This window comes from Nuphar pumila, chromosome 6 (assembly GCF_984573655.1).
Source record: "Nuphar pumila chromosome 6, dmNupPumi1.hap1.1, whole genome shotgun sequence".
In the NCBI taxonomy this organism is placed as follows: Eukaryota; Viridiplantae; Streptophyta; class Magnoliopsida; order Nymphaeales; family Nymphaeaceae; genus Nuphar; species Nuphar pumila.
The window spans coordinates 14023213-14095301 of NC_143254.1; the positions used below are offsets into that span (position 1 = coordinate 14023213).

Consider the following 72089-nt stretch of genomic DNA (forward strand, 5'->3'; position numbering starts at 1 on the left):
ATTCTTTAAGAGTTGTTGAGAGGACTTGATACATTTTGTTATTTGATTATTTTATTAAGTCTTGTAAACTCTGATAATGTTTGAGACTAGTATTTGATTCATTTTAATACAAATTGTAGTTTGATTTAGTTATTCTAGTCCTACATATGTGTGTTGTATATGTAACCCACCCAAGGCTTGAATCATATTTAAAAAGAGTTTATGTTGTATTCTTGAAAAATCATGTAAAGGATTTAAAAAAAAATCCTAACATTTTTAGATTAAAAAATTGGTAAGTTATAGTCTTGGTATTAGAGCTAACTTAAATAAATTGTGACTCTTGGCCCGTCAAGCATTCAGTCATCACTGTAAATATAGTTTAGCTTAAATTTTTTATTGTTGATTTCTGTTGCTCAAAAATATGTAGTGTAATGCGAGAACTTAGACACATGCTAGGGACACTACTTGAGAATTTGGTTAGAACTTCACCTGGTTATTCTTGTTTTATTTAAATAGTTATAGTGCTACAATGTTGTTCAATACAGGAGCAACACATTCTTTTGTTGTCACACATTTTGCTTCTTTGTTGAATCTACCATATGTTACTCTAGGTTACACCTTAGAGATAGTTCACTACAAGAAAAACCTTGATTAGCGACGAAAATTTGTGATAGATTTTTTTTGTCGCCAATTTGCGACGGATTAGCAAGAGAAAACTATCCGTTGCTAGCCTTCGAAATATTTGCAAAATTAGCGACAAAAAAAATTCGTCGCTACTTAGAGATGAATTGGTGACAAAAAAAATCTGTCTCAAGATCCGTCGCAGCTTAGCGACGAATAAGCGGTAGAAATATTTCATCTCGAATTTGTCGCTAATTAGCGATGGATTTTGTGATGTAAAGTTTCCCTCGCTATAATGCCGTCACTAATTTTCGATTAAAAGTGTCAAATTAGGGCGCTAAATTCTTCCTCCCTCTCTCTCTCGTTAGAGAGTGGCTTAGGGCACTTCGCCTCCCTCCTCCCCTAGGTCGACTCCGTCGTCGTCCGCATTATCTCTGGCGACGGCGACGACCCCTCCGCCGGCGGCGGCACCAAGCCAGGCGATGTCCTCGCCCTCCTCACCAAGCTGCTCCTCGGCAGCATCCTCGAGTCGGTGGTGAGCTCGGAGAGCGACGAGGAGGATGCTGGCGGCGACATTTCAGGGAGCGACTTCTATACCATCGATGATGGCGGGGTTTACCCGTTGGGACAGTGCGAGGGCGACCTCTCGGTCGCCGACTGCGCGGCTTGCCTGAAAACCGCCTTTTGAGAGGTGGAGGACCGCTGCGACACCTTTAATTTTAGCCAGGTTTACCTCGAGAGGTGCTACGCGACGTACGCGTACTACCCAGATGGTGGTTCCGACCGATACCGGAACTACGACGTGGGAGGGGGTGAGTTGGGGAGGGGGAAACCGTTTTTTTTTAAAGATGGTGTTCATTTTTTTGGGGTTTTCTCAGGTGGGTGTGCTGAAAAATAGCTTACCGGGTTTTGGGGTGGTGGTGGTTCTGTTGGGTTTTGTTTCAGGTTCGTCTGGGCACGGGCAACAAACGGGGAAGACGGTGGCGATTGTGGTGGGAGGGGCAGCGGCATTGTTCTTCGTGTGCATTTGGTTCATCAAATCCTTGACGAAGAAGCACAATGGTGAGTGGGATCTGTGAGCTTGGTCTGCCTAACCTTAGCTTAATTACCCAAAAGAAAAAAAAGATTTGGTGTTTGGCCTTCTTTTTCTTTTGCTTTTGCTTGTAGTAACAAGAACAAATTTCTGGGTATTTTTCTTATTTTTCTGCAGATTATTGAGATGAAGAAGAGGGGAGATGGAATTGATTAGTTTTCTTAGGTTTAGGTTGGGGTTGATCCAGACTAAAAACTGGATCAGACCCAGCAAGTAGACGTGGATTTCATGTTGGAACAGGGTCCTAAACCGTTTGAAACGATAATGGATTTCCTAAACCGGATTAAATCCACCTATTTGGGGTGAACCAGTTCAGGGAAGAACTGATTCCTTCAGTTGAGCCATTATCATGCTCTAAAGTATCAGGTGGACAGGTGGGACGAAACCCCACCTGCGCCGGCTCTTGTACCACCGATGGCCGGTCACGCACAGGGGACGGACCACCCTTCAGGGTCCGGCACCGCCAGACGGTGCTCTCATGCAGGCAGGCGAGCATCCTCACCCACCGAAGCTCCGACCATCAACAACAGTTGGGGAGGACGCCTTGTCGTTGATGGCTAGAGCTCTGACGTCGAGATGCCACTCGCAGGAGGAGGGAAGCCCCCTACAGTCAGCCTCAGCCGGCCAGAACTCATCGCTGGTTCTGTTCTCGCCCCCAGCCTTGGGCCCCGTGTAGAAACCAACCAGCCTCGGGTGAGGAGGATGCCCCCCTGTGTCGGCCTGAATGCACACCGCTCGAGGCCAGTCGCAGGGAGCTGTATTGCCCACCAGTTGTTTGTTAATCGTTCTTCGCTCCAGGGGAGGTGGCGGGTATCATACCTGCCCTCGGGTGAGTGAGACTACCTTCATCATTGGCCGTTGTTTGTTGATGCTGGACCACTTGCTACCCCGTCGTTGGGGCACTTCCCTGAATGGGAATGACCTCACTTTGTGTTAAATCTTTCACCCCTTTTGGTAGATCTTCACAAGCATCCGATCAGATTTATGGGTGTGTGAGATTCTTTTCTTTCAAGATTTCCCCAAACAAATCGATAGTAATTGATATCTTTGATTTGTAGGAGTATCCCTTCAATAGTTTGCTCTAAACTTTGAATCGCACCAGGTATTCTTTCATCACTGATGTGGAACTGATCATCGAGGCGCTCAACTGTGTATTCCAAACGATCAATGTGTGTCGTCATTTCTTCTTCAGAATTCCCCTTTGAATCTCATGACATGGCAATCAATTGAGGTGAGAAACAAAAGCTTTGATATCAATCTAATGCAGTGAACAGGAGGATCGCTCTTGAACCCCACAGGATTAGATACCAAACTATACTAATAACGATGAAAATAATAACTGAGAATAATGAATTGAATTAAACGCAAAAGGGAAAAGAAAGAAAATTAAGTAACAAGGGTTTTTTTCTCAATAGTTTTCTGTCTATTCTCTTAATCATTTTTAGAGGGAATGTACCCTCCTGATGGATCACTGATCAGGGTTCAAGAACAGGCCTAATAGAAGGACCTGATCCGTTTGAACCATATCATGGTTCAGATCAGTGCTGGATTGGCGAAGGGCCGTTGCCCTTTGGTCATATGAGTAGACCTACGAAACATTGTCTCATTGGCTACGCCCTTCACCCGTACGAGAGGATACCAGCCCATTAGATCAATCTGGGTCAAATTTGGATCTTGACTCGAGTCCCAGTTATCACAGATCCGGACTTCATCACTTTCCTTGGTTAAAAGTTGTGTGATTCAGATAATTTCACCTCTTAATTTGTATGGCACCTGAATCGAAATGAAAAACGATTCTGGGTCCATGGTGATACTGACAATGTTGGTTGTGACCAATGTTGTCAATATCGGAGTCGGACCGGTATCCTTTGGCTAACAATTCAGGTGAATCAACCGATACCAATACTTTAGTGAATCGTTCTGAATCGGCCAAAAAATGATTTAAAAAATATTACTTGTCAATCAGAACGTGACGTGTTAAAGTCATTAAAAAAATATTAATAAATAATTTTAAGTATGCTTTATATTTATTAAAAATTAGCCGATTTAGGTCAATATCGTATCAATTTTCTGCTGATACGTCAACCGATACGCGTAACATTTGTTGCAACGACTTTACACACGTTAGCAAGCACTATTGGAAAACTTGGTTTTTCTCAGCAAAATATAATCATAGGTTGGGGATGTCATCAGTCGGGTTTGGTTTGGACTCAGACCTGGCCCCAATTTTCGGGTATGGTATAGCATTCCAACTTGGGTTTGGTTCGGACTCAGACCATAGTCCACGTATTATTTTGCTCTAATGCTCAAATTTCGTTAGCCATGGCATCTTGTCTGCAAGACTCTTTCATGGGTTGACTAAATTATGTGGGTTTGGAGATAGAAGAAATGGACACCCAAAAACAAAAATACAAAGGAAAGACTATAAGAAAATGAGGCTTTACTAGGTGAAGGAAATGATCTTTACATGGAAATGAAAGAATCTAAAGAACATCTTGCAGAATCCAAAGTAGCTCTAGTACATGGTCAGATGAATAGCTTCATGGCTTATAAGCATCACATTAGACTTCAAATCATAGACTTTATAAAACTTATTGAGCAAAGGGATATCCAAGAAAGACACGCTACTTAGCACGAATGTTACCCAAGTTAGTGGCATAACACCAACACCCAAAAATTCTTAGATGATTGTAAGATGGTTTCTTATTGAAAAGACCTTCAAAAGGAGACTTTCCATCTAAATGTAGGGTAGGAGTTCTGTTATATGCGACAGTTAAGACACTCTCTCCAAAATTTGATTGAAAGGTTAGCTTAAAAACTCAAAGCCCGAGCAACTTCCAAAAAATATCAGTGCTTCCTTACACACAATTGTGTTGATGAACAACACCATTATCAGTTACAAAGGATTGCATCTCATGAAAAAAAAAATAGTCTCATTGCCAGCCAGAATGCAAACTTTTAATTTAGGACCGATGTTGAGTCTGAACCATATGAAAAAGGATTGTAATGACTTAACCTCATACTGTGTCTCATGAGATACACCCAAGTACATTTAGTGTAATCATTAATGATGTTCAAAAAATAATGTTCTCAAGAAATTGAAGATTGAGAATAACCACCCCAAATGTCACAATATATCAAATCAAAAGGACTCAATGATGCAATTTTACTAGATGAAAAAGGAAGTTAGCTTGTTTGACTAGCGGACAAACATCACAATGACATTCGATATACTAAACTCATGTGAGAAAGAGGGATGCCCAAGTTGTGAGTGCTAGAAGTCAAATGATGAGACACAAGTGCTGATGGTGGAGTAACAGCCTGAATGTAATACAATCTATTTCTTTCTTCACCCGCTCTAATAGTCATCTTTGATGCCACAAGAGTTGGAATAAAAAGTAACTGAACAATTCAATGATTTAGTTAATTAGCTATCAGATAACAAGTTGAAATTAAATAAATTTACAAGACTTTATACAATGTGAAATGAGGAGATATTTTAATAGTCCCTTGGTGAGAAACAAAAACATAACTACCATTAGAGAGTTTGACAGGTGGCATGTAAGATTTGGTAGAAACAATAGTTAGACATTCAAAAGAAGTCATATATTCACTTGCTCTTGTCCATGACCAAGGGCAAAGTGAAGGAATAAGTGGACAACAAAGACAGACCTGAAAGATTAGCCATAGGGGACTTGTTTTTAACAAGAGACATAAGTTGTCGATATTCTTCCATGGTAAGAGTTGGTGCAACAACACTGTACTCACTTGTTGAGCTTTGATTCGTTAGAAAGAGTTGATGGAGGTGGCATTTGCAACTGCTGAACCTTGTCTTGAGTTCTGTAGATGATGACATGGGGATACCATATACCCATGCAATTTGTAGCACTTCTCTTTTGTGTGTCCACTTGATAGTGTGAGCATGAGGTGAAAATGCAGGAAACGCTTAGAATAAGAACACAAACACACATGCACACACGTTTAACGTGGTTCAACATAGACTGACCTATGTCCATGATCACTACAACAAAAACATTAATTAGCGACAGCAGTTTGCGATGGATTATTTCTGTCACAAATTTGCAATGGATTAGTTAGAAAAAACTATCTATCGTTAAAATTTGGATTATTTGCAGAATTAGTGACGAAAAAACTTCCGTCGCTAATCAGCGATGAATTAGTGATGGAAAATTTTTGTCTCAAGATCCTTCGCCACTTAGCGACGGATCAACGACAGAAATTTTTCATCGCTACTCCATCGTCAAGTAGCGATGGAGTAGCGATGAAATTGTTTCATCGCTAATTTTTCTCGTAAAACCCTAATGTGAGCCCCTTTCTTTCCCTTTTTGTTTTATCCCTCGCTCGTCGCCTGCTGCTCGTCGACCTCCACCTTTGACTCAGTATCCCTCTCACCTCCGCTCCCCTCTCTCTCGCTCTTATCGTTTTTTCGGCTGGCGAGCCCCGTCCGACAACCCCCTTCCGACCTCACTCCTTCGGGGTTTTCTAAAACGGCTCCCCCCCCCCCCCTGAGCTTTCAAGTGGTCACAGAAGGGGACCGAGGCTGCGACCTCTTCTCTCACTCCCTCTCCCATTCTCTCTCTCGTTGCTCCCCCTCTGCAATTTCCGGTGAGCTGACGACTCCAGCTTGCTCTCCCCGCGTTGACCCTGCCCGCGATGATCGTTGGCTTCTCCCGCAGGTAACCCTCTCTCTTTCCCCCTTGTTGTTTTCCCTTAAAATCAGCATTGCCGGAGGTCCGGCATAGGGCCGCCAACCTCTGCTGAAGCCTCCTTCTTCCCTCTATGGTTGTCGGAGGGCTAGCAGATGCCCGACAACCTCTGTCGGGCCCTCCCCACCCCTCTGTAGTTGATGGGGGCTGGCAGAGGCCTCGATCGCCTCTGTCAGGCCCTCCCCTTGCCCTTGATCTCTTTGGCAGGACAGGGGGCTTCACCCTTGTCTTTTTGAATGCTGATAGGGGGCTTCGCCCCCTGTCCTCTTGACTTCTTCGGTAGTGGGGCTCCGCCCCCATGTCCTCGTTATGATCGGCAGGGGGAGAAGCCCCCTGCCCTTTTGTTTTCCCTGGCAAGGGGTGGCTCCGCCCCCTTGTCCTTGATAATTTTGACAAGGGGCAAAACCCCCTTCCCCTTGTCTATTTTCTCGACAGGGGGCGGAACCCCCTGCTCTGCTATTTTGCCTCGGCAGGGGGCAAGACCCCTCTGCCTCGGGATTGATTCTTGGCAGGGGGATCGGCCCCTGCCTCCCGATGCTTCCCTTCGGTGGGGTCCCACCCCCTGCCTCCTGTGAATGTTTTGGCAGGGGGTTTCGCTCCCTGCCTTGACCTTACTGCCGGTAGGGGCAACGCCTCTGCCTGTCTTGCTTTCAGCAGAGTGTTGTGTCTCCCTATCCGGGCTCATTTTCGACAGAAGGCGTCACCCCCCTTGTCATCGGGCAATAAACTTCATTTTAACACAGTGTATCTTACAAATTCAGCAACGGATCCTGCTTATGCTCTGTGACTCGAGCCCTGCATCGCCTACACATGTATGAAATTTATGGACTCAATTAGGTTCGATATCGTGTACAAAGTATGAAATTCATCTGAATATGTTACTTACAACTAAATGTACCCAAATCTGTTACTCAAGAAAAAAATGCAAATGCAAAAGCAATGCAAATCGGGCAAATACCCGTGGTGAGTAAGTGATGCAAGCGCATCACAGGTTATTTAATTTCTTGAATGCAACACTTTTTTGTTCACACACTCACTTAGTTGTGGATATCTAGGATTGCTTTGATGGATTTCGGAGATCATGTTGAGCATGATTTTAATATATGGAAATATAAGTGTTTTTATTTTTGGAGTTCGGATTTCATGCTAGTCATGGTAGTAGTTAGTGAGATATTAGAGTGTGTTTGTTGCAGGTACATGTTTGATATTATTTTGATATGAATAATTTGAATATATTGCAATGTTTGATGTGACTGTATCCATGCTTGCATGAAGTTATTTTCAATTTGATTATGCCTTCCATGTAAAATTGTATCATGAAAACATGCTTCAAATGAATGTATCGTGTTATGAATGAGTTTGCACATAAAAATGAATGATAAGTTATCAATGCTTCAAATGAATGGTTTTGCATATGAAAATATTAAGTTATCAATGCATGCATCATTGTTCTTGTGATTGAATGATAGCACACACACACATATATATATATGTGTGTGTGTGTGTGTGTGTGATATATATATCAAATCATTACATATACCACAAATGCATGATAAATTTGATATTTTTTTCATCATAGCATTCTTATGATTCTCTTTTAACTGGTTAGGATAATATTCGTAACATCATAGGACAAAATGGCTGCAAACCATGAATGAATGTATCGTAAGATAGTTGACAATGAGGTATCGCTTGAATATATGGATGGTGTTGACAGTTTTATTGAATTTGCAATGACAAGTGTCGGTATAGTGGATCCCACAGGTCGGATCATGTGCCTTTGCATGATGTGTAAGAACAATCGATTTGTAGAAGCTCATGGCGTTAGACATCACCTATACAGGAAGGGTTTTGTGAGTGATTATCAAAATTGGATGCTTCATTGTGAAGAATTTTGGAACAATTTTGACGCACGGGTGGATGTGGTGCACGATAATCCATATGTGGATTTGATATTTGATGCCGCAGAACCAGAACTGGGTTCTGTTATGAGTCCTTGTAATATAACCACTGGGGTAGAAGAAGAAGCACCAAACGATGCAGCTAGTAGATTTTATGATTTACTTAGAGATGTTGATGAGCCACTTTGGAATGGTTGTGAGAGTCACACTATCTTTTTTACAGTTCTTCAACTAATGAATTTGAAGTCCGGGTATAATTTGAGTCAATCATGTTTTGACCGTCTGTGCTCTATTGTAAATAGTATGTTGCCTAAAGATGAGAAATTGATACAAAATTTCTATCGTGCGAAGGTTATGGTCAACGTTTTAGGTATGGGGTATCAAAAGATAGATGCTTGTCCAAATCACTGCATGTTGTATTTCAAATATCAAGAAAATAGCAAATCATGTCTGTCATGTGGGCATCCTCGATTCAAGCCAAAGACAAGAAGCAATGGTAGCACGAGATCAAAAGAAGTGCCATACAAGTTGCTCTGCTACTTCCCTCTCACTTTTAGATTGCAACGATTGTATATGTCTTCGAGGACAGCTACACACATGAGATGACATGCAGATAAAGTTTAACATGATGAAGACAAGATCACACATTCTGTTGATGCGGAAGCTTTGAAGCACTTTGATCATACTCATCAGACCTTCGCAATGGAAGCGAGAAATGTTAGGCTCAGTTTATGTAAAAATGAATTTAATCCATTTGGGGGTAGATCAACCCCATACTCGTGTTGGCCAGTGTTTTTCACCTCATACAACCTTCCTTCAAGCTTGTGTATGAAGCGTCAAAATATGTTCTTGTCTCTATTGATCCCTGACCCGACATCTCCGGGCTAAAATCTTGATGTATATTTAAGGTCTTTGATTGTTGAACTAAAAATATTGTGGGATGACGGTGTTCTCATATACGATGCCCACAAAAAATAAAACTTCAATATGAAGACTGTTGTTATATGGACAATCAATGACTTTTCTGCATATGGTATATTATCTGGTTGGAGCACACATGGAAGGTTGACATGTCCGTACTGTATGGAGGATACAAAATCTTTTAGATTGACGCATGGAAGGAAGTTGTGCTTGTTTGATTGTCACCGTTGATTTCTACCCAGCGACCATCCGTTCTGACGATAAAGGAATGCATTCAAAGCAGGCACAACTGAAATAGAAGATCCACCTACACGGTTGTCTGGTATAGAGATTTTAAGATGATTGCGATACTTTTCATATGGACTGACAGATGCCCATAGTCTGACGCCCTTCCTTGGATTTGAGAAGGATTACATTTGGACAGAGAAATCTATATTTTGGAAATTGCCATATTGGCCAACCTTATTGATACGACATAATTTGGATGTGATGCATGTGGAGAAAAATATATTTGATAATGTGTTTAATATGATAATGAATGTCAAAGAAAAAATGAAGGATAATCCGAAGGCCCGCATGGATTTAAAAGTAATATATAAAAGACGAGAATTGAAACTCAAAGAGTATAATGGTAAACTACTGAAACCAAAGGCAAGATACGTGCTTAGACCAGATCAAGTAAAGCAGGTATGCCAATATTTGAGACAATTGAGATTTTCAGATAGACACGTCTCTAACATTGCTCAGGCTGTGAAGATAGATAAGGGACAATTATATGGGTTGAAGAGCCATTATTGTCATGTTATCATGAAACAGTTGATTCCCCTAACATTCCATGATATGTTAGACAAACCTATATGAGGGGTATTATCCGAGTTGAGTCAATTTTTTAGAACATTGTATGCATCAAAAGTTGTAGTAATTAAGGTAAAGAATTTAGAGGATTCTGTCATCATTACTATTTGTCAGCTAGAGCAAATATTTCCTCCAGATTTTTTCGACGTTATGTAACATGTGATCCTACACTTGCCATATGAACTTAGGGTTGGTGGTCCTGTGCAATATCAGTGGATATACCCATTTGAAAGGTATATTTTTTTTTATATTTTTCTCTTCAATGCTATTGAGAAATTATTGTATTACGAGATATATATTGTTGACAGATGCATGTTTGACCTCAAAAAAAAAAAAGGTTTGAAATAAAGCAAGAGTGGAGGGTTCTATTTATGAGGCATACACTTTAGAAGAGATTTCAAATTTCTCATCTATATAATTTGAGTCTCACATTCCAATACGTTACACTTGCCCACCTCGTAATGATGATGAAGAACAATTTACTGTAGCTGACAAACTGCCGATATTTCAACCACTTGGGCATGCCTTTGATAGTTTTCGCTCAAGACTCTTGGAAGATCAAGAGCAAGATGAAGCACAAATCTATATCCTTTTTAATTGCTCAGCGATCGACCCCTACATCGAGTAAGTATACATAATATGTTACATTAAGTTTTCTACGTACATGGTTCAGTAATATAATTATTTGTTAAGTGCAGACGATTTAATCTAGAGTTACAAAGAGAACTTCCCTATCTCACTGATTCAAAATTACAAAAAGAACGTGAAAATAAGTTTGTGGCATGGTTGAAAGAGTTGGTAAGGATGATGGCATGCATTCTTTCAGTGTAAACAATAATATGTTACTTAATTGGTCGTGTTTACTATCATTGTTTATGCTTGTAGGTCCTCCATGGTGATGTTAATGATCAAGGAATATGTAATTTACAAAATGGTTCCTACCAAAGTTGTGCAATGTTACAACGAATACATCGTAAATGGTTATCGATTCCATATAGAAGACTACGGTGTAAACAAGTCAATGATGAATAGTGGCATGTGTGTCAAGGGTAGCAGTTACGGTAAAAATGAACTTGACTACTATGATGTTATTGAAGAAATAATGGAGTTGACTTATTTAAGCTTAAATAACAGGGTAACTTTATTCAAGTGACATTGGTTTGATCTCACAGCAACAAGAGTCAACAAAGCCTCAGGCATTATAGAGGTGAATCATAAATCAAGGTTTGGAATATATGAACCATTCATATTAGCATCATAAGCTTAACAAGTTTACTATACTTTATATCTGAATACAAAGAAGTCAGATAGAAATGAATGGTGGGTGGTTTGCAAGGTGAAGTTTAAACTATACCTTGAGTATGATCAGTTACAGGAAGACAAGGTTGTTGAAGAGGGTGATTACTATCAGTTAGATGATATGTATGACTTCTCTTATGGTCATGATGTCACACATGGTTTGCATGTCACATCTTCATTGTCTGATGGCACACGTATAGAAGAATGTGATCCAAATGATATACCAAGTGGATGGGCGCCCAATGAAAAAGAAGACGAAGATGAGGAGGAAGAAGAAGAAGGATATGAAAGTTAAACAAGTGATGAAGAAGCATACTCGAGCTAGTGAAATACATCTTATAATACATACCACATCACTCTCTCATATGCTCTTATTTTTATAGTTCGGAGACCATGCTAGTCATGGTAGTAGTTAGCAGGATATTTAAGTGTGTTTGTTGCAGGTATATATTTGACATTGATGTGATATAAATAATTTGAATGTATTGTCGTGTTTAATGTGACTGTATCCATGCTTGCATGAAGTTATTTTCTATTTGATTATGTATCCATAGAATTGCATATCATGTAACCGATCCAAATAACATTTTTATTTGTTAGAATATGGTTCATGGAGATAACAGTGGTCGAGGACCAAGTGGAGGTCATGGGACATCATTAGGTAGATGTCTTTTTGTTATATTTAAATATAGGCATTCATTATGTTTTTGCTTATATGTTGATATAAAAATTGTTACTTATTAATCGTCTTTATAGGATCCCAGCTCAGTGATAGTTTGTCTCAGCGTTCATCTTCACATAATGCTTCGATAGGTATATTATTTAAATAATTGTATACTTGATTAGTTTAAATATGCATTGTGTGAATTTCTAACTCATTGTTTTGTAGGTGATGTTTCGCCTACACATGACCCACCTACACCAGCTACTCATATACATCACGAGACAACGCCGGATGCAGGGTCTTCTCAGTCTGACACACGATGATTTATTCAAATAATGTATATCGATAGTCGACTGTAAGTATTTCATTGTCACTTGTCCAATATTTATCTTATAAATAGTGTATATCGACAATCGATTGTTAATGTATATCAATTCATGTGCAGCGCGATGTTTGAGCCACAATAAATAATACGAGAAATTAGGAAGTCACTACTTCAGCATCTTCCATGACCGGTCGCTCAATGGAAAGAGTACCCGAAGGAGGTGTTGGACAAATTATTATTCTCATTTATGATATGCAATCGTTTATCATAACTAATGTGTTTCATATTTAATTTTTTTTATAGTCAAGTGTGTTAACTTTTTGCATCGCTTTGCGATTGCAAATGAGGAGAAGGACGCGAGGGTATGGCAGAAGGTAGTTGCTAATCGATTTGCTAACATGTTGCACACTATGAAGACAGCAACAATAAAAGTAGCTGGTGAGATAGATGATCCATTGCAGTGGAAGGGTCATGGCTCTTTTACTATCAGGAGAGATTATTGGGAGGGAATGTGCGACAAGTGGGTGAGCAATGAATTTTAAAACCGCTCAGCAAAGGCTGCACAAAACTAAACAAAGATGCCCGATGCCCAGTTACACACAGGTGGATCTAGGACTTTTGGGAGCTTCTAGAAGAAAATGGTAATTCATTAATACATATTGTCAAATTTATAAGTATTTCTGCATACTTTTTAATTGATTTTTTTATCCTTTAACCTTGCAGAAAGCAGAAAAATGAGGCATTGTACCTTACAAGGATGTGTTTATTGAAACACATAAACGTAAGAGCACGAGAGAGTTTGTATCAGAGAAGGCGAGAGTGACATCAATATATATTTATTATATTAATAAACATTGTAATATACAAGTTACTAAGAATTATATTATCATGACCATTGTAATTCTTAATTATTAATTCATATTGTAATCATTACTTTATAGGAGTCATACGAGCAACAGATGGTAGAGCGATATGGCGATGACTCCACTCAGCATCCGCCTTTTGATCTTGCAGCATGGGTGGCTGCAACCGGTGAACCCAAAAATAGTCGTGCGTTCGGCTTTGGGAGTAACATGAACACCACACCAGTCATTACCTCCTATAGCCAAGGCTCTCAGAGTTCTTCTGCCAACATCAACTCCCACCGTCTGATTGACCCTGCTATGTCTTGGGATGGTGTCTGTCAGCATCTTGAGGACAAAATGCATGACTTTTTACATGAAGTCATTCCCAACCTTGTCCATAATGAGTTGTGCAACTTTTTTTGGGATAGGGGAACTTCGTCTGCGTTCAACATGAGCTCTGGTGCCTGTCAGGTATAAAGATTCATGTAATTTGCTTCATGTTGTTAGATTTCAAGCTAGTATATGCATGATTGAATCACTATAATTTTTTTTGACACCTTTAGAACACATATGCATGATTGAATCACTATGAAAGTTTTTTGACAACCTTAGAACACATATAAGCATGATTTCATCATTATGAAAGTTTTTTGACTGCCTTATAACACATATATGCATGATTGAATCACTATGAAAGTTTTTTGACAACCTTAGAACACATATAAGCACCATTTCATCACTATGAAATTGTGTTTCTGCCTTAGAAAACATATATGCATGATTGAATCATTATGAAATTTTTTTACTGCCTTAGAACACATATATGCATGATTGAATCACTATAAAAGTTTTTGACAACCTTAAAACACATATATGCATGATTGAATAACTATGAAAAGTTTTTTGACTGCCTTAGAACATATATGAGCATGATTGAATCACTATGAAAGTTTTTTGACAACCTTAGCACACATATAAGCATGATATTAGCATATATGAAAGTTTTTTTACTGCTTTATAACACATATATGTATGATTGAATCAATATGAAAGTTTTTTGACAACCTTAGAACACATATATGCATGATTGAATAATTGTGAAAGTTTTTTTACTATCTTAGAACACATATGAGCATGATTGAATCACTATGAAAGTTTTTTTACAACCTTAGAACACATATGAGCATTATATTAGCATATACAAAAGTTTTTTGACTGCCTTATAACACATATATGCATGATTGAATCAATATAAAAGTTTTTTGACAACCTTAGAACACATATATGCATGATTGAATCACTATGAAAGTTTTTTTACAACCTTAGAACACATAAGCATGATTTCATCACTATGAAATTGTTTTACTGCCTCAAAACACATATATGCATGATTGAATCACTATGAAATTTTTTTACTGCTTTAGAACACATATATGCATGATTGAATCACTATGAAAGTTTTTTGACAACCTTAGAACACATGTAAGCATGATTTCATCACTATGAAAGTTTTTTGACTGCCTTATAACACATATATGCATGATTGTGATACATAACACATTTATTTGACAGCCTTATAAACTTTATATGCATGCGTGAATCACTGTGACATTTTTTTCACAACCTTAGAACACATATCTGCATGATTGAATCACTGTAAAAAAAAATTGTCAGTCTTAGAACACATATCTGAATTTTGTTATTGTCCTTCACTTTATTGCTTGTCTATGTGTCATTCAACTATTTACTTTGATTGCATTAGATTAGATGCATTGCATATAATTTATTTCATTATATTGTGTTTATCAATACTAACATTTTTGTTCTCTTGTAGGATGCTGGAGATGATCAGCGTAGAGGAGCTGATGGAGGCATGGATGAAGGGGCGGATCGAGACAATGAAGAGGATGATGCCCCGAATCTTGACGAGGATTAGATTCATGTGTTTTATTTGTTTCACATACTTGTAACTAATTAAAACTTGGCAAGGACTGTACTAGGTTGTTAAATTTATTTAACTTATAACTTGTGTTAAAGTTGTTTCACCTGCTTTGTATATATATTTTTTATGTGTACTTTGTTTTTTATACGCAGGTTATATAAATTGTATAATGAGAATTTTTTCTCGATATTCATATTTAAAAAAAAAATAAATTTTTTAAAATTTGTAATGGATTAGTGACGGATATTATCCGTTGCTAATATCAATCACCAATTTAAATCAATCGATGTTTTTGCGAAGGAATGTATTTTATCGCTAATCCCTCGCTAAATTGGCGATGAACATTAGCGACAGATACATATTTGTCATTAAATTTTAGCAACGGATTAGCGACGGAATACATTTCTTCGCAAAACCAAAGCAATCCTTATATAGCGACGGATTAGCAACGGACATGATCCATCGCTAATTAGCGATGGATTAGCGACAGATAAATTCTTTCGTATTTTAGTGACCAGGATTATGCGATGGATGTTCATCCATCGTTAAACACGTTAGCAGCGGATGAGCGACGAAAAACATTCATCGCTAATATGCATTTTTCTTGTAGTGGATTGTTATCATCGCAAAAATTTTCTCCTCTCTTGCGAGAGAGAGAGAAACGATTCTGCGAGTCAAACTCGACCAAAGTTTTGAAAATTACTCGCCTCTGTTTTTTTAAATTTGCGAGAAAAATTTGTGGAATGGGATCCGCCTGTCGGTACGAGGTTCAACCGTTCCTGGCGCCTTTACCAGGGGTAATCGAACCAAGGATCAATTGTGTGCATTGACTAAGTTAAATTATCTAAATTATGCTCTATTTTCCTAGAATGCACAAAAAATCAAGCTTATGCTATGAAATTTTGAAAAATAATGCAAGTTTGAGAAAATATGATGTTTGCTTAGAAAATTGAGATGTACTTGGAAAATGCTTGAGAAAGTGCTTTGAAAATGAAATTCTTGGGAAAATCATTGAATTTCATTGAAAATCAGGAGTTTGCATTGGAAAATGAATTCTCAGGAAAACTTGAACTTTGGGAAAATCAATTTTGGAATTTGAAAACGAAATTCAGAATATGGAAATCTTGGAAAATCTTGATTTGAACTTGGAAAATACTTGGAACCTCATTTGAAAAACTCAGAATTCTGAGAAAATCAGATCCTGAGAAAGACTTGGAAATTTTTGGGAAAATAGATTTTTTTCTTAAATGGAATTGGGAAATGAGTTTGAAAATAATGCAAATTGAATAAATGAATGTGAATTTGAAAGATATTTTAATGAGGAATTGGAAAATCCTTTTGGGTTTTGAGAAATACAGTGCATTTTTTTTGAAGTTAGCTTAAGTATAGGTTGAATGTGACTAACACGAAGATCACAATTCTTGGTTTTCTTCGTATTCTGACTATGGCCATAAATATGAATCCCATCAAGTTTAAAAACTCTATAAGAGCTTGTGCATGTGTCATTTGTGTCAACCATAGTGAATTTTGGAAAAATGTGCATGAATGATGCATCAGATATCAGAATTTGCATAAATTAAACTATATGCAATGCAGTCCTATTCTAAGCAGAAATGTAAATTCTTATTCCAAATTATTACATATTTACATTGAATAAAAATAAAAGAAAATAAAAATCTTCTTCCTGGATATTCCTACAAAACTAGAAAACAATGTTAGCACAGAAATGTAGGTTTTTCGGAATTTATCCGAAAATATTAAAAATTATCAGATATTATTCAGATATAAACCCAACTTCATACCCCCACTGATATAAACATGATAAAAAAGTAATAAAATTTGAAAATAAACTTGGAAATTCGAAATTGGGGTCAAAATAACCAAAATGCCTCTGATAACTTTGAAATCAGGGTTTTCTGAGAGAATTTTTGTAAAATTTGGAATTTTGAAAATCAAATAAAATAAATCAAACATAATATGATAAAATATGATGTTATGCATGAAAATTTGGAAAATTGAAGTTTGAAATTTTGAAATTTAGGTCAAAATGACCAAAATGCCCCTGATAACAAGACTATGGCCTTGAAACCAAGGTTTTCTAAAATAAATTTTGCAAAAATGAGAAATTGAAATGAAAATAAGATTTAAATTAACCCTAATATGCCATTACATGCTTATTTATATGATAAAAACTCTAAAATGGCAAAAATATCATAAAATATCAAATTTAACTTGATTTTCGCTTCTTAATTTAAAAATAAACTAACATACAAAGCAAATGAACTTTGAAATGATCCAAATTTAGCATGGACACATAGACTAACCCTAAAAACAGAATAGAATCCTAAAATATATTTTTTTGCTATTTTTAAATATAAAAATTCAAATGAAAACCCTAAATTTTGTGATTTTTGCCTAAAATACTGATTCTAAATTAGATTTTGGATATCAAACTTCCATAAAAAATTTCCAAATTTTATGGGGTGACAGAGGACAGTTAGGCAAAAAAAAAATTCTTTTACACATTCTAGTTTAGACCTATGGTCGGAGCTGGACAACTCTGACAAGTCGAATCGGAATCCGGAGACTAGGATTTTGGGTAGACAGATAGGTTCCGGAAAACATTATGGAAAAAATAGCATACAAATAGAAAAATGACTGAAATTGTGGGAAAATGTCCCTGACAAACAGAGTAAAATTTCTTACTTTTACATTATTGAAATTCGGGTTACGGTTTGGATCTCTGGAATTTCTGGATATTGGAATCTATCAGACAGAAAAGGTAATTTTAGAAAAAATACTTGGACAATCTCAAAAATTCCCAAATTTTGGGAGATGATAGGAGAATCGGTTAGAAACAACTTTTATGTTGAAAGTTTTTGCATTCAGGCTACGGATTAAGCGGACACAACACGTTAGGGTTTGTCTATACCCTGACAAGAAAAAATCGAGGTTTTCCTAGGGGTCTGGGAAAATCAATTTTTAAAAGAGGTCAAATCTATTTATAAAAATACCAAATTTTTTAGAGAATTAGTAGATTCCACCGTGAATCTACTGTAATTTTTAGGGGGAGATTCAAATCTCCCATTTAGGGGATCTTAGGCCGACAAGTCTGCTAAAACCAAACTTGGTATTTCTGAAGGGTTCAAAACCCAGTTTGGGTTTTTATTTTTTTAATGGAGGTGTAAAGCTCAAACGTCTGAGCTGGGTTAGAGCTAGAACAAAGATCAGTAATATTGACATGAACTTAAATCAAAGCTCGAACACTAGCTCAACTGACTGAACTCAGCTTAATTTCAGCTGAAAGAGCTGAAATGGGCTAAAATGGGCTCCTGGACACTTGGAAATGGTTTTGAACTAAAACTGGAGCACTTGAACTTCTGGTGAGCTCAGACTAGACTCAGGGGAATATGACTGACTGAGAATGACTGACTCGAAGACAATTGGCTTGGATTTGAGTGAGAAATGAGCTCATTTCTAAAGAAATGATCCCATTTTTGGCAGGAATGGTTAGAAATGAAAATGATCTGTTCATTGTGAGCTCAGGTGAGCTTGAATTGACTTATATTCTAACTGTTCTGAACTAACCAATGGGCTTGGTTGACTCTGACTGATTGGGGTCCGGGATGACCTAAGGGTAAAATGGTAATTTTCCTAGTAAAAATGGGTAAAGTGGTGATTTTCTGACACTGACTCGGGGTTTGACTCCTACACTGACTTAACAGGGTTGGCATTGCACACGAGGGATGTGTTTGAAAATAGATGAAGAAAATTTGGGGTGTTTACATGGATGAAATCTCTCTCTCTAATTTATAGTGAGAAGATGAGTTGCTCTCTATTTGTTTATAGAATCGTATACACATTGATTAAGGACTCTAGAAGTCTTCATCTTCTTAGAGTCCATACAACTTTAGGAGTCCTGTTTATGAAGGATGCTCTCATTAAAATTTACAATATATATCTTACTTATATGGGGCTTTTCACTAACATGAGACTCCTTGCCAACGTGAGCTTCTTTACAAAATGTTGGAGTCTTCTGGATTCCTTCTGGGTGGATGTAGGCTCCTTCTGAATTGATAGTGGATTGTGGGTCTAGACCTAGACCTAGATATGGACCTATTATCTTCACACGCCCCCTCAAGCCTACCTCCATGAGGTTAAACTTGTCCCTAAAGTAACTATATTTAGGTTCTGAAAGAGGCTTGCTTAAAATATCAATGACTTGGTCTTGAAATTGGATGAAATGAATATTAATTTTGTCTTTGGAAATCTTTTCTCGTACAAAGTGATAATCAATTTCAATGTGCTTGGTCCGTGCATGAAAAATTGGGTTAGTCACAAGGTATGTGGCACCAGGTTGTCGTAGTGTGAACTTTACCAAAGAGGACGTTTAGCTCTTCTGACAATTGTTTAAGCTAGGGATCTTAGACATGGCACCTGTAATAGCTTTATACTTGGCCTTTGCGCTAGACCTAACAACGGTTCGCTATTTGGTAGAGCTCTGTTAACTGAATACGCAATATCTAGTCAGGTGAAAGTGACATACTACAATGCTCCAATGACACTTCTGTATTGTGTAGCATCTTCAAATAGTTGTGCCCCATGCTTTGACAAGACCACGTTTAGAGTTGTAGGAGTTACTATTGGCTTGCAATATGTCACATGTGTCTTAACCAAGAGATCTAGAATGTACTTTTTTTTATAATGTATAATATCTAAATCCCCATGGAAGACTTTTACCCAAGAAAATAATACAAGGTACCTAGATCCTTAATGAAAAACTCACATCCAAAGTCTTGAATAAGATTTTTGATAATTTTATATGAGTTTCTTGTAATAATGATATCATCAACGTAAATAAGGTCAAACATATGCAACCATTGACTATGAGACATAAACAATAATGGATCATCCTTTGACTCAGTGAATCCCAATTTCTCTAGATAAGTATGTGACATTTTAAACCACATCCTAGAAGCTTGCTTTAAGCCATAGAGAACATGTTTGAGTTTGCACAAAAAGTTAGGGTGAGCCTTGTCTTTAAACTCTAAAGGTTGACTCATATATATAATTTTAGGACACCATGAAGAAAAACATTATTTACATCCAAGTGAAGGATCAGCCAACCTAGACAAATAGGTATAGAAAGAACCATTCTGACTGATATGAGCTTGACAATAAGATAGAAAGTTTTAAATAATCAATACCCTCATGTTAACTGTAACCCTTGACAATGTGCCTAACTTTTTATCTATCTATGGACCCATTTGCATGCTTCTTGATTTTATAGATCTATTTACATCCAACAAGATTGGTAGCTTTATCTGGAGGTACTGGAGACCAGTTATGGTTTTGGTAAAGAGCCTTAACTTCCTCTTTTATAGCTTGATGTCATTTGGGTTCAGTAAGAGCTTGGTGAAATGAGTATGGTTCTTGTTTTTCTTGGCTGAGTTCACTCACTACAAGAAACCTGTGGATTTGCGACGACCTAAATTCGTCTCTAATCCGACGCTAATCCGTCGCTAAACAGTTTAGCGACGGATTAGCATCAGATTAGCGACGGAAAACTTTCATCGCGATTTTTTCAACGCTAAGTAGTGCCAGAACTTATCCGCCGCTAATTCCGTCGCTAATTTGTGACGGATTAGCGACAAATATGATCCATCGTGAGTCCTTCGCTATTTTAAATTAGCGATGGATCATATCCGTCGCTAATTCGTCGTTAAATTTTAAAAAAAAAAAAAAAATTGCTCGTTGCCGGCGCGTTCTCCGGCAAGAAGCAATTTTTTTTGCACAACCGACGCGTTACGGCGTCGGGACGCTCTTCCCCTAACAATCGCGATGAACCGGCGCTGCCTCCAGTTGCATCTTCCTCACCCTCTCCCTCCGCCTCTTCCCTTCACTCTACGGCTTCTTCATCCTCCTCCTCTACGTGACCACTATCGTTGCCGCCACATTTGGCTGCGCGTCGCCCACCAGCGCTGCCTCGCACATGCGCTGGTACACCTCCCACATGGTGTCAACCGTGCTGATGGCCATATTCGAGGGGTCGGTGTCGGTGCTCATCTTCACGCGGACGGGAGACTTCCTGCAGTCCCTCAAGTCGTATGTCAGAGAAGACGACGCATAGGTGATACCCAAGCTCGCGGGGGGTCTCTGTGTGCTCATATTTTGCTTGGAGTGGGTGGTGCTGTGCTTGGCATTCATAATGCGCTACAACGCCTATGTTGTTGAACCGGCGCGTTCCGGCGTCGGCGACTCCGACAGGCTCCAGTGGCTCCCCAACAGCAGCCTCCTCTTCGTCGCCACTCTCTTCGACTCCGGCAAGCTCCAGGTTTAAATCGAACGGGAGGGAAAAACAAAGGGAGAAAAAAAATTGAACGGAGGGAGGGAAAATTTCGCGCCTCAGGTGGGACGAAAATTAGCGAGGGAATTTTTTTGTCCCTAATCTGTCGCTAATTAGCGACAGATTAGGGACGGAAATATCTCTGTCGCTAATTCCATCGCTAATTAGCATTTTTTGTAGTGTTTTGGCGACGAAAAAATGTTGTCGCTAATCCCTCGCTAATTAGCGACGACTTTAGTGACGGAGATATTTCCGTCGCTAATTTAGCAAATATTTCAAACGTTAGCGACAAATAGTTTTCGCTCGCTAATCCGTCGCAAATTGGCGACGGAAAAAATCCGTCGCAAATTTCCGTCGCTAAATAGCATTTTTCTTGTGGTGACTGAGAATGGCTATAGGATATTTGGTTATAAACAATAATCTTGGTTTTAGGGTTCTGTCTTGAGTTCTGGTAACCATGTGATGAGTTGTGACCATGATTTGATGAAGAAAGTCAAGGATAAGGTTCAATCATAGAGATGCAAAACTTGATGGGATATCTTGGTTGGTACTAGGTTGGTCATGCTACATTTATGGTTCATGGTGGGGCGACTCAGGGGGCACATGTACTGAGGTGGATCATGGGCTGGTTCAATGGTTTGAATAAGATGGATGATCTCAAGGTTAGTCAAAGACATAAGACTAGGTGGATGACTCTTTTCTGAAATTTCAAAGACAATGGGACTCTTATTAGGTTGGTTAACTCTTTGATTTTGAATTTAGGACACTCCTTGGAATGTAATAGGTTCTTTCTTTTATCATAAAAGAATTGTCCATCATAAAAAATATGTCTTGAAATAAAGGATTTCTTGATTACGAGATCATAGTATAAGTAACCTTTATAATTGGTACCATAACCTAAGAAAATGCAGAGTTTGGATCTTAAATTAAGCTTAGACTTGGTGTATAGAACCAAATAAGGGTAGCATGTGCACCCAAAAATTCATAAATGCTCATAATCATGAACACGTTTAAGAAAGCTCATATGAGGACTTTTGGATAAGGTTTTGTGTAAGAAGTCGATTAATGAGATAAGTAGCAATTTTGGAAGCATCTATCCAAAATTTATGATCCAAAGAGTCATGAAATAACAAACCCAGACCCGATTCAACAACATGTCGATGTTTTGAGGACATGACAACCAATATTTGATGTTGTACTAATTTTAAAATTTTGTAAAATAGTTATTGATAAACTCTCCACCACCATTACTATAGAAGATCTTGATTTGGTTACCAATTTGTTTTTCAAAAATGTTTTTGAAGTTTATAAAGCATGAGAAAGTGTCATATTTCTTGACTAAAGGGGAAAACTATGAAAACTTCGAAAAACCATCTACACAGGACCCAGAGGTCTGCATGAATTAGCTCCAAAGGAGCTTGCACATAAAACTCAGCCTTATTAAATGGCAACTTGTGAATCTTGCTTATAGCACATGACTAGCATAAATCAATTTTATCATGGATAAATAAAATAGACTTGTTTTTCTCAGGTCTTTTCAAAAGTTTAAAACAAAGGTGTCCCAAATGACAATGTCAAACTTCATCGAAAAATCTAAACTTATTATTGCCAACTTTAGCAAAACTAACTGAAAGGAATTAGTTTCCATGTTGACCATACGGCTATGAATAGAGTCCTCCTCTACTCTGTCCTTTTAAGAGAATAGTCCTGCTTTGTAGATCCTTCACAAAAAATCATTAGCATCAAACTGAAACAAAAGGTGATTATCTCTTATAAACTTGACTACTCTTAAGAGGTTTATTTTAATAGAAGGCACATAAAGAACTTCTTTCAACATATTTTTTTTCTTCAAAATTTAGAGGAAAATTGCTTATGCTAGATATAGGAAGATGGGTTTTGCTTCCAACCATAATACCATATAATCCCTACTATTCACTCATGTTGGTCAAACCTTGATCTTCAGTGGTGACATGATGGGTAACTCATGTATATGAATACCATGCAGAGTCTTTCATGATATCGAGTGTCTTAGTTGTAAATGCTTTGGAAATATCATAGCATGTGCGAGCAATATGTTTTTTATGTCCACAGAACTGACAGATTAATCTCTTTAATTGGCCTCGCGTTGAGATGGTATAACTTGTCCCCGATTATCTCTAGAACTAAGATTTTTAAAATTTTGGAAGAAGGGGTTGTAATGTCCTACCCCTCCTACCACTTCGACTACATCCACGTCCTCTTTGAGAGAAGAAGACAGTAGTATAAGTGTCTGATTGCATCAGCAACAGGATTTTATCTTTGAGAGTTTGCCAATAATGTTGTGTGAACAGTAGATGTATTTGGACTGAAGCGTTTCTCGTTGATTCTTCTCTTGAAGTACAAGAGCGTAGACCTTAGCAATATTAGGAAGAGGATTTATGATAAGAATTTTTCCTCTTATTGTATTATAAGAATTAATATTCAAACTCATGAGGAATTGCATCTCTTTCCCTTTGCTGTTGCTCAGAGACTGCTCTAATGGCGCCGCAAATGCAAGTGGGAATAGGTGAGTACCAAGCCAATTCATCCCAATAACAGAGAATGATTCAGTTAAATCGAAACAGGAAAAGACAAGAAATAGGCATGGGCAGTCCTCAAATGAAACATAAATAAATAAAGTGAAACAAACCAGTGGCAATTTCTATGCATCATAGTGCATAAGACTAAAGTATCATGAGGCTACACACAATAATGGTGCATTATTGAAAGGCCCATTATGTAGCGCAGCTGAATAATGACCTCCATAGGGATTGAACTCATCATCAAGCTTTTGGTCCTTTTACAGGAGGTGGCGGTGCACGGGGAGGGTAATTGATCTTCGGTGGTGGCGGTGAATAAAAGAATATTTTATTTGCTGCACGAGCCGGTGGCTGGATTACTGGCCTTCTTTTTAAGACCCCTGTGAAAATGGAGATTAGGTTAGTCGCCTGTAGAGTGAATATGGCAATACTTTTTAAAGATGTTTTTTCAAATACCACGAATATTATTGCATCTCTCTCTCTCTCTCTCTCTCTCTCTCTCTCTCTCTCTCTAGATTATGGTTATAAAAATGGATTTTTGCAAATTGGTCCCTGCTTTATAGCAAATTTCTGCCTTATGTTAACAGCTCTTAGTTTGACCATGGTCACTGATCATTGTTAACTGGTCACCAAAATGCCCTTCATCAAACAGTTGACAGTGTATTGACCACCTTATTCATATTTGGCAAATTGGTCCTCCTGTAAGGCAGAACCATCAATTTGTCTGACCTTTAACAGTTGGCGTAAGGAAAGCTTATAGCAGTTAACCTCAAAGACTGATTTGCAAGGGTTAATGAGAAGGCATAGACCGATTTGCAAAATGGCATAGGGAAGTGACCAATTTGCAAAAAACCTTATAAGAAAGTATGCCTTTTCTAAGGTTGGAAACTTTCCCTTTCGGAAATATCTAAATTTTGGAAAATATTGGCCATCAGAGTAGTGCTTTCTCCAATAATGTCTTTTCCTCGTACTAGATACTTAAATGATGCTTCATGAGTTATTTGGTTTTCATGTCTATCATTTGCGTTTTTTTACACATAAGTGCAATTTATTATGTTCACATTATAAAATTTTAAATGTATTTACTTTTCCAATATCTTTTAAATAAAAACTTGGAGCATTCAAACAAATAAAGGAGAAAACCACAAAAACCATTTATTCTATCGCATTGAAAAGAAGTGGAATGGATGTCTTGTGAAGCAAACTTCATTGTGTCAGATTTGATCCAAACGGCCTCATTTTAGGAGGTTCCTTACCGATATATATATATATATATATATATATATATATATATATATATATATATATATATATATATATATATATATATATATATATATATATATATATAGTCTTTGTACATGCAATCTGCTAGAATTTTTTTCTTCTTTTTTACACTTGTTTTTGCAGATCTAACATTATATAATTGATTGTAACATATAAGCTGGTTTTTACACTTGTTCACATTATATATGTATATATGTGATCTGCATAGTTTCTTTACTAGAAAACAAGTCTTCGATCATGTTTTGCAACATATAAGCTGGTTTTTCATGGCTTCAAAAATCAACTGCCCACAATGTACTATACACATATATTGCTATAATTTATTGTATCTACAATCTAGATGGAATCTCACAATGCAGATTGTTTTTACTCAATCTATCCTTGTAGATGTGTTCGTACTGGTTGATTTAGTGAGAATTTACCCTTGGATATTTTTTTTAATGAAAAAGTGTTTTCTTGATTCAAAAAAAAAATTGGTGCATTTGTAGTTGTTGATTTTTTTCATCACCAGAAAGTCCTAAACACGTGGCATTCTGGTGATCCAAAAGTTGGTTCCTGTTAAAAGAAGCAACAAAATTAAAAAAGTTGGTTTTTGTGAAGTTAATTGGTTGAATTTGTGTAGTTATATTAAATCTTATATATGTGAAGAGACACTTGATTTTACAAATGGAGCCTTTGAGTTTTTCTCTTAAGTTTTGATTGTATAAATGTGATCTACACACTTGATTTTACAAGTATCAACTCTTGGAGAGTTTGATTCCAACACATAGGTAGGTTTTTATAAGATTTGAAAAATCAATAACCCAAAATCTTCATAAATTTTTGAGGTTCAAAATATTGTGTTGTTCATCAAAAAAGCATGATCCAAGTAATAATTCCTAGTAAATTGACTGTGTCGAACAAGTATACAGGGTTTTAGTTAAAAAAGGAAAAACTTTAGAAGTGATGACATGTTTTAAACCCTTTATATTAATATTAGTAGCATTCAACCATGAAATAACTATGACACTCTCAAAAGTGATGACATGTTTTAAAATATAAAATTACTTTTTCGTATTCTTTTTCAATTACCAATTAAACTTACCAAAATAACCTTTGTTATTTAAAAGAATTGTATTTGATATTTTTTTCTTTATAATTGAAATAGCTTATCCACCCCTAGAAATAAATCGATATTTTTTAAATATCACATTATTTTGGTGGATACTGCAATTATTAATATAAAAGGTTAAATTTTAAGTTTAGCTTATTATATACATTGTGGTGTTGAACCATACCCTCTTTTGTATACATGGATCTACCAAGTGTTAGATCTAACTTAATTATTGTGTTTAGCATGGTGTAGTTACTATGTTAATGGGTCTAATCAACAGTAACATGTCATAAACATCGAAGTTCAAGATGTTAATTAAGAATGAACTCGCAATTCAAGAAGATAAGGATGGTTTAAAAATAGCCTAAAATATCATGCTTCTTTTAGTAGTTATGGTAGAGGTTGCTCCCTATAACAACTAAGGAAGTTGTCAAGTTTTACACTTGCTGTTGGAAATAAAACAATAAACTAGAGAAGAAGATTGTTCTCTAGAATGAAAAACACACAGAAATGGTGCAAGAGATAGAGAAGGCTACAAAAGGCTTCAATACATTCCAATGACTTGTCAAAATGAGGATACATGGCTGCTATATATATAGCATTCAAGCCCAACCAGAATTTAATTACATAATAAATTCCTACCATAGAAAAACTAAAAGACTTACATTTTCAAGGAAAAGAAATAAATGGGAGAGGAACCCAAAGAGTTGCATAGAAAAGTTCAAATAGCCTTAATGTAAAACGAGTTCCCAAAATGAGGGAGGAATACGAAGAGTCTAGCTTATAATTCCAACAAGCCTTAAAGTAAAATGAGTTTCCCAAAAATGAGGGAGGAATACGAAGAGTCTAGCTTATAATTCCAACACTTGCTTAATGGCGTTTGAGAAGTAAAATGACTCGAAACTCTGTGTCTAATCGGATATGTGGTTGTGCCTGCAAGTTTGCCTGAAGCAATTTGTAATTCAGTGTTCTTCAAAATGCGCATCTAGAGAAAGGGTATATGAGAACTGTAACTTCCAAAAACATTACCCCCAAGGGGTTTGGCACAGTGGAGAGGGCCTCCACAAGGCAGGTAGTTAGGGTTTTATTCCCATGAGCATCAGCCCCTCGCATTAATAAGGGCAAAGGATAAGCTCTTGCTCTCAGTCGAAGCTTGGAGACTCCATGGGGGCAAGGGGTGTGCCACAGGTTTACATCATTGGAAAAAAGACTAAGTATGTCATATTTAATTAGCATGACTATATTTCTGATCAAAGGGTGGTCTCTGTCCATGAAAAAAAAAATTCAAAAACATTATATCAAAGACAAAAAGATAAGTCCAAGCCTGAAGATAAAGCTAATAAAAAAGATTTGAGAATAACAACATTAGAAAATAATGTTGTCAAGCATCCTCAACATGAACAATCTATTTGTAACAAAATTCTCCAAAATAAGCAAGATGAAAAGTTATCAAACTCTTGCCATATCCCAATTTATGTCTATATAGATGAATGTGATGAAAGAAGGTGGTTACCTAAGGGCTCAAGACTCTCTCTCTCTCTCTCTCTGTTTGGTTTGGAGTCTTTCTGTTTTTGAACTCTATCTTTATTGTTAAGATTCCCTCAGATTGACAAACTTTGTTGTACTTGGAAAGGTTTTCCTAACGTGATTAGGAAAGGCTCATGTATTTAAGCAAGATGTATCTAGCAGAAGCACGTATGAGAGAACAATAAAGTCATCTGACTACTACGGATGTAGGCCAATGTGTTGAACCACATTAAATCTCTGTCCTATTTTCTCAAACCTCTTTGTGTGATTATTGCCTACCCCATGCATATGCTGGAATTTAATATCGTATCAGAGCACTGGTTCAAGATCAGTCTCGTTCAGTCACTGTTGTAACTAGTTTGTCAAAGAGTCGATTTCAACCAGCGTGTAAGCCCTCTCATCCTTCATGGTCGATGCACAGGAAACTGCAGGTGGGACTACTACAACCAACAACTTATCCGCAAAGGTTGTGGTACAAGAGCAAAACCCTACCTTAAAAATCACCACTGTCTCTCTTAATGGTCAGAACTATCTAAGTTGGTCGAAAGCCGCAAGTCTTTTCCTCAGTGGTAAGTCAAAACTTGGATATGTCACTGGTAAAATTCAGCAACCATCAAAAGAAGACTCGACTCATGATGAGTGGGAATCAACAAACCATCTAGTCATGTCTTGGTTACTAAATTCTATGGACCCAACTATAGCTGAGGGTTTTCTATTTATAGAGATGGCCAAAGATCTATGGGACGCCTTGAAAGAGGTATACAAAGAGCAAAATAATGTTGCTAGGGTTTATCAGTTGCAGCAAGATATATCTCAATATAAACGAGAAGATAAACCCTTTCATATATACTTAGGAGTTTTGCGTGGCACGTGGGATGAGCTTGCTCAATACCGTCCTACCACAACTGATCCAGAAGTCATAAAGCGACGTCAAGAGGAAGATAAAATCTTCAAGTTACTTATTGGCCTCAGACAAGATTACGACCAACTGCGAAGTCAAATTCTAATGACTCAGCACTGTCCTCCTTCAATAGTGTTTGTGCTATTATCCAGCGTGAGGAAACCCGACGCAAAGTTATGGAAAGCGAGGTAAAATCTGAAACTCTATTTCAAGAGAAAGTTGTGTTCAAAATTGAAAATTTCAAAAGTGTTGAAAGCACGGCTATGAGTGCTGAAAAAAGGGAATCATACCCACCTGATCGAGATCATCGAAGAGGAAGGCCAAAATTATGATGTACATATTGCAAAAAAATTGGGCATACAAAGGAGTGTTGCTGGGATCTTATCGGACAACTAGGCAATGAAAAAAACCAAGGACAAAAAAAAGAGTCGACAACAACTTATTTAATGAATGATTTGGCCAGACTTTTGCAGCAAATGAGCAAGTCCAATCTTGTCGTTAGTCAAGAAGAAGAAGATCAAGGTGGTAGCTCAGGTACATACAATCATCATGCCTTAGTTTCAAACTCTCACCTAAAAAACTAGGTTATTGATAGTGGAGCAACCAACCATATGTCGAGTGAGTTAAGCCTGCTCTACGATGTGAAAAAGTTAAACAAGCAACCAATTTATATTGTTGTTGAGAACTCAGTTCCTGTGCATGGTATCAGGTATGTGAACTGTGTGAATTCTAAACAGCCCATAAAAGCTCTCTATGTCACTCAACTCTCAAATAATTTGTTATCGATTAACGGCTTAACTAAAGACCTTAACTACATCATAACATTTTCTGCTCAGGGTATTGTGTTTCAGGATGCAAAAACAATGAAGGAGATTGGTAAAGGAGTTGAACATAAAGGTCTCTATTTTTTAGATAAAGACTCTCAAGCTCTATATTTTGTAGCAAAAGAAGAAGCCTCTACAACCTCTAACAAAACAGGATGGGACATCCATTAGATAGGGTGTTGAAAAATTTATTTCCTGATCTTTCAACTAATACTCACACTTGTGAAACTTGTGTCTTTTCTAGCATCTAGTAGTAGAAGTAAACATCCTTTTGATCTTGTTCACAGTGATGTATGGGGGCCTGCTCCTATCGTGGCTAGTTTAGGATATAAATATTTCATCCTCTTTATAGATGATTATTCTTGTGTAGTTTGGGTTTATTTTATGAAATAAAAAAGTGAAGTTTCTCAAATTTTTAAGGACTTTTTTGAGATGATACTTACCCAGTTTAATACCAAAGATAAAAGGGCTAAGGTCTGATAATGGCAATAAGTTTATAAATGAGTCCATGCAAAGGTTCATGTCGCAGCATGGGATCTTGCCTCAAACAACGTGTAGGAACGCCGCAGCAAAATGGCATCTCCGAGAGAAAAAATAGACATATCCTAAATGTTGCAAGAGCATACATGATTTATATGAATATACCGCAAGAGTATTGGGCCGACGCCATAGCCTCAGCATGCTATGTCATCAACAGTATCCCAAGCATGTCAGTTGAAGATAAAATTCCCATCAAAAATTTGAATGACAAAAAAATAAATTCTTCTCATTTGAGAACCTTTGGGTGTAAGTGTTTTGTTCATCTTCTTGAAAAAGATAGAAACACACTTGAAAAAAGGGCTATAAAGTATTGTTTTTTTGGTTATTCCATAAGTAAAAAAGGATACAAGTGCCTCGACCCTATAAAAAATAAAATGTATGTATCAAGGGATGTGAATTTTTTTGAAAGCGAGCCATGTTTTCTTGATGTTGTAACTAGTAGGTTTTATGATGAACATGGAGAGAAGCATACTGAATCACAAGGTCCAATACTTCCAGTGGTATTTTTTGATGAGAATGTTAAACTTCATCCTCGAGAAAGGTCCAGCCAAGAGATTCATGCTCCATCAAAAGGGTGTTCATTTCATAATAATGGACAATCTCATATGCCACTAAGAAGATCGACAAGAACCTCTAGACCGCCAACTAGTTTAAAGGATTTTTTCACATATCAAGCATCCTCTTCCACTATCCACCCTATCGAGAAGTATACATCTTTGGAAGGGCTTGTGCCTCACTATCAGAGTTTTCTCCTTAATCTTTATTCTCATCAAGAGCCGACAACTTTTGATGAAGCTAATGAAGATCCAAATTGGAGGAAGGCTATGAGGGAAGAACTAGATGCATTAAGAAAAAATCATATGTGGGATTTGATCAACATCCCAGAAGGAAAAAGAGCAGTCGGTTGTAGGTGGATTTATAAGATAAAGTATAAAAGTGATGGTAGCATAGAACGATTTAAAGCACATCTTGTGGCAAAGTGGTACGCTCAAGTCGAAGGTCTGGACTACAATGAGACTTTTGCGTCGGTTGCAAAATGAACTCAATTCGGGTTCTTTTGTCTATAGCAACAAATATGAATTGGGACACCCATCAACTTGATGTAAAAAATGTTTTTTTGCATGGCAACCTTGATGAAGAAGTGTTCATGGAACTGCCTCAGGGTGTTGCACCTATAATTGGTCAAAAGAAAATGGTATGCAAGCTAAACAAGGCGTTGTACGAACTCAAATTGTCACCACGTGCTTGGTTCGCCAAGTTGGGTGAAACTCTTCACGACATTGGCTTCAAAAGAAGTAATGTTGATTATACCATGTTCGTGGCTTCTTAAAAAGAAGGTATCTTTGTTCTTCTTGTCTATGTCGATACTATTATTCTTACGGGAAATGATCAAAAGATCATAAAAGAAGTCAAATGTCACTTAAATCAATTATTTGAGATTAAAGATCTAGGACAGTTGAAGTATTTTCTTGGTATTGAAGTAGCCCATTCAGATAAAGGTATCTTAATTTATATGCCAAAGGAAGTATGTCCTAGACCTACTTAAAGTGACAGGGTTGCTTGGAGCCAAGCCAGCTACTACTCCTATTGAGGTCAATAGCAAAACTTCAAAAGATGAAGGAGAAATTCTTAATGATGTACCAAGTTTTCAAAGACTGGTGGGTCGTCTCATATATCTAATTGCTACTAGGCCAGACATTACCTACGTAGTCAGTCTTATCAGTCAGTTCATGTATAAACCAGAGAAACATCATTTGAAATTGACTCATAGAATCTTGCATTATTTGAAAAGCACACTAGGAAAATGAATTCTATTCTCAAGGAATAATCACCTTAGTATTGTTGGATACTCGGATGCAGATTAGGTTGGCAATCCTAGAGATAGACGGTCGACATCAGGTTACTGCACCTTTGTTGGAGGAAACCTAGTTACTTGGAAAAGTAAAAAACAAAAGTATAGAGCAATGACTCAAGCTACATGCAAATTAATATGGGTAAAGTCTCTTCTCATTGATATGAGATTTCATCAAACTAATTCCATGCCACTATTGTGTGACAATCAGGCAGCTATACACATTGGTGTGAATTCAGTGTTTCATGAACAAACAAAGGACATCGAGGTAGATTGTCATTTTGTCAGAGAAAAAAATCATGACTATTCATACTCATGTTAGAGGAAATAAACAAGTGGCTGATATCTTCACCAAAGCTTTAAGTCAAGAATGATCTCAATACCTCAATGGCAAGTTAGGACAGATTGATGTCTGCCTACCAACTTGAGGAAGAGTGATGAAAGAAAGAAGGTGGTGACCTAAGCACTCAAGACTCTCTCTCTCCCTGTTTGGTTTGGAGTCTTTATGTTTTTAACTCTATCTTTATTGTTAAGATTCTCTCAGATTAGCAAGTTACCTTGTTGTACTTGGAAAGGGTTTCCTAACGTAATTAGGAACAAGATGTATCTAACAGAAGCACATATGAGAGAACAATAAAGTCATTTTCCTACTGTGGATGTAGGCCAATGTGCTGAACCACAATAAATCTCTGTTCTATTTTCTCAAACCTCTTTGTGTGATTGTTGCCTATTCCATGCATATGCTGAAATTTAATAGAAGGCTCCCCTCTCAAGATTTCAAATCCTTGAGAGTGGGTTTCATGAGTGCATGTCTTTGCATTTGACGGACTCCAGTGTTTCTTCGTTTCATTTGATCCTAATTTTCTCATAGTATCCCAAATCGGCGATTTAAGAGGCTTGTGATTTGCCAATACCCACTACTTTTTGAGAACTAGCAGAGAGAGAGTTGGCATCTCTTTGCCAAATACGGGTTCCATATGACCAATGCAATCTAAAAGGGATCTGAGAATGGAGATGTTCCAGTTTTTGTTATCTACTACAGTTTATTTGGAGCCAGTGTTTGTGTTGGACGGGAGATGAGAGCGGTGAGAGGAGTGGAGAAAAAGACATGGGTGATAAGAGTGGAGTTGACGTAGTTGAAAAGGGCCAATCTCTACTCTAAGCTCTTCTCCACTCTTATTACCCTTTCCATCTCCCAAAACCTGGCTTCCAAAGATCGTAAATGGGATAAGTATCATTTATTAATTCCCCATCATCCCTCCCATCCCCAACTCCCAAGCAGATAACTAGATTTGGAGGAAGGTATTTGGGGCTGCAAGATCCCAGTACATCTCCTGAGATTTGTCATGTCCACGCTCCCAAACAGCTGCGGTTGTCACCAACTGCGGGCTCCCAAAGAGAGCCATGTAACGCCTACAAATCGGCCCTCAACACAGCATTTTGCAAAGAAGTTTTAAGTCTAAGCAAGCATTGCAACTGAAATATTTTGAGGAAATTGCAACTTAGCACGAACTATTTCCCGCCATGAAACATGCGTGAGATGCATTGAAGCATTTGATTCAGTATTAACTGATGAATTCTCAAGCTTTCAAAAATGATGCAATACCAAGTGTGTGAACCAGATATATTGGAAATGTGTGGCATCTCTAACCTGTTGATTATCAAATCTGAGATACCTGTTGAGCTTAGAAGATTTAAGCTTTACCTATATATGATGCAATCGCTGGAGAACCACTGATGAAAGCAACAGCCATGACAACAAGGATAATGATGTGTGAGATATTCATTTTGGACAGATCGAGCATAATGAAATCGAAGCTTCTGCTGGTGGTTGAGAGAGAGAGAGAGAGAGAGAGAGAGAGAGAGAGTTGGCGAGTTCAAATTAGTTAGGTTAACCTATAGGGTGCCAGCGGTGGACCATACTGGCATTTGCTTCGATGAAACGAGTCCTGATTCTTGAAAGGAAATAGTAATCAGATGACTTTTTTTTTAGCAAAGAGCAAACTATATTTTATGAATTCAGAGTGCATATATAGCTCGGGCTCTCAGTATCGATACTCAACTGAATCGTTTTGTATCAGCCAAAAAATAATTAAGTGTAACGTGCCACATGTTAAAATCATTAAACTAATTTTAAAATAATATTAAATTTATTTTTATTATCTTTTATATTTATTAAAAAAATAACCGATTCAAGCTTGCAGCGTATCAAATTTTTGCCGATACTCATCGATACCAATAACATTTGCATCAACCCCCAGCTTTACAAGAAGAAAGGCAATAACAAAAGACGAATCCAATAGAGGTTGATCGCCGGCCACTTTAGGGCATCCTTGTTAATTAATTATAGTAATCACCATTAGAGGTGTCAATAGACCTGGTTTACCCGGACCCGATCCGAACCAAAGCCTATAGGATCTGGGTATGGTGATAAATAAGAAGACTCTATTAAGACCCAAGTCCGGACCCAAATGTCCGATTAATACATAGACCCGGGTATAGAAATTTTATACCATACCCAGACCAGACCCGAGAGTTTTGATTAAGACCTGCAATTTTTTTACATAAAAATGATAAAAAATATGGTTTTACCTAGTTTGGTTCATATAATTCTTATCGCGTCCTGGTATGATTTTTCTTATAGTGGACTCTATTAGAGACTGATTCGGACCCTATACCATACCCGAAAATCTGATCCAAGTATGGTTCTACCTGGGTTCGAACCAAACCCCACCCGTTGACACCCCCAAATCACACTTTACCGTCATTATAATTCCCATTGGGAATGATACGAGGGGAGAGCGAAGATGAAGCTGACATTTGCTACCAAAATAAATGCCAGCCAAACACATTTCGGTCACTGTGAATAATAATTACTTTAAACATTTTCCTTGTTATGTGTGCAACAACTGTTGACTTTGATCTATGATCGAAAGATGGGCCTGTACTCCAGCAACCAACGCGCCATATATGATATTTTAATGCAGATTGCATATATTTTTAATATGACCTTTCTGGAAAATTTCCCTTGCACGCAAAAGCTGATTTTACACATATCAAGAAGATCACTATTTTAATCTTAAAGTTTCTGCAAATCGTACTTAAAAGAAAATTATCTAAATTATTTTCTCTAGAAAGTTTCCATCTCTGCATTAAACAATGTTTCTTGTGACAACCGTTCGAATCATTTCCTAGTTCTCAGTCTGTACGTCATATAGTTGACCTGAATGATTGATGACCTTCATTGCAAGTCGAGATCATAGTTAGCAATGGTGTAACAGAACAGAAGAACAAAAAAACTTAAGAACAATGTTATCAGTATCGGTGCCTATCGGCATAGTATCAGCAGAAAATCGATACCCTTCACCCCTGAATCGGCTGTTTTTTTAATAAATATACAAAAACCAAAAAGTAAATTTTTTTTATTATTTTAATGGTTTTAACATGTGTCATGTTATAATTAACATGTCATATTTTTTTATTATTTTTTAGCTGATACAGAACAATTCACTTGAGTATCAGTATCGGTGTTCCAACGATTCGGGGCTGATACTGATACTGACAACATTGCTCAATACTATAATTTTATCGTGGTTGGATATAGGATGTAACCAATGGGGACGCCCAGATTCTAAACTAGGGTGGACACAAGTACAAAGCAAAAAAGAAAAATAATTACTAACAATATATTTTAAAAAACAAAATCAAAACTCTGTTTTTTACAATCATCATAAATGATTTATGTCTAATGGTAATTAGAAAAGGAAACACAAAAAACCTTAAAACTATAAACTAAGCATTTTTATCATTCTAAAAAAAAACAAATCACACTATATTCATGGATTCATGGCTAATGGTAATTAGGAAAGGAAACACAAAAAACCTTAAAACTATAAGCTAAGCATTTTTATCATTCTAAAAAAACAAATCAACACCCTAATGACTACAAACAACATAATTTATGCATTTTTGCTAAGTGATAAAAAGACACTAATATTTTAATCAAAGTTACATCTTGCAATATTCATGTATTCATGCCTAATGATAATTTTAAAAAAACATAGAAAAATCCTTAAATCATAATTAAACATTTATGTCATCTAAAAATATAAACCAAAACCCTAATCCCTACAAACATTATGAATTATGTATTTTTAATTAATTAATTAATTAATTAATTAAAACTTTAATATTCTAACCAAAATCAAATCACATAATATTCATGGATTCATGCCTAATGGTAATTATACACACACCATAAAACTATAAACTAAGCATTTATGTCACTATAAAACGCCGAATAAAAACCATAAATCCTAACAATCATCACATTATAGATATGCTAATTGAAAAAAAAAACTAATTAGATATTTATGTAATTTGAACAGCCAAAATAAAAGATATAAATCCTAACCAAAATCAAAGATTTAGGTGTTTAATAACCAAAATCAAGCATTTATTAATGAAATCATGTTTAATGATAATTAAAAAGAAAATATCATATAAAAACCGTAAAACCTTCATTATACATTTTATGTTATTTGAAAAAATTCCAATCAATACCCAAAATACTAAAAGATATAACACATTTATGGTAATTGAAAAAAATAAATAAAACCCCTAGTATTCTAACAAAAACCCAAGCATTCTATATTCATGCTTAATGCTAATTTAAAAAAATGCATACACACATAACCCTAAACTCCTAATTAAGCATTCATGCTATTTGAAAAAACAACTAAATAAAAAACCTAAATTGTGGTAATATATTATGCTATTTGAAAAAAAAAAAAGTAAAACCCTTAAATTTAAAACCATTAAAATCAAAACCCTATGAAACATTTTTGAAAAAAAAATGAAAAGAAGGAAACCCAACCACCAGGGCTAGGGGCGTGTGCTAGAGAGGTTGTCGGATGGCGGATGTCGATCCGAATTCGGCAAAGTTTCGGTGAGAGAGAGAGAGAGAGAGGACCTTAGGGCAGGGGCATGCACACCAACATTGTTGCTAGTGTTGCAGGACAACGAATGGACGGGCGAAGGCCCAAAGTGCAAAGTGTCAAGGGGAGTTGGAGAGAGAGAGAGAGAGAGTCAGAGGGAGAGAGTGGGCAGTAGATGTCAGGGACTCGAGGGTAGAGGGTGAGGCGTGGGTCGGGTTTGAGTGTGCTCATCCTAACGTAACCTTCCTAAGGGTGAGGGTGGGCACTCTATGCCCAATCTGTCGGGTCAGAGTGGGCACTCATTGCCCACCCTGACTCGAACCCTCCTCTCTCGCCCCCAGGCGAAATTCGAATTAGGGTGTCGGATGCCTACCCTAGCTCGAATGTGGCCCTGCCTCTGGATGTACCTACATCCACGACCATCTAAAACTATCTGGTTTTTTTATTATATATATATATATATATGTGTGTGTGTGTGTGTGTGTGTGTGTGTGTGTGATCAGTTTTTATTCATAGGGTAACATACTCCTTATAGTTTTCTTGCTCAAGGAAACTTCCAATCTGTTATTAAGCCCGGATTTAGCTTGAACAACCTTTTTGCTAAGTTCTCTTGTCTCTTTGAACTTGTTTCCTTCTACTCGACTTTCTTTCATCATGGACTCATACATGTTGGCAACTTCCTCTTTGATACGAGCACCAACTTTCTTGGCATAATTAGAAACTTTGAGATGAGAGTTAATAGGTTTTTCAAAAGCCTCCCTCAAGCTCGATAGTTCGGTCTGGACATTGATCTTGCTATACAAAAAATTGAATCTTTGAATCGACAAAGGCTTAGTAAGGCCATATGTTATTTGATCCTTTGAAGAAATTTACTGAACATTCAAATCCTTCTTGGCAAGCTTCTCTTGAACAAAGTGAAGATCAATTTTTATATGCTTACTTTGATTGTGGTGTCGAAAGGTGAGTAGGACTCTGGAACCCAAAGAGAGAGATCGCACATATGTGGCACTAATGTGATACTCAACAACCACATATGCCCTCATGGTAGTCTTTATCAAGTTACCATAGATCTCTCCTATTTATATGGAGATTTGGTGGAGGTTCATAATGGGTCCATAATAGGCACTAGTGGAGGTCTCTAATGAGCGTGAATGGTGTCCTATAATCTCTAAAACCTAAGAACCTCCTATAACCCAAAAAGCCTCTAGAGAAGACCCCACATTTTTCCTTGATGGACCTGTGTCAATACAAGTCACCTCAGGTTGGACCCACTCCATAAGTCCAACATTCTCCCACTTGACCCATTGATACGGAAAAGCACATCTTTGAGGTTCTTTACCGTTATCTCGATTTAATTTTTATGTGGGTTACATGTTATCCTATATCACAGGAATGAATCATACGAGTCATGAAGATATACACCTCTATATGAGATGTCATATTACCATGCATTACAATATTATTCATTTTTAATGTTTAGCATGTTAAGAATATATTTATGAATAGGTTGGTTTCTAACCCATTTTATTGGTCCTTTTAATATTGTTATTTTACTATTCTCTCTTATCAAAATGAGAGATACTTTACACAGATGACCGAACCAACAATGCACTTCTTGAGAAAAGTTTTCAATATTTTTTTTAATTTCATGCATATATCTATATCGTTTTTACAACATGGTATATTTTCAATTTTTTTCTACATTGACAGCGTATAACATTAATGAGAGAATTAAATCAACACACTAACTGATTTTACACAAAGAAATTGATTACATATCTTCTTATTGCAATTAAAAACTAAATTTGTTTATGAGAAATCTATCATACACGGTTGACATAAAATCTTAGACACTTAAATCAAAAAAAATCTTTCTAGGGACTGAACGTACCCCACTATGGGAACTGATCGGCCCCTATGTTTCTAACACCCTTTTGGATCCATGAAGAGTTTTCATTCAAAAATCCTTCATGTCTCGAATCTTGGCTAAAGGGCTATGCCAGACTTGCCCGCATTCGGATTCAATGCAACGACATGTACATATCTATTTTCTTTTTCTGCTAAGACTGGTGACCAAAGTCTTTTCTCACACATATATGTGTGTACACATCTGATTCAGAGTGTATTCACTCTCTAAAAACCAATTTAGTAGAAATCGGTTTTTAAGAGGGTTTTCAATTCGAAAATCGCCTCTACTCTAAACATGATAAATTTGACGTTGAATCCTCATATAAGACGTTTGGTACTATTTAGAATCAAAATAAATTTCTGCATACGAGTTTCAATCTACAGGTAAAGAATAGAACCCACTACCTTTTTCAAGAAAAATGACTGCTTGCTGAAAACCGGTTTCTCTACTCAAATCACCACCTTCTCTTCATGTGGTGGCTGCAACCCGATGCTCAACCCCCTCCAACATGTGGTACAGTCCTCTTCGTGGTGTGAAAAAGAAAAATCTTAGAAAAAAAAAGAAGAGAAAGAAGATAGAGAGGAGAGAGAATGTCATAAAAGGGGCAAATTGTGCGGGGGGAGTGAGCCCCTTTCTCTTATTTATACCTTCTCCTTACTTCCTCTAGGGTGTCGAGATCCAATCTCTGCCCTAGAAAAAAGTTTCCCATTTTTTTTTTCCTTTTGCATTTTTCGTAAGCATCTATTTTTTTATGTATATATATGCAATATATATGTTTTTCTTTACTTAGCTAATCTAGGTATTAGGCATCCATATGATGTACAATTATGTACATCATATGATCTTATGTCATATAAGGGGGTCCACAAGGGACATCCCCCCATCCAGGACTTTGACTCAGCCATCACCAGACTTCTAAGCATTTTAAGTATGGTTCATTTTTATATTTTTATTTATTTTGTTTACGTAATTGGACACTTTTATTTGGATGAAAATAATTATTATTAATGGATTTATGAACCTTCAGTTATTATGGAAAAAAATTTGGCATAGTTTTGAGGTTATTTTAGTTATTTCCCTCTGAGAATTAATGTCCATGAACCCAGGCTCGAGAGGTTGTTTTCAAATATCCCGTTCACCTCTCTCCACTTTCGTTGTTCAATCTCTGGTTGTCTCACCCTCGTTACACACATCCCGATCACAAATATCCAACAGTCATGGGCTCTGTTTTTTATTTTAGCGGTCACTAACACTTTTCTTCCTCGAGTTGCACTAGTGTTTTAGTGATGGTTGGCGTTGTCACTATTTTAGGTTTACAGTAATGGTTTGTGTTACTGACTGTCCATGTTGACACCACTCCAGTACTTCTGGTGAACGATGCACAAGGGTCTTAATGAAGGATGAGCCAAGCACCCTTCAGATCTTTGGTGACGCCTCTCTAGTATATAATCATAGATAAACATGTGAAACCAGCAAAATGAATTTAAAAGAGTTCAGCTTGCTGTCACAAAGGCCTAAGCCTAGAAATGTCTAAGTTACGGATTTGTATTATAGATGTTGCCTGAATCAGTTTTTGATTGGATTTTGGCTTTGGTTGAAGATAGGAGGTGGAACTGTTTGTGAAGTTAATTGAAGATCTGGCCCAGCCCAAAGATAACCAGACTTGGGCAGGGGACTCGGACCAATATTCAGACCTTCAACTACTTGAAAGCATAGGGACCTTTGTGTAAACATTGAACAAATGAGCTTTGCCAAAAGTTTTGATGATTTAGCTCAAAAGTTTTCAGAAACATTGGCCAGGGCTTGTGTCCAATTGAGGACCCACATTTGTAAACCACAGAAGTGGGTCAGGTATTCATCTACAACACCCTAGATGAGACGAGTTTTGAGACCCAATTCATGCCTTCTTTTTTTTTAAATAATAATACATGTGCAATCTGTTTTGCCATGAGTCTGATCAAGCCATCCAATCACAGGATGTGATGAGTCTACATCGAGGTGCTAAAGCACTTATTCAATAAGAGCTAGAGGGAGACATCAGCCTGTTTTGTTTTGTTTTTTAAATTCAAGCTGAGGTTAGGCAGACCCTTACCAGTTATACAACTATACCATTGGGTTTTGAACCCGCAACCTCCCAACACAAGGTGACGCGCACTAGCTGCTCATACCAAACAAGCGGGCCCCCCATTGGTATCATGTTATCCTTGCTGTATCTTTTAATTTATTGAGCAAGCGCCCTGAAACATTGAATCAACTCAATGGTCCATTTTATTAACGACTTCTAGAGATTTTTTTTTTTTTAAAGATAATCATAATAAAATGCATTGATTTGACAATAAACAGCACGCAGGTTGAATAGTTAGGTGCGATGAGATATCAAGCCCACTATACCAGAGTAACAGGGAGGCCCGAAACACAGTAACGCACTCCAAACAGTAGAAACACAGATTACAGATAAAAAAAAACAAAATTACAGGAAAGAGGACTTCTAGAGATATTCATACAGTTGCGTATCAATTCTAAAGGTGGACTGAGATATACAACATTTGCAAATCTCTCTTCTACATGGTCCAAATAGTCAAAGACATTAGTATGGTGTTGGGCTTGGGCTGGCATGCTTACTTGATGACAATGGTGGTGGTGGTGGTGGTGGTGGTCGTCTCAAACTACCATATGATATATATGGGTTAGATTTAGGTGTCGGTAGTGCAGGTGAGCTCCGAAAACTTGGAGACCACTGTAACACAGACCGTTCTTGGTTAGTCAGACCGAGCCCGCTTTCAGGATGAGAGACCGTGATCCGATCCCTTGTAACAGGCTCCCAACTTGACATACGTTTCTCCTCCAAACCACCTTTGCACACAAAACAACTTAAACATCAAAACCATATCCCAAATTCTATAGAACTAAGGAATTTAAAGGCATAACAGAGACAACTGAGAAGAATAGTTGGAACTTGGACAAAGAGCAAAACCATCAACATTTCTTGGGCCCTGTTTGGGAGCCTTGCACTGAGATAGAAACACCATTTCCATGTGTTGCCACCTGTGAATAGTAATTAAATGTGGTGTTGCGGTTGCCAACTCTAGTCTCAATGCAGTGTTTCATCGATACCACTGTCCACAAACAGTAAAGCATGAAAGCACTGGGGGAAGTTGCAACACATCTTCGATTCAAGGCTCCCAAATGGAGCCTTAATGAATATACTTTATCACTAAACATACTGCAATTCAAAGTGTTGGATCAGTTGAATGATAATATGTATGTCAAACTCCATTAATTTTTACCCAAAGAAACTTTTATGCCACAAAGGTATAAGCAACACATAGCCAATACAAGTAGAAAAAAGGTAAATTTACATATGGGCGATATATAAATTAACATCTTGCCACTTCAATTTTCAAATATTTAAGACAAATGCTTACCTTATCAATAAATTACTTAGATGATAGTCGGTACCAGTGTTGTTAGAGGCGAACGCCTCAGTACCTAAAAAGTACGCCTCAGAGGCGAAGCGCAAGCTCAAGGAACCGAGGCGTTGTAGGGAGGCATTTGCAGGCTCAAGGAACCGAGGCGTTGTAGGGAGGCATTTGCAGGCTCAAAGTGCACGCTTCACTTGGGTGAAGCGCATGCCTCGCGTCGAGGCGTGCTTCACTTCTAAGGCGTACGCATCATGTTACTCTTTTTTAAGTTGGATCAGGAGATTCAAGACCTTAAATTAATCTTACCCGTTTAAAGTTTAACCCATCTTATGTTCTTAACTCTTAAACAAACAAAAACCTACATTCAATGCCTCGCTTCGCCTTATCGCATTTAACAACCTTGGTCGGTACTTCCTTATTTTTTACTTTTTTTTTTTTTGAAAGGCAAACTGGGGTTAGGCAGACCCCTACCAGAAAACTCCTAAGCCCCATGTGGCAGAGGGATTGAACCTGGGTCTTCCTTATATCACCTAACTCTAGCCAACTCTTTAAGACGGCACTTTTGAACTTTTTTTTCTCTTTCAAATTATTAAAGGTTAATTTCAAATTATTAAGGTTAAGTTTCAACATAAATTCAAAACAAAAAAATTAATCAAATATTGGCATACATGTAGAAAGACTAATTATACAGAAAATATATGAAAAAATAAAACAATATATAACAAAAGTGAAAAACTTCAACAAAAAAATAGGTGATATTCTGAAATTATCACAGTTATTTTGGTTTAGTATTGATAATTTAAGATATCTGGTAAAATCACAATCATTTTAAAAAATATCCCCGATATTTTGTTACTGTGATGGAAACAAGCTCAGCTGCTAGCATCCTGCGAGAGTCCTTAGTCGAAATTTTGACTCTACAACAAGTCCAGTTGGCTGGTCTTATATCAACTGCCATGGCTTGGCTCGGTCTAGTCTTTTAGATCCATGGAATCATGACAATAACAACTTTGTGGGTTTTTGGATGACCACTTAACACCAAAAAAACTGAGATAATTTGGGATAATACACCACTAAATCGATAATATCCCAACTTATCCTTGTTTTCTGAATAACTGAGAACACCATCTAAGTAGACAAAGACATAGGATAACTTGCTCTGTTATGTGATAAAAAAGGAGGTAAGACGGTCATACCATCTAAAACGAGGGAGAACGAGGCAGCCGGAAAACCTGCCATGAGATAGACGGTCAGGATCGCAACAAGAGAAATCTTCATTCCGACGAGGCCGTCCGATCACAGCTAGCGAGGGAGCGACCGAGAGAGAGAGGAGAGAGAGAGAGAGAGAGAGAGAGAGAGAGAGGCTACGGTGGTCTTCTTATCTTATTAGGGAAGGAGACAGGAAAGTCATGCAGATAAAATTATTGAAATACCCTTATTCTTATTGGGTTTCTAAAATGTTTTATTTAGACTAAAAAAATTTGTCTGCTCCAACGTTCGGACCTTTACTGGATCAGTGAGAATCCGGACTCGGACTAGCATCAAGGTTCTGGTCTCACTGCATGACACTAAGCAGAACCAGATCTGAATTGAGCAATACATGTTTCATATTTGCCAACCGGTTAACTAATTAGACCTATATTAATGTGCACCGGCTCAGGTCATATTGCATCCCTTCTAGGTTAGGTCATGCCGCCCCAACTCATTGACAGCCCTAGCTGGTACAGCAGGTGGCCAAGAGAACAGGCCATATAGGAGTCACGTCACGCTTGATCTGATATGGATGGACCTTTGAAGAGTGGATCCAATTTTAGATCCATATTGATAGGGATGACAAGGAATCCGATTTTATCCCATATCCAACTGAATTTGATTCTGTTAAGTTGCATTTGGTAAGCCAAAACCATGTCAGAACGTAATCAGGTGTGGATATGGTTGTGATTTTTTTCCTACCGAATCCGAGAAATATATATCCAAATTTGATTGATATTTGAATATGTTTACATGTACAAAAGCGGATTTGGTATGAGCTTGTCACCGTTCCGAATCAGAATCTCTGTTTAGCCAACATCTGATTAGTTGAATATGGTATTGGACACATCTGATCCGAATCTGAACCATTTACAACCTTAATATTGGATTTCATAGTGAAATCCCACATTCAGTCATGAGCTTAGTCTATGTGGTATTATAACTATATCTTTGCAACAAGTCCAGCTTTATACCGCTCTAAGGATTCATAAGCTCTTCTCTTGATTTTGTGAATTCATTTGCACCTGACAATATGGGGTGCTTCTTGATTTGAAAAAAGGTCCCAAGTCTGGTTTTTTAACAGAGTATCATATTTTGTTTTTATTACATCTCACCACTGTGGTTCCTAGTTGACTTGGTTAAAGGTAACATGTTTTTCATCTTGGAAAAGGGAAATAAGAAAAGCAATAGGAATGAGATGTTTGATTACAAGACAGACTTTTGGTTTACGAGTTTCATCTTGAAACCGAGTCACCATAGTGTGCATGCAACAGAAACTAGAGGTGGCCAAGGTCAACATGTAAGAGTGTGCTGGAACTATGAGCAGTGGAAGATCGTGTGGACCCGGGTACAACAGTTTTGAAAAGAACTTTCAAGTGACACTGATTTTTTAAAACCCAGCTAGGGATCTAATTTATCAAAAACATGAAAGTGGTGAAAGTAAAGTTCCAATACTTAAAAGGAAGATTAGCTTAAACCATTAAAGATAAGCTTGTTTCGACAATATGTCTATGTCTACGCTCAACTAGGCCATTTTGTTGATGTGTTTGTGAACATGTAATCTGATGACCAATCCCACACTCAGTTAAGAATTTACTTATGCCTTGATATTCACTTCCCTAATCAGTATGCAAAAATTAAATCTTTCTTCCAACAATATATTTTCAACAAAAATTTTAAAATTTTTCAAAACATCCTATTTTTTCTTAATCGTATGGATCCAAATATATCTGAAATAAGCATCAACAAATGACATAAAATATCTATAGCCATTCAAACTCAAAATAGGGGTTGGCCCTGAAACATCTAAATAAACAATATCTAAATGAGCAAAAATGGTCAAATGTTTCATTATGTTTCCCCTCCAAATTTGGTTTGTTAGGTGATCTTCCACCACCTCCATTAAGTTTCTCAAATGCAAAAAAGGGCCGACTGTTCCTTGCCAAATAAAATTTGCCAAAAAAGGCTTGTTCTTCAACACTACCCTAGCCCCGACTATTCCACGTTCCAGCCTTCATGATGTGTTTTGTGTAACCCTCTCTCTCTCCCCCCCCCCCCCCCCCACCCCCTCCCCTCTCTCTCATTGTATCTACACGTATGAACTAGTTTCTCAATCAATTCACTAGCAGCAATCTAAAGTTTCTTGTAAACCAAATTATTAAACAAAAGCGTGTTGGTGTTCTTCAAAACAGAACCGGAATGTGATAGCAAGAATACATATCAGAAGACGCCATGGATAAAACTACTGTACGCGTACTCGGCAATCTCTTCAGCCTATCGACGCCCATGATGAGCCCAGGTCGCCAAGTCAATGGTGAGCAAGACCCTGAACCCTAATGAGAGAAATAGGGCACCCCTTGGTTATTCTCATCAAGCAACCAAACCTCTTTTTATAGACTTCTGAGAGAAGCTTATAGTGGAAGGTTACCACTATCAGTGGTTACCCTGCATGGGCAGTTGCAATATTTGCCCTGTAACTCTCATGAGTCATGTCATCCCATGATGTACCCATGTCAAACTGGGTCACATCAGGTTGAATCTGATCTATATTCCAACATTCTCTCACTTAACCCATTGACTTGGAAAAACACTTCATCAAGGTTTTACTGTTATCTTGATTCAATTTTCATGTGGGTTCACATGTTATCCTGTATCACAAGAATGACTCATATGAGTCATGGAGATGAACACCTCTTTATAAAATGTCATATTTTCATACACTACAATATAATTCATTTTCAATATTTTGGCATGTTAAAATTACCTTTATAAATATGTTGGTCTCTGACCCATTCCATTGGTCCTTTAACATTGTTATTCTACTATTCTCTCTACCCAAATGAGATCCTTTATATAGAATCAACAATACACAGAGCCATAGAGAATCAATTTAGTTTCACAAATGTTATCACATATAACCATAATGTATTGTCATACATCAAAAGGAATCAAATAAACCCATCCCCTTTACATGTTCAGAATATAATCACGGTGCTAGGCCTTTAGTAAGACAATCTGCAGTTATTTTCTTTGTACCAATTGTATCAATACATACTATATGATTCTTAATCCTTTCTTTAACAACAAAGTATTTTAACTCCATGTGTCGACACAAAGTTAAGCCCTTAATGTTATTCGATAATGAAACAATAACTTCATTATCACAAAAGATCTTTAGTGGTCTCTCAATAAGATACATAATCACAAGACCCATAATGAAGTTTCTTATCCAAATAGCTTGAGATGAAGTCTCGTATAGAGCAATAAATTCTGCCTCTATGGTATGAGCAATAATTGTAGATTATTTTTCGCTTCTCCACAGATGGCACCACCTGCTAGTAAGAAGATGTATCCAGTAATGGACTTTCTACTATCAAAACATCATCTCAAGTCCGCATCAGAGTATTCAATGACTTCTAGGTGGTCAACCTTTTTATAGATCAACATATAGTCCTTTGTTCATTGCAAATAACGCATGACCTTCTTCGCTACCTTCTAGTGCTTAATGTCTAGATTAGACTGATATCTAGCAAGCATTCTCACAACTAATGCAATATCTAGTCAAATGTAGGTCTGCATGTATTGTAAACTCCCAACTGTTGAAGCATATGAGATAGTTGTCATCTGAGTCTTTTCATTATCATCATGAGGACAATTCTTTTTCCTTTTGAGATGTGTCCTAACTTTTGATACCAAAGCAAATAGGATTGATCTTTCTTTAAGTCATATTTATTTTCAATCATTGTGTACTCAACGAAGTGAGATTCACAAATTTGAAATTTGATTTTCAAACAATACAAACCATCATATATATGCAGAACCTACATGAATAAATTTTTTAACAATAATAAGCTTGGAGTTTTCAAATTTAAAGACAAAACTAAACTTATCAACTTTTGAAATTGAAATAAGGTTCCGACTATAGGATAAAACATATAATGTATTAACCAAATTCAAAATGAATCCTAACTCCAACACAACTCTATAGGTCCCAACATTCTTGACATGCGAATATATCTTATTTTTTAAGAAGATGATTCTTTCATGCTTCGTTGGATTTCTTTTATTCAGAAATGCCTACAAAGAGTTGGCAATATGCATCTTGTCACTAGAATCAATTCATCAACTATGCAATGAAATATGGATTAAATTGCACTCATGAGAAATAAATGACTTATTATCTTTATTCTCGAGACATTGCTTATGCTTCATGCACTCCACCTTCTTATGTCCCATCTAGGATTTAAAGATGGGCCTGTACTCCAGCTACCAACGAGCCTATCAGCATAGTATCAGCAGAAAATCGATACCCTTCGCCCCTGAATCGGCTGTTTTTTAATAAATATAATAATACCAAAAAACAAATTTTTATTATTATTTTAATGGATTTAACATGTGTCATGTTATAATTAACATGTCATATTTTTTTATTATTTTTTGGCTGATACAGAACAATTCACTTGAGTATCAGTATCGGTGTTCCAACGATTCAGGGCTGATACTGACAACATTGCTCAATACTATAATTTTATCGTGGTTGGATATAGGATGTAACCAATGGCGACGCCGAGATTCTAAACTAGGGTGGACACAAATACAAAGCAAAAAAGAAAAATAATTACTAACAATATATTTTAAAAAGCAAAATCAAAACTCTATTTTTTACAACCACCATAAATTATTTATGTCTAGTGGTAATTAGGAAAGGAAAAACAAAAAAACTTAAAACTATAAACTAAGCATTTTTATCATTCTAAAAAAACAAATCACACGATATTCATGGATAGATGGCTAATGGTAATTAGGAAAGGAAACACAAAAAACCTTAAAACTATAAGCTAAGCATTTTTATCATTCTAAAGAAACAAATCAAAACCCTAATGACTACAAAATATAATTTATGCATTTTTGCTAAGTGATAATATTTTAACCAAAATTACATCTTGCAATATTCATGTATTCATGCCTCACTACAAAAAAATAGTTGATTAGCGACGGAATTTAGCGACGGAGTTATATCGTCGCTACTTAGCGACAGATTAACGAGAGAAATGAATCCATCGCTATATTTGTAGAATTTTACGAAACTAGCGACAGATTATATTCCCTCGCAAAATCCGTCGCTACTTAGCGACGGATTGTGCGAGAGAATATTTTGTCGCAATAAATACGACAGTTAGCGACGGAATTGCGACGGCTAAAATTCCGTCGCAACATAGCGACGGCCTAGGCGACGAAATATTTTCTGTCGCCTTTTTTGTTTTTTGAATTACGATGGCTTAGCGACGGAATTAATTCGTCGCTAAGCCGTCGCTAAATGTCGCATTACCCCTAATCCCAGCCCTCTTTTTCCTTTCTCCTTTCGCTGCTTCCGCCCGCCGCCCTCTCCCTCCTGCCGCCCTCTTCCTTCGGCCACCCTATACATCCCGTCGACCTCTCTGCCGGCCCCACCGTTCGCCGGAAGTCGATCTCCGTCAACCTTCCGCTGCCGCCGTCGCTGCCCGGAGCAACCGCAGGTACGTATTTCACCTTAAATGGATTGGAGGTCGACCCCCTGCATTTTCCGGCAGGGGGTCGACTCTGCCAGGCGGTCGACCCCGGTAGGTGGTCGACCCTCTGCCGTGTCCGGCCGGGGGTCAACCCTGGTAGGGGGTCGACCCCCTGCCGTGTCCGGCCGGGGGGGGGGGGTCGACCCCCCGCCATGTCCGGCCGGGGGTCGACCCCCCGCCGTGTCCGGCAGGGGGTCAACCCCGGCAGGGGGTCAACCCCTTTTGATGTCCGGCAGGGGGTCAACCCCCTGCCTTGTCCGGCCGGGGTCGACCCCCTGCCGTGTCCGGCCAGGGGTCAACCCCCTGCCTTGTCCGGCAGGGGGTCAACCCCTTTTGATGTCCGGCCGGGGGTCGACCCCCTGCCGTGTCCGGCCGGGGGTCGACCCCCTGGTTTCTTGCTCTTTTTTTTCTTTTTTCAGAAATTAGGGTTTTTATTTTATTTTTATTGTTTAGTTTTCTTTGATTTTCATTGATTAGGATTTTTTATTTTGATTTTCATTTATTAAGCAATTGAATCAAATTTCTTAAATTAAGGCTATTTGTAGTTAATTTAATTAGGGTTTTTTATTTGATTTTGTTTTATTAGGGCTTTGAATCAAAATTTAAAAATTAGGGCATTTTATAGTTAATTTGATTAGGTTTTTCTTGGATTTGATTAGAGCTTTTATTTTTATTTTCTATGATTAGGGATTTGAATCATAATTTTTTTAATTAAGGATTTTTAGTTAATTTGGTTAGGACTTTAAATCAAAATTTTTTAATTAAGGCTTTTATAGTTAATTTGATTAGTTTTTTTTTATTTATTTAGAGTTTTTATTTTTATTTTCTATAATTAGGGATTTAAATCACATTTTTTTAAGTAATACTTTTTAGTTAATTTGATTAAGGATTTTTTTGTATTTGATTTGGGCAGGTTTTTTCCTTGTTTGATTAAGGTTTAAATTGTGGCTTTTTTATTTAATTTTATGGTTTATTTTTCTTATAGTTTATGATGTTTTGGTTTATTTATAATTTATTTTCTTGTATTTTAAGGTTTTATGATTTAATATGGTCGAATAATTTCATGGTGACTTCATTTTAAAACATCATTTTTTTTTGCAGATTTCTCAACAGAACTCGCTTGTGCCCCGCCACACGTGGTAAGTAAGTGACAAAAACAATGCAAATCGGGTAAATACCCGTGGTGAGTAAGTGATGCAAGCGCATCACATGTTATTTAATTTATTGAATATAACACTTTATTGTTCACACACTCACTTAGTTGTTGATATCTAGGACTACTTTGTTGGAGTTCGGAGATCATGCTGAGCATGATTTTAATGTATGAATATGGAAGTGTTCTTATTTTTGGAGTACGGAGTCCATGCTATGCATGGTAGTAGTTAGTGGGATATTGAAGTGTGTTTGCTGCAGGTACATGTTTGATATTTGTTTGATATAAATTATTTCGATGTATTGCAATGTTTGATGTGATTGTATCCATGCTTACATGTAGTTACTTTCAATTTGATTATGTCTTCCATGTGAAATTGTATACTGAAAGCATGCTTCAAATGAATGTATCGTGTCATGAATAGTTTGCACATGAAAATATTAAGTTATCAATGCATGCATCATAATTCTTGTGATTGTATGACATCATATATTGCATGATAAATTTGATATTTTCTTCATCATAGTATTCTGATGGTTCTCTTTTAACTGGTTAGGATACTATTCGTAACATCATACGACAGAATGACTGCAAACCGTGAATGGATGTACCGTAGGATAGTGGACAATGATTTATCGCATGAATATATGGATGGTGTCGACAGTTTTATTGAATTTGCAACGGCAAGTGTCAGTACGGTAGATCCCATAGGTCGGATTAGGTGTCCCTGCAAGATTTGTAAGAATAATCGATTTATAGAACCTCATGGCGTTAGACATCACCTATACAAGAAGGGTTTTGTGAGTGATTATCAGAACTGGACGTTTCATGGAGAAGAATTTAGAAACGATTTTGATGCACGGGTGAATGTGGTGCACGATAATCCATATACGAATTTGATATTTGATGCTGCAGGAACAGAACTGGGTTCTGCTATGAGTTCTAGTGATGTAAGAACTGTCGTAGATGAAGAATCACCAAACGATGCAGCTAGTAGATTTTATGATTTACTTAGAGATGCTGATGAGCCACTTTGGAACGGTTGTGAGAGTCACACTATCTTGTCTGCAGTTCTTCAACTAATGAATTTGAAGTCCGAGTATAATTTGAGTCAATCATGTTTTGACCGTTTGTGCATGATTGTGAAGAGTATGTTGCCTAAAGATGAGAAATTGCCACAAAATTTCTATCGTGCGAAAGTTATGGTCAACGCTCTAGGTATGGGTTACAAAAAGATTGATGCTTGTCCAAATCACTGCATGTTGTATTTCAAGGAGCAGGAAAACGACATATCATGCCCGTCATGTAGGCATCCTCGGTTCAAGCCAAAGACAAGAGGCAATGGTAGCACGAGATCAAAGGAAGTTTCATACAAGTCGCTCCGCTACTTTCCTATCACTCCTAGATTGCAGCGATTGTATATGTCTTCAAAGACAGCTAAACACATGAGATGGCATGCAAATAAAGTTCGACACGATGAAAACAAGATCACGCATCCTGTTGACGCTGAAGCTTGGAAGCACTTTGATCGTACTCATCAGAACTTCGCAATGGAAGTGCGAAATGTTAGACTCGGTCTATGTACAGATGGATTTAATCCATTTGGGGGTAGATCAACTCCATACTCATGTTGGCCAGTATTTGTAACTCCATACAACCTTCCACCAAGCTTGTGTATGAAACGTTCAAATCTTTTTTTGTCTCTGTTGATCCCTGGTCCGACCTCACCTGGCCAAAATCTTGATGTATATCTAAGGCCATTGATTGATGAATTAAAAGTACTGTGGGATGACGGTGTTACCACGTATGATGCCCACAAAAAACAAAATTTCAACATGAAGGCCGCTGTTCTATGGACAATCAGTGACTTCCCTGCATATGGTATGTTATCTGGTTGGAGCACACATGGGAGGTTGGCTTGTCCGTACTACATGGAGGATTCCAAAGCTTTTAGATTGAGGCATGGAAGGAAGCCTTGCTGGTTTGATTGCCATCGTCGATTTCTACCCAGCGATCATCCGTTCCGACGTCAAAAGAATGCATTTACAGCAGGCACAACTGAAATGGAAGGTTCATCCTCAAGATTGTCTGGCATAGAGATTTTAAGAAGATTGCGATACTTTCCAGATGTATTAACAGATGCCCGCAGTCCTACACCCTTCCGTGGATTTGGGAAGGAACACAATTGGACGAAAAAAATCTATTTTTTGGGAACTACCGTATTGGCCGACCCTATTGATACGACATAATTTGGATGTGATGCATGTAGAGAAAAATGTGTTTGATAATGTGTTCAATACAGTAATGAATATTAAAGGAAAAACGAAGGATAATCCGAAGGCCCGTATGGATTTAAAATTAATATGTAAAAGACCAGAATTGGAACTCAAAGAGTATAATGGCAAAGTACTGAAACCAAAGGCAAAGTACGTGCTCGGACCTGATCAAATAAAACATGTATGTCAATGGTTGAGACAACTGAGATTTCCAGATGGATATGTCTCTAACATTGCTCGGGCTGTGAAGATTGACGATGGACAGTTATATGGGTTGAAGAGCCATGATTGTCATATCTTTATGCAACGATTGATACCCCTAGCATTCCATGATATGTTAGACAAACCTATATGGGGGGTATTGTCTGAGTTGAGCGGATTTTTCAGAACATTGTGCGCATCGGAGGTCATTGTATCAGATGTAAAGAATCTCGAGGACTCTGTCATCACCACTGTTTGTCTGTTAGAAAAGATATTTACGCCAGCATTTTTCGATGTTATGGAACATTTGATCATACATTTGCCATATGAACTAAGGGTTGGTGGCCCTGTGCAATATCGATGGATGTACCCATTTGAAAGGTATATGTTTTTTTATATTTGTCTCTTTAATGACAGATATTTAAAATTTGAAATGTATATTCTTGTCAGATGCATGTTTGACCTAAAAAAAAAGGTTCGTAATAAAGCAAGAGTAGAAGGCTCTATTTGTGAGGCGTACACTTTAGAAGAGATTTCAAATTTCTCATCTATGTACTTCGAACCTCATATTTCAACACGTTACACATGCCCGCCCCGTAACGATGATGGAGAACAAGTAACTGTAGCTGACAAGCTGTCGATATTTCAACGACTTGGGCATGCATTTGGTAGTTGCCGATCAAGGCTATTGACAGATCGAGAGCAAGATGCAGCACACATCTATATTCTTTTTAATTGTTCAGCGATCGACCCATACATCGAGTAAGTATATGTATATGCAACTCAATTATAAATCCTTTTATGTTCTATATGTGGATACATGGCTCGGTAATATAAGTATTTGTGGTTTGCAGACGATTTGATCTGGAGTTGCAAAGCAAAGTTTCACATCTCACTAATGCAGAAGTACAAAAAGAACGTGAAACTAAGTTTGTGGAGTGGTTGAAACAGTTGGTAAAGAAGCTAACATAAATTTTGTACTTATAAACAACACTAAGTTACTTAATTGATCGTGATCACAATAATTGTTTATGTCTGTGCGTAGGTTCGCCATGGTGATGTTAAAGATCAAGGAATATGTGATTTAGAAAATGGTCCAACCAAAGTTGTGCAATGCTACAACGGGTATATCGTAAATGGTTATCGATTCCATACAAAAGACTACGGTATAAACAAATCAACGATAAATAGTGGCGTGTGTGTCAAGGGTAGCAGCTACGGTGAAAATGAACATGATTACTACGGTGTTATAGAGGAAATAATGGAGTTGACTTACTTAGGCATGAATAACAGGGTTACGGTATTCAAGTGTCATTGGTTTGATCCAACTGCAACAAGACTCGACAAAGCTTCAGGCATTGTGGAGGTGAATCATAAATCCAGGTTTGGAACATATGAACCATTCATATTAGCCTCGCAAGCTCAACAAGTTTATTATACTTCATATCCGAGTATAAAAAAGTCAGATAGAAATGAATGGTGGGCAGTTTGCAAGGTGAAATCCAAACTATACCCTGAGTATGATCAGTTACAAGAAGATGAGTTAGCTGAAGACAGTGATTACTATCAATCAGATGATGTCTGTGACTTCGCTTATGGTCACGATGTTGCGCATGATATGCATGTCATATCTCCATTGGCTGATGAAACATTCATAGAGGAATGTGATCCAAATGATGTACCAAGTGGATGGGCAAACAATGAAAAAGAAGAAGAAGAAGAAGAAGAAGAAGAAGAAAGTCAAACTAGTGACGAGGAAGAATTCTCAAGCTAGTGAGCAAAATCTTATACTACAAACCTCTATTTAAATGCATTGTAATACTTGATGTGAGTTGTATTGCAATACTTGGTGTGAATGATTAAAAATTTTATTTCAATGTATTGTAATACTTGATACGAATGATTCGAATGCATTGTAATACTTGATGTGAATGATTTCAATTATCTGAATGTATTATAATTTATGCAATTAACGAATGATTTGAATTAGTGCAATACTTGATGTCAATGATTTGAATTATTTGAATGCATATTGATGTGAATGACTTGAATGCATTGTAATACTTGATGTAAATTATTTGAATGTATTGTATGACATATGTTATTTGTTAGAATATGGTTCGTGGAGGTTATAGTGGTCGCTCATCCAGTAGTAGCCAGGCTCAACCTTCATCTTCACGGGCTCCTGTGATAGGTATATCATATAACTAATTAGATGCTTGATTAGTTCAAATGCACATTCTGAGAACTTGGTGTGTATTTTTTTACAGATGATGTTGCGCCTGTACACGACCCACCTACACCAGTTGATCGCATAAGTCAACAGCCAACACAGGAAACAGGGTCTTCTCAGGCTGGCACAAGAGGACTCATTCGAATAGTGTATATCGATAATCGATCGTAAGTATTTTGTTTTCAATTATTGCATATCTTTTAAATATTTTATATTGATATTTACTGTGTAACAATTCATGTGCAGCACGAGGTTTGAGCCACAAGAAGTAGTACGGGAGATTAGGAATTCACTTCTTCAACATCTACCAGGACCAGTTGCTCAATGAAAAGAGTACCCAAAGGAGGTATTAGACAGATTGTGGTCCTCATTCATGGTATACAGTTGTTCCTCATAGTTAATGTGTTTCATATTTAATTTATTTAAGCAATGTCTACTAACTTTCTGAAAATATTTATAGGCTTCGAATCGCTTTGCAACTACGGTGGAAGAAAATGATGCAAGGAAGGTGTGGCAGAAGGTGGCTGCCAATCGATTTGCAGACATGCTGCACACTATGAAGACTGCAGCAAAAAAAGCATCTGGCGTAGTAGATGATCCATTACTGTGGAAGGGCCATGGTCCTATTACTATCAGAAGAGATTACTGGGATGAAATGTGCGATATGTGGGCGGGAGATGCATTTAAAAATCGCTCTGCGAAGGCTTCACAAAATCGATCGAAGATGCCCGAAGCCCATCTACACACAGGTGGATCTAAGACATTTGGGAGCCACCTAAAGAAAATGGTAACTCATTAATATATAATATTAATTTTATAAGTATTGTTGCAAATTTGTGTACTAAATCTTTTGTCATTTAACTTCGCAGGAAGCAGAAAAAGGAGGCAGTGTACCATATAAGGATGTGTTTGTAGAAACACATAAACGGAAGACCACGGGAGTCTTCGTATCAGAGAAGGCGAGAACGACAACGGTATGTATTAATTCTATTAATAATCATTGCAATATATATGCAAGTCATCATAATGTTATCATTAATTATTAATGAATACTTTAAACATTATTTTGTAGGAGGCATATAAGCAACAAATGGTAGAGCGATATGGCGAAGACGCTACTCAGCATCCATCATTTGATCCTACAGCATGGGTGACTGCAGCAGGTGAACCCAAAAAAGGTCGCGTGTTCGGGTTTGGGAGTAATATGAACACTTCACCAGTTATTGGTTCTTCCAGTTACGGCTCACCAACTTCTTGCGCCGACATAAGCTCCAAGCAGCCGACTATTCTTTCCGGTGATGATGTACGCGAGATCATTAATGAATCACTGAATAACTACTTCCAATACACCGTCGCCCCTTTCTCCGAAATGAGATCAAGGCCGCTGTTCAGAATAGGGGATCTTCGATTCCAGGTCCCTCTCAGGTATAATCACATATATAGTTTTTTTGACTGTCTTAAAGCACATCTGAGCATGGTAGAATCACATATAGAGTTTTTCTAGATGCCTTAGAACACATATGAACATGCTATAATCACATATTCAATTTTTTTACTGCCTTAGCACACATATGAGCATGATAGAATCACATATATATATATATATATATATTTAACTTTTTGTCTGTCTTAGAGCACATATGAGCATGATAGAATCACATATAAAGTTTTTTTGATTGCATTAGAACACATAAGCATGCTATAATCACATATTCAGTTTTTTTACTGCCTAAGAACACATATGAGCATATTATAATCACATATTCTGTTTTTTGACTGCCTTAGCACACATATGAACATGCTATAATAACATATAGAGTTTTTTAACTGCCTTAGAACACATATGAACATGTTATATATCATTTATGATAGAATCACATATAAAATTTTTGGCTTTGCCTGCCTTAGAGCACATATGAGCATGCTATATTCACATATTCAATTTTTTTACTGCCTTAGCACACATACGAGCATGATCGAATCACATATATAGTTTTTTGCCTGCCTTAAAGCACATCTGAGCATGGTAGAATCACATATAGAGTTTTTTTATATGTCTTAGAACACATATGAACATGCTATAATCACATATTCAATTTTTTGACTGCCTTAGCACACATATGAGCATGATAGAATCACATATAGAGTTTTTTTATTGCCTTAGATCACACATGAGCACATGATAGAATCACATATAGTGTGTAATTTATTTCATTATATTTTGTTTATCAATACTGACTGTTCTTTTCTTGTGTAGGCTGCTAGCGATAATCAGGGTAGTGGAGCTGAAGGGACAGATAAAGACAATGAACAAGAAGACGCACAAAATCTTGGCGATGATTAGAGGACTGTGTTGAAGAAGTTCTATTTTTTTTATTTTTCCTAATTGTAATTGTTGAATTGTAAATAATTAAACTTCCTAGTTTTAAGGTGGAACGATTAATTATTATAGATACTTGTTATATGAATTTTTTTGTGTGGTTTGTTTTTTATTTACAGGAAATATAAAATGTACAGGAAATATAAATTGTACAGTTCTCGGTAATTAATTTTTAAATAAATTTTTTTTGATTTTTTTCGTTTTTGCGACGGATTAGCGACGGATGATTCCGTCGCTATTCATATTAATCTAGCGACGGCTTAGCGACGGAATTAAATCCGTCGCCACGCCGTGGTCGCCGTTTAGTACCGGCGGATTGGCGACGGAATATAGCGCTCGTTATTTCGTCGCAATTAGCGACGGACTTGGCGACGGAATTATTCCGTCGCCAGTTAGCGTCGAAATATTCGCGACGTAAGCATACTGTCGCCGCGTTGTCGCTAATCCGTGGCTAACATGGTTAGCGACGGATTAGCGACGGAATGTGGTCGTCGCTAATCTACTGCTTTGTTGTAGTGCCTAATGATAATTAAAAAAAAACATAGAAAAACTCCTAAATCATAATTAAACATTTATGTCATCTAAAAATATAAACCAAAACCCTAATCCCTACAAACATTATGAATTATGCATTTATAATTAATTAATTAAAACTTTAATATTCTAACCAAAATCAAATCACATAATATTGATGGATTCGTGCCTAATGGTAATTATACACACACTTATACACACACCATAAAACTATAAACTAAGCATTTATGTCATTATAAAAAAGCCAAATAAAAACCTTAAATCCTAACAATCATCACATTATAGATATGTAATTGGTAAAAAAAAACTAATTAGATATTTATGTAATTTGAAAAACCAAAATAAAAGATATAAATCCTAACCAAAATCAAAGATTTAGGTGTTTAATAACCAAAATAAAGCATTTATTAAAGAAATCATGTTTAATGATAATTAAAAAGAAAATATCATATAAAAACCTTAAAACCTTTATTATACATTTATGTTATTTGAAAAAAAATCAAATCAATACCCAAAATCCTAAAAGAAATAACACATTTATGCTAATTGAAAAAAATAAATAAAACCTCTAGTATTCTAACAAAAAACCAAGCATTCATTATTCATGCATAATGCTAATTAAAAAAATGCATACACACATAACCCTAAACCCATAATTAAGCATTCATGCTATTTGAAAAAATAACTAAATAGAAAACCTAAACTGTGGTAATACATGATGCTAATTGAAAAAAAAAAGTAAAACCCCTAAATTTAAAACCATTAAAATCAAAACCCTATGAAACATTTTGAAAAAAAAAATGAAAAGAAGGAAACCAACCACCATGGCTAGGAGCATGTGCCAGAGAGGTCATCAAATGATGGATGTCGATCCGAATTCAGCAAAGTTTTGGTGGGAGAGAGCGATAGAGAGAGAGAGAGAGGACCTTAAGCCAAAGGCATGCACACCAGCATTGTTGCTAGTGCTGCAGAACAATGAATGGACTGGCGAAGGCCCAAAGTTCAAAGTGTCAAGGGGAGTAGGAGAGAGAGAGGGCAGTCGAGGTCAGGGACTCGAGGGTAGAGGGGGAGGTGTGGGTCAGGTTTGAGTGTGGCCATCCTAACCTGACCTTCCTAAGGGTGAGGGTGGGCACTCTCTCTCGCCCCCAGGCGAAATTCGAATTAGGGTGTTGGATGCCTACCCTAGCCTAAATGTGCCCCTGCCTCTGTATGTACCTACATCCATGACCATCTAAAACTATCTGATTTTTATTTTATATATATATATATAATCATTTTTTTATTCATAGAACACACTCTTTATAGTTTTCTTGCTAAAGAAAACTTCCAATCCGTTATTAAGTCCTAATTTAGCTTGAACAACCTTTTTGCTAAGTTCTCTTGTCTCTTTGAACTTGTTTCCTTCTACTTGACTTTCTTTCATCAGGGACTCATACATGTTGCCAACTTCCTCTTTGATACAAGCACCAGCTTTCTTGGCATAATTTGAAACTTTGAGATGAGAGTTAATAGGTTTTTCAACAGCCTCCCTCAAGCTCGATAGTTCAGTTTGGACATTGATCTTGCTATAAAAAAAATAGAATCTTTGAATCGACAAAGGCTTAGTAAGGATATATGTTATTTGATCCTTTGAAGAAATTTAATGAACATTCAAATCCTTCTTGGCAAGCTTCTCTTTAACAAAGTGAAGATCAATTTCTATATGCTTACTGTGATTATGGTGTCGAAAGTTGAGTAAGACTCTTGAACCCAGAGAGAGATCACACATATGTGGCACTAATGTGATACTCAACAACCATGTATGCCCTCATGGTAGTCTTTATCAAGTTACCATGAATCTCTCCTATTTATAGGGAGATTTGGTGGAGGTCCATAATGGATCCATAATTAAAAACTAGTGGAGGTTCCTAATGAGCATGAATGGTGTCTTATAATCTCTAAAACCTAAGAACCTCCTATAACCCAAAAGCCTTTAGAGAAGACCCTACATTTTCCCTTGATGGACCTGTGTCAATACAGGTCACCTCTGGTTGATCCTGCTCCATAAGTTCAACATTCTTCCACTTGACCTATTGACACAAAAAAACACATCTTTGAGGTTCTTTACCGTTATCTCGATTTAATTTTCATGTGGGTTCATATGTTATCCTATATCACAAGAATGAATCATACGAGTCATTGAGATATACACCTCTATGTGAGATGTCATATTTCTATATATTACAGTATTATTCATTTTTAATGTTTAGCATGTTAAGAATTCATTTATGAATAGGTTAGTTTCTAACGCATTATATTAGTCATTTTAATATTGTTATTTTGTTATTCTCTCTTATCAAAATGAGAGATACTTTACACAAAACCAACAATGCACTTCTTGAGAAAAGTTTTCAATATTTTTTCTAATTTCATGCATATATCTATAATTTTTTGACAACAACATAGCATATTTTTAAATTCTTTCTACATTGGCAGCATATAACATTGATGAGAGAATTAAATCAAACACACTAACTGATTTTACGTAAAGAAATTGATTACATATCTTCCTATTGCAATTAAAAATCAAATTTGTTTATGAGAAATCTATCATACACGGTTGACATAAAACTGATCGGTTCAGTCCCTATAAAGAATTTTTTTATGAGAAATCTACACTTAAATAAAAAAAAAATCTTTCTAGGGACTGAACCAACCCCACTATGGGAACTGATCGGTCCCTACATTTCTAACATCCTTTTGGATCCATGAAGGGTTTTCATTCAAAAACCCTTCATGCCTCGAATCTAGGGTAAAGGGCTATGCTCGACTTGCCCGTATTCAGATTCAATGCAACGACATGTACATATCTATTCTTTTTTCTGCTAAGACTGGAGACCAGAGTCTTTTTTCACATGTATATGTATGTGTACAGATCTGATTCAGAGTGTATTCACTCCTTAAAAACCGATTTAGTAGAAATCGATTTTTGAGAGGGTTTTTAATTCAAAAATTATCTCTACTCTTAATATGATAAATTTGATGCTAAATCTTTACATAGGACATTCGGTACTATTTAGAATCGGAATAAACTTCTGCATATGAGCTTTAATCTACGAGTAAAGAATAGAACCCACTACTTTTTTTTAAGAAAAATGACTTCGCTTGTCGAAAATCAGTTTCTCTACTTGAATTGCTTCCTCCTCTTTGTATGGTGGTTAGAGCCCGATGCTCAACCCCTCCAACGTGTGGTATAGTTGTCTTCGTGGTGTGAAAAAAAATCTCAGAAAAAGAAGAAGAAGAAGATAGAGAGGAGAGAGAATGTCATAAAAGGGGCAAATGCGGTGGGGGGGGGGGGGGGGGGGGGGTGATTGAGCTTCTTTCTCTTATTTATACCCTTTTCCTCCTCTCCTTACTTTAGGGTGCCGAGATCTAATCTCAACCCTAGAAAGAAGCTTCCCATTTTTTTTTCTATTTTTTCTTAAGCATCTATTATTATTATTTTTATATATGCAATATATATGTTTTTTTTACTTAGCTAATCCAGGTATTAGGCATCCATATGATAATCATGTACATCATACGGTCTTATGTCATACAAGGGGGTCCACAAGGCTGGACGTCCTCCCATCCACAACTTTGAGTTCATTTTTACATTTTTGTTTATTATGATTATGTAATTGGACACTTTTATTTGGATGTAAATAGTTATTATTAATGAATTTATGGACCTTCGGTTATTATGAAAAAAAGATTGGCATTGTTTTGAGGTTATTTCCCTTTAAGAACTAACGTCCATGAACTTGGGCTCGAGAGATTGTTTCCAAATATCCCATTCACCTCTCCCCACTTTCGCTGTTCTGTCTCTGGTTCTCTCTCCCTCGCTACACACATTCCAATCACAAATATCCAACAGTCATGGGCTCTGTTTTTTATTTTAGCCGTCACTAACACTTTTCTTCCTCGAGTTGCAGTAGTGTTTTTAGTGATGGTTGGCGTTGTCACTATTTTAGGTCTACAATAATGGTTTGTGTTACTGACTGTCCATGTTGACACCACTCCAGTACTTCTGGTGAACGATGCACAAGGGTCTTAATGAAGGATGAGCCAAGCACCCTTCAGATCTTTGGTGACGCCTCTCTAGTATATAATCATAGACGAACATGTGAAACCAGCAAAATGAATTTAAAAGAGTTCAGCTTGCTGTCACAAAGGCCTAAGCCTAGAAATGTCTAAGTTACGGATTTGTATTATAGATGTTGCCTGAATCAGTTTTTGATTGGATTTTGGCTTTGGTTGAAGATAGGAGGTGGAACTGTTTGCGAAGTTAATTGAAGATCTGGCCCAGCCCAAAGATAACCAGACTTGGGCAGGGGACTCGGACCAATATTCAGACCTTCAACTACTTGAAAGCATAGGGACCTTTGTGTAAACATTGAACAAATGAGCTTTGCCAAAAGTTTTGATGATTTAGCTCAAAAGTTTTCAGAAACATTGGCCAGGGCTTGTGTCCAATTGAGGACCCACATTTGTAAACCACAGAAGTGGGTCAGGTATTCATCTACAACACCCTAGATGAGACGAGTTTTGAGACCCAATTCATACTTCTTCTTTTTTTAAATAATACATGTGCAATCTGTTTTGCCATGAGTCTGATCAACCCATCCAATCACAGGATGTGATGAGTCGACATCGAGGTGCTAAAGCACTTGGTCAATAAGAGCTTGCGAGAGACATCAGCCTGTTCTGTTTTTTTTTTTATTCAAGCTGAGGTTAGGCAGACCGCTACTAGTTATACAACTATACCATTGGCTTTTGAACCTGCAACCTCCCAACACAAGGTGACGTGCACTAGCTGCTCTTACCAAAGAAGGGGAGCCCCGTTGGTATCAACATGTTATCCTGGCTGTACCTTTTAATTCATTGAGCAAGCGCCCTGAAACATTGAATCAACTCAATGGTCCATTTTATTAACGACTTCTAGAGATTTTTTTTTTTGAAAGTTAATAATAATAAAATGCATTGAATTGGCAATAAACAGCACGCAGGTTGAATAGTTAGGTGCGATGAGATATCACGCCCACTATACCAGAGTAACAGGGAGGCCCGACACACAGCAGGGCACTCCAAATTACAGCAAACAGTAAAAACACAGATTACAGAGCAAACAAAAAAACAAAATTACAGGGAAGACGACTTCTAGAGATATTCATACAGTTGCGTATCAATTCTAAAGGTGGACTGAGATATACAACATTTGCAAATCTCTCTTCTACATGGCATTGATCCAAATAGTCAAAGACATTAGTATGGTGTTGGGCTTGGGCTGGCATACTTACTTGGTGACAATGGTGGTGGTGGTGAAGGCATGATGAAATATGATCTAGGTCGATTAAATATAGGTGCCGGTGGTGCAGGTGAGCTCCGAAAACTTGGAGACCACAGTAACACAGACCGTTCTTGGTTAGTCAGGCCGAGCCCGCTTTCAGGATGAGAGACCGTGATCCGATCCCTTGTAACAGGCTCCCAACTTGACATATGTTTCTCCTCCACACCACCTTTGCACACAAAACAACTTAAACATCAAAACCATATCCCAAATTCTATAGAACTAAGGAATTTAAAGGCATAACAGAGACAACTGAGAAGAATAGTTGGAACTTGGACAAAGAGCAAAACCATCAACATTTCTTGGACCCTATTTGGGAGCCTTGCACTGAGATAGAAACACCATTTCCATGTGTTGCCACCTGTGAATAGTAATTAAATGTGATGTTGCGGTTGCCAACTCTAGTCTCAATGCAGTGTTTCATCGATACCACTGTCCTCAAACAGTAGAGCATGAAAGCACTGGGGGAAGGTGCAACACATCTTCGATTCAAGGCTCCCAAATGGAGCCTTAATGATTATACTTTATCACTAAACATACTGCAATTCAAAGTGTTGGATCAGTTGAATGATAATATGTATGTCAAACTCACTTAATTTATACCCAAAGAAACTTTTATGCCACAAAGGTATAAGCAACACATAGCCAAATGCCAATACAAGTAGAAAAAAGGTAAATTTACATATGGGCGATATATAAATTAACATCTTGCCACTTCAATTTTCAAATATTTAAGACAAATGCTTACCTTATCAATAAATTACTGAGATGATAGTCGGTACTTCATTATTTTTTACTTTTTTTTTTTTGAAAGGCAAACTGGGGTTAGGCAGACCCCTACCAGATAACTCCTAAGCCCCATGTGGCAGAGGGATTGAACCTGGCCCTTCCTTATATCACCTAACTCTAGCTAACTCTTTAAGATGGCACTTTTGAACTTTTTTTGCTCTTTCAAATTATTAAAGGTTAATTAAATTTCAACATAAATTCAAAAAAAAAATTAATCAAATATTGGCATACATGTAGAAAGACTAATTATACAGAAAATATATGAAAAAATAAAACAATATATAACAAAAGTGAAAAACTTCAACAAAAAAACAGGTGATATTCTGAAATTATCACCGTTATTTTGGATTAGTATTGATAAATTAAGATATCTGGTAAAATCACAATCATTTTAAAAAATATCCCTGATATTTTGTGACTGTGATGGAAACAAGCTCAGCTGCTAGCATCCTGCGAGAGTCCTTCTTAGTCGAAATTTTGACTCTACAACAAGTCCAGTTGGCTGGTCTTATATCAACTGCCATGGCTTGGCTCGGTCTAGTCTCTTAGATCCATGGAATCATGACAATAACAACTTTGTGGGTTTTGGATGACCACTTAACACCAAAAAACTGAGATAATTTGGGATAATACACCACTAAGTCGATAATATCCCAACTTTTCCTAGTTTTTTGAATTACTGAGAACACCACCTAAGTAGACAAAGACATAGGATAACTTGCTCTGTTATGTGATAAAAAAGGAGGTAAGAAGGTCATACCATCTAAAACGAGGGAGAACGAGGCTGCCGGAAAACCTGCCATGAGATAGACGGTCAGAATGGCAGCAAGAGAAATCTTCATTCCGACGAGGCCGTCCGATCACAGCTAGCGAGAGAGAGAGAGAGAGAGAGAGAGAGAGAGAGAGAGAGAGAGAGAGAGAAGGCTACGGATAATGGAGTCAACTGTGGTCTTCTTGGTAGGGAAGGAGACAGGAAACTCATGCAGGTAAAATTATTGAAATACCCTTATTCTTATTGGGTTTCTAAAATGTTTTATTTAGATTAAAAAAAATTGTCTGCTCCAACGTTCGGACTTTTACTGGATCAGTGAGAATCCGGACTCGGACTAGCATCAAGGTTCTGGTCTCACTGCATGATACTAAACAGAACCACATCTGAATTGCACAATGCATGTTTCATATGCCAACCGGTTAACTAATTAGACCTATATTAATGTGCACCGGCTCAGGTCATATTGCATCCCTTCTAGGTTAGGTCATGCGGCCCCAACTCATTGACAGCCCTAGCTGGTACAGCAGGTGGCCAAGAGAACAGGCCACATAGGAGTCAGCTCAAGCTTGATCTGATATGGATGGACCTTTGAAGACTGGATCCAATTTCAGATCCATATCGATAGGGATAACAAGGAATCAGATTTTATCCGATATCCAACTGAATTTGATTCTGTTTAGTTGCATTTGGTAATCCAAAACCATGTCAGAACTTAATCAGGTGCGGATATGGTTGTGATTTTTTTCCTTACCGAATCCGATAAATATCCGAATTTGATGGATATTTGAATATGTTTACATGTACAAAAGCGGATTTGGTATGAGCTTGTCACCCTTCTAATCAGAATCTCTGTTTAGCCAACATCTGATTAGTTGAATATGTATTGGACACATCTGATCCGAATCTGAACCATTTACATCCTTAATCTTGGATTTCATAGTGGAATCCCACATCCAGTCATGAGCTTAGTGTCTGTGGTATTATAACTATATGCTTTTGCAACAAGTCTTGATTTTGTGAATTCATTTGCACCTGAAAATATGGAGTGCTTCTTGATTTGAAAAAAGGGCCCAAGTCTGGTTTTTCAATAGAGTTTCATATTTTGTTTTTATGACGTCTCGCCACTGTGGTTCCTAGTTGACTTGTTTAAAGTTAACAAGTTTGTCATCTTGGAAAAGGGTAATAAGAAAAGCAATAGGAATGAGATGTTTGATTACAAAAAAGACTTTTGGTTTAAGAGTTTCATCTTGAAACCGAGTCACCATAAAGTGCATGCAACCTGGTTGACTAGAGGCTGAAACTGGAGGTAGCCAAGGTCAACATATAAGAGTATGCTGAAACTATGAGCAGTGGAAGATCGTGTGGACCCGGGTACAAGAGGTGAGTTAGGAGTCAGACTCATTATGGGTGAATCTGGTTCAGGAGTGACATTATCTGAAATGGATTCACTAGTTGACTCACAGCTACTCGAGGCAGGCTGACTTAAAAGGATTTATGCTTCTGATAAGCCCCAACGGGAAGGAAGGAAGGAACTTTCAAGGGACACTCATTTTTTTGAACTCAGCTAGGGATCTAATTTATCAAAAACATGAAAGTGGTGAAAGCAAAGTTCCAATACTTAAAAGGAAGATTAGCTTGAACCATTAAAGATAAGCTTATTTCGACGATATGTCTATGTCTATGCTCAACTAGGCCATTTTGTTGATGTGTTTGTGAACATGTAATCCAATGACCAATCCTACACTCAGTTAAGAATTTACTTATGTTTTGATATTCACTTCACTAATCAGTATGCAAAAATTTAATCTTTCTTTCGACAATATTTTCAACAAAAATTTTGAAGATTTTAAAAAATTTCAAAACAACCTATTTTTTCTTAATCATATGGATCAAAATATATCTGAAATAAGCATCAATAAATGACACAGAATATCTATAGCCATTCAAACTCAAAATAGGGGTTGGCCCCCAAACATCTAAATAAACAATATCCAAAGGAGCAAAAAGGGTCAAATGTTTTATTCTGTTTCCCCTCCAAATTTGGTTTGTTAGGTGATCTTCCACCACCTCCATTAAGTTTCTCAAATGCAAAAAGGGTCGATTGTTCCTTGCCAAATAAAATTTGCCAAAAAGGCTTGTTATATCTGCACGTATGAACCAGTTTCTCAATCAATTCACTAGTAGCAATATGAAGTTTCTTGTAAACCAAATTATTAAATAAAGGCATGTTGGTGTTCTTCAAAACAGAACCAAAATGTGATAGCTAGAATACATATTAGAAGATGCCATGAATGAAACTAGTGTAGGTAGGTGCTCGGCAATCTCTTCAGCCTATCGATGCCCATGATGAGCTCAGGCCGTCAAGTCGATGATGAGCAGGACCTTGAACCCAAATGAGAGAAAGATGACACTCATTGGTTATTCTCATCAAGCAATCAGACCTCTTTTTATAGACTTTTTAGAGAAGCTTGTAGTGGGAGGTTACCACTATCAGTGGTTTCCCTGCATGGGCAGTTGCAATAACTAACCTGTAACTCTCATGAGTCATGTCATCCCATGATGTACCCATGTCAAACTGGATCACATCAGGTTGAATCTGATCCATATTTCAACATTCTCCCACTTGACCCATTGGCATGAAAAAACACTTTATCAAGGTTTTACTGTTATCTTGATTCAATTTTCATGTGGGTTCACATGTAATCCAGTATCAAAAGAATGAATCATACGAGTCATGAAAATGAACACCTCTTTATGAAATGTCATATTTTCATGCACTACAATATAATTCATTTTTAGTGTTTTAGCATATTAAAATTACTTTTATAAACATGTTAGTTTCAGACCCATTCCATTGGTCCTTTAATATTGTTATTCTACTATCCTCTCTACCCAAAAGAAAGATCATTTATATAGAATCAATAATACATAGAGCCATAGAGAATCAATTTAGTTTCATAAATGTTATCACATATAACCATAATGTATTGTCATATAACAAAAAAAATCAAATAGACTCATCCCCTTTATATATTGAGAATATAATCTCAGTGCTAGGCCTTTAGTAAGGGGATCTGCAGTCATTTCCTTCATACCGATTATATCAATACATACTATATGATTCTCAATCATTTTTTTTAACAACAAGATATTTTAACTCCATATGTCGACATGAGGTTAAGCTCTTATTATTATTTAAGAAGAACACAATAACTCCATTATCACAAAAGATCTTTAGTGGTCTCTCAATAGGGTCTACAATCGCAAGACCCATAATTAAGTTTCTTATCTAAATAGCTTGAGATAAAGTCTCGTATAGAGCAATGAATTTTGCCTCCATGATATGAGCAACAGTTGTAGACTGTTTTCTGCTTCTCCATGAGATGACGCCACCTACTAGTAAGAAGATGTATCTAGTAGTGAACTTTCTACTATCGAAACATCCTTTTAAGTTCGCATCAGAGTATCCAATGACCTCTAGGTGGTCAAACTTTTTATAGGTCAGCATATAGTCCTTTATTCCTTGTAAATAACGCATGACCTTTTTCGCTACCTTGTAGTGCTTAATGCCTAAATTAGATTGATATCTAGCAAGCATTCTTATAACAAACACTACAAGAAAAATGTTAATTAGCGACAAAAATTTGCGACGGATTTTTTTCATTGCAAATTTGCGACAGATTAGCTAGAGAAAACTTTCTTCATGAATCTGTCGCTAAGTAGCGATGGATTAGCGATGAAAAACTTTCATCGCTAATTTGTCGCTACTTAGCGATGGATTAGCGACACCAAATTTTTTGTCGCTAATTCTCAATACAAGAAAATATTTTAGCAACGAAAAAAATCGCTCGCTAAATCCATCGCTAATTTTTTATTCAAACCGAGCGCGAAATTTTTCCTCTCCCCGTTTGAAATTTAAACTGACCTCGCTCGATTTAAACCGACTTCTTCGGAGGATGCCGACGTCGGAGAGCAAGCTGGTTCACGGAGGACGCCGACGCCGAATAGTATGTCGGTTCACGGAGGACGGCGACGCCGGAGATCGCATGCATGTCGATTCACGGAGGACGGAGACGCTGGAGATCGCATGCATGCCGGTTCACGGAGGACGGCGACACTAGAGAACATGCATGCCGGTTCACGGAGGACAGCGACGCTGGAGAGCATGCCGATTCACGGAGGATGGCGACACCGGTTCACGGAGGATGACAACGCCGGTTCACGAAGGACGGCGATGCTGGTTCACAGAGGACGATGACGTCGGTTCATGGAGGACGACGACGAGGCATAGCGATCGTTGGAGGACACCGAAGCCGGAGAGCACGCCGGTTCACGGAGGATGGCGACGCCGGAGAGCACCGGTTCACAGAGGATGGTACAAGTCTGGCGATGAGGCAGAGTTGTTGTTCTGTGTAATGCCTGTCGGGTGCGGTACAAGTCCGGCTTATTGCTATCGGAATACTGCCCGACAGGGATCACTTTTTTTATTTTGTTTTTAAAATTTAGCGACGGATTAGCTACGAATAATGTCCATTGCTAATCTATCGCAAATTAGCGACGGAAGTAACAATAGATAAGTTTTTTCACTAATTAGCGAGCAAAAATTCGTGATGGGCGCTATCCATCGCTAATCCGTCGCTAAACAGTTTTGCAACGGATTAGCGATGGATATAGTCCATCGCTAATCCACGATTTTCTTGTAGTGAAATATAATATCTAGTTGGGTGTAGGTTTGTGCATATTATAAACTCTCAACCGCCGAAGCATATGGGATAGTTGTCATCTGAGTCTTTTCATTATCATCCTGAGGACAGTTCTTTTCTCTTTCGAGATGTGTTCTAACTTTCAATGCCAAAGTAAATAAGATTGATCCTGCTTTAAGCCATGTTTATTGTCAATCATTGTGTGCTCATCGGAGTGAGATTCTAGAATTTGGAATTTGGTTTTCAAATGATACAAACCATCACACATATGCAGAACCTACAAAAATAAAAATTTTAACAATAATAAGCTTGGCATTTTTAAATTTAAAGACAAAACCAAACTTATCAAGTTTTGAAATTAAAATAAGTTTCCGACTATATGATGAAACATATAATGTATTAACCAAATCCAAAGTGAATCATGACTCCAATACAACTCTACAGGCCTCAACGTTCTTGACATGCGAACACATCTTATTTTCTAAGAAGATGCTGCTTTCATGCTTCGTTGGTTTCCTTTTGTTCAGAAATAATTACAAAGAGTTGACAATATGCACTATGACATTAGAATCAATCCACCAACTATGCAATGAAACATTGATTAAATTGCACTCATGAGAAATAAATGACTTATTACATTTATTCTCGAGACATTTTTTATGCTTCAGGTAGTCCACCTTCTTATGCCCATTCTTATGGTGGAAAAAATACTTTATAGAAAAACCTCTTGGTTGGGATTTGGCTTTCATGTGAGAATTTGAACTCTCACCAAAGGTTTTCTTCTTATTCTTCTTATTGAAGAAACTTTTCTTTGCCCTCGACCTATGTTTTATTTGATGAGAAGCCATATGTGTACTCGACACCCTCTCACCCTTCAGTATCTTTTCTTCTTCAATACACTTAATTAGTTAAAAGGTCATTAAAAGATCACTCATCATTATATATGTTGTAGAAGATCTTGAAGGGTTCATATTCAATAGGTAATGATGTCAAAATCAGATGAACCATAAATGAGTCTGAAATGGTGAACTTCATGTCATTCAGTTGCATATTCAAGAGTATGAGTGACTCCCGCTAAATGCACCCTTCTTAACTAGTGCAATCCAATAGATCCAGCTTGCCTTTTTTAATTTTGATTTCATGAATCATTTTGCTTTTAATAGTTTGATAAAGCTCGACACCAACACACTTCTCCATTTCACTAATTTTGTCAGTCATGTTTTAGAGCCAAATGTCTTCCTGACTAGGCGACTGATCCATTCTTGCACCATTCATTCTTATCCCTTCATCATTATTCGAAACTGGTATGGAACCCCGATCTATCCAGATTTTTGCAGAATCCAAACTTACCAGCTTCTGTGATTCCTTCTTGACCTCATTCCATTGATCATTTATTGAGACAACCTCCTAAACAGCCTCAAAACGACCATCCTCCAAAGAGTCGTACTAAATGTAGGATAAGAATCTAAACGGCCAATTGTGCTTGGTGTATAAAATTGTAACTTGACAAAGAATTAGATGTACACAAGCTTTGTCTCATTGAAAATACCATGCTAGTGAAGCACTCACCCAGGGATACAAAGGACGAAGCTTGTTTGGCTGGCACAACTGACATGCTATTTATTTCCTTCTTAAAAGTACTACTTATTTTGGATGCCAAGTCTGAAGGCATGATTGTCCTGGTGATTTCCTCCTCTCAGAAAGTTGAGTTGCCAATTTTGAAAGAGTTGGGGTGGTGCCTCCTTGTAAAGTGTCACTAACCTCCTCTTCAGGCCAATCACAAGCCTGAACCATTGGAGTTCAAAAAAAAAGGAATGGGTTCATTGAAAAGCGCACTTTCTTCTTGGGACCCATGTTGAGCATTCTGCAATTATTGTTGCCAGAAAAGGACCATTCTGATTGCCAGAATCTTTCTCCATGCATGGACGGACTGGGAATCAGAAGTCAGACAACCAGCAGTAACTAACGTTGCTTCGCACATGATAACTCGCTTGCCTTTCTCCTCTGCAGAAGTTGGAATCCTGGACATGGTGTTCAATCTCAACAAGAGATCGCTAGGGTTCTGATCACCAATAATCTTGATTGTACCAACATATACACTGTCCGATCTTGCAAGGCTTTTCTTTGCCATCGCCTTTCTGACTTGTGTTTCAATTTTGGCTCCATCTTCCTCTCTAGAAGATGTATAACAAGATTAGGGTCATTTATAAACTAACTGCCACATCTCCTACACGCCCGCCTTCTTCGAAAGTTAAAAAATGAACATCTCTTACATATCCAATATCTTGATATTGTTGGCGATCACTCTGTGTAAAAACAAATAGACAGGGAGCATACCTGGATTCCCCATTGTCAGTGTAGGCAGTTTGGCGTTCTCCTCAGTCGATCGACGCCCACAATGAGCCCAGGCCTAATGTCGACGGTGAGCAGGACCCGTTCCACTGAGCCTGAATGCAGAACTATATTTTGGTATGGAAAAGTTACGAAATCTCATCATTTTCGTAACCCCAAA

General features: G+C 37.3%; 2 long non-coding RNA genes across 2 annotated transcripts; one reads left to right on the forward strand and one right to left on the reverse strand.

Annotated features, from left to right (window-relative positions):
- Positions 1-41416: 41416 nt before the first annotated feature.
- On the reverse strand, positions 41417-43703 carry LOC149834040 (uncharacterized). Its single transcript, XR_016432500.1, has 2 exons — positions 43565-43703; positions 41417-41799 (listed from the first exon to the last, which is right to left on the reverse strand). It is a non-coding gene; the product is annotated as an uncharacterized LOC149834040 (long non-coding RNA).
- A 12517-nt stretch (positions 43704-56220) lies between these two features.
- Positions 56221-57541, forward strand: LOC149834041 (uncharacterized). Its single transcript, XR_016432501.1, has 2 exons — positions 56221-56456; positions 57289-57541. It is a non-coding gene; the product is annotated as an uncharacterized LOC149834041 (long non-coding RNA).
- Positions 57542-72089: the final 14548 nt, after the last annotated feature.